Source organism: Xenopus laevis, chromosome 9_10L (assembly GCF_017654675.1).
Source record: "Xenopus laevis strain J_2021 chromosome 9_10L, Xenopus_laevis_v10.1, whole genome shotgun sequence".
In the NCBI taxonomy this organism is placed as follows: domain Eukaryota; kingdom Metazoa; phylum Chordata; class Amphibia; order Anura; family Pipidae; genus Xenopus; species Xenopus laevis.
Window position 1 is genome coordinate 36,719,089 of NC_054387.1, and position 62,375 is coordinate 36,781,463.

The 62,375-nt window shown below is 39.2% G+C and overlaps 2 protein-coding genes and 1 long non-coding RNA gene across 3 annotated transcripts; 2 read left to right on the top strand and 1 right to left on the bottom strand.

The window, feature by feature from the left end:
- The first annotated feature begins 7,483 nt into the window (after nucleotides 1-7,483).
- tgm5.L (transglutaminase 5 L homeolog) lies at nucleotides 7,484-31,151 on the top strand. The gene is made up of 14 exons (XM_041576227.1): nucleotides 7,484-7,642; nucleotides 9,445-9,670; nucleotides 12,852-13,025; nucleotides 15,189-15,431; nucleotides 19,384-19,502; nucleotides 20,210-20,338; nucleotides 24,206-24,383; nucleotides 24,646-24,784; nucleotides 25,625-25,728; nucleotides 25,829-26,068; nucleotides 26,598-27,008; nucleotides 28,320-28,480; nucleotides 29,545-29,678; nucleotides 30,118-31,151. Exons 2-14 carry the CDS (start codon nucleotides 9,661-9,663, stop codon nucleotides 30,263-30,265), a joined length of 2,190 nt encoding a protein of 729 aa, XP_041432161.1. The 5' UTR covers nucleotides 7,484-7,642; nucleotides 9,445-9,660; the 3' UTR covers nucleotides 30,266-31,151.
- A 1,014-nt stretch (nucleotides 31,152-32,165) lies between these two features.
- Nucleotides 32,166-47,811, top strand: epb42.L (Erythrocyte Membrane Protein Band 4.2 L homeolog). The gene is made up of 17 exons (XM_018235189.2): nucleotides 32,166-32,281; nucleotides 34,691-34,879; nucleotides 36,164-36,403; nucleotides 36,896-37,014; nucleotides 37,451-37,579; nucleotides 37,737-37,899; nucleotides 39,223-39,361; nucleotides 40,056-40,159; nucleotides 40,511-40,753; nucleotides 40,985-41,275; nucleotides 42,607-42,773; nucleotides 43,744-43,877; nucleotides 44,047-44,207; nucleotides 44,318-44,584; nucleotides 44,749-44,903; nucleotides 45,351-45,484; nucleotides 47,510-47,811. The coding sequence occupies exons 1-17, from the start codon at nucleotides 32,260-32,262 to the stop codon at nucleotides 47,679-47,681; spliced, it is 2,829 nt and encodes a 942-aa protein (XP_018090678.1). The 5' UTR covers nucleotides 32,166-32,259; the 3' UTR covers nucleotides 47,682-47,811.
- Nucleotides 47,812-55,767: 7,956 nt separating this feature from the next.
- Nucleotides 55,768-56,804, bottom strand: LOC108701800. Its single transcript, XR_005964166.1, has 3 exons — nucleotides 56,438-56,804; nucleotides 56,165-56,342; nucleotides 55,768-56,062 (listed from the first exon to the last, which is right to left on the bottom strand). It is a non-coding gene; the product is annotated as an uncharacterized LOC108701800 (long non-coding RNA).
- Between the last annotated feature and the right edge of the window lie 5,571 nt (nucleotides 56,805-62,375).

Below are 62,375 nucleotides of genomic sequence, written 5' to 3' on the forward strand. Positions count from 1 at the left end.
TTTGTCAAAAAGAAGGATGGGCCTTGCACCCCTGTATTATAGGGAGCTTAATCGTGTTACTGCTAAAAAAAGATACCCTCTTCCTCTCATCCCACAATTACTGAATCTTTGAGCATATTTACTAAACTTGATCTCAGGGGGGCTTACAATTTAATTCATATTAATCAATCATGAAGAACGGAAAGCTGCCTTGAAAACAAAGTATGGGCCTTTTGATATTGATTTGCAATAAATATACAGATTATCAATTACCAGACTGTTGAGAAAAATGCTGATTTGAGATCAGTACTGAAAAGCGATTACCCTGTCCTCTACAAAGTTATGACAGAGTGTATGGGCATTTTGAATATCTAGTCATGCGCTTTGGTCTTTGCAATGCTACTTTACAGTTCAACATTAACAATATTTTTCATAATATTATATGTTGTCATATATTAATTTGATCTAATTCCATAGATCAGCAAAGAGTTTTGGTTCGCCTCACTTAAAAAATTGACCTCACATTATCTTCACATTAAATTTCTAGGGTTTGACATGGATATGGATGAATTTCCTTCTTCCAGTGGTAAGGAGGTCCAACAATTTATTGGTTTTTCAATTCTTTACAGGATTTTTATTTGTGGATTCCTTTTAAATAGACTAGTACTGCCTAAACAGCCTTTGAAAAGCCTAAGACACTTTTCACCTCTGCCCCAATTTTGGTTCATCTTGACCCCCCACTTACTATCCATTAGAGGCTTCTAATTTTGCAGTCCTTTCTTAAAGGCAAAGGGATAAGGGTGTCCTTCACTCATGTGCCTTTCTTTCCCACAAACTCTATGACACTGGAAAAAAATATGATATTGGGAACAAGGAACTTTTTGACATTAAAATAGGTTTTCAAGAATAGAGACATTTTTTGGAAGGGGTTTATAATCCCATTAATGTTTTAGCAGATCACAAGAACCTAGAATATCTTAAAAATGCTAAAAGGTTGAATGTCCATCAGGCCAGATGGGCTTGATTATTTTCTTGGTTTTATTTTCAAATTACATATCAGCCTAGGCCAAAGAATGGTGAGACCAATTTCCTTTCAAGACCATCGGGTTGGAGCCATATAGAATTAAAGCTGGCATTCCTATTATAGATAAAAGCATTCTACCTAGCAAGACTCTGAGTCCAAAAAATCTTGACCTTTGTAACATTTATTATTCAAGAAACAAATCTATGTTCTTAAGTCTAATCTAAGTCTTAAGTCTTAGAAAACCTTCTATGTTTAGCATAGCTTTGCAGTTTGGTGATTTGCAGTAGACAGTAGTGATGGGCGAATTTGCGCCGTTTCGCTTCGTCGAAAAATTCGCGAATTTCGCGAAATGGTCGAAAAATTTTCGTTCTCGTTTTTGACGCCGGCGCCAGTTTTTTTGACGCCAGCGCCCGTTTTTGACGATGGCGCCCGTTTTTTTTTTTCGGAAAAAAACAATTTTGACGCCGGCGAATTTTTGCCGCAAATTTTCGCGGCCGTTTCACAAATTTATTCAATGGCGACGAATCGCGCAAATTCACCGCGAATTCACGCCTGCCGAATAAATTCGCCCATCACTAGTAGACAGATGTATTTACACATTTTAGTTTTGTCAAAATGTGTCCTTTTGGAAAATATGTGGTTTTCTAGGGTCTTTGTACTGTTAAGGTGTTGTATGGCACATAATGTGCATACTGGGTGCTTATATTGCAGCAGCCACTAGAAAATTCATATGCACTATTTTCATTTGGGTGCCTTTGTAGACAATCGTAGTTTGGTAAATATATGCACATAGGGTACCAAACTGTTCAGTAGACCCTGGTTTTCAGATTTAGGGTGTTTTGTGCTGGTATGTTATGAAATGTGAGGCATATAATGGGGTGAAATGCAAGCTTTGTGACAATTTTCAAAAATGGCATAAAACCCGTTACGTTTAGCATAGCTTTGGTAGTTTGCAGTATAAATATATATTTACCCATTTTTGTTTTATCAGAATGTGTAGTTTCAGGAAAACGATATGGTTTTGGGGGTCAACGTATCTTTATGTGTTCTACATTACAAAAAATGCAGTAGATGTGTTGATTTTTCAGTAGCTGATGTGATTTCTGGGCCAAATTGTATGTGCTAACTTGATTTTTGGGTCTCTAAATGCCAGATGCTTAAGTAAACCAATACCCAATGGGCATAACACTGTTCAGTGAAGCCCTGGCATTCATTTTTAGGGTGTTTGTTTCTTGGTACCTAATGCTTTGTGGGAGATAAGGTGCTAGGAAGTGGAAACTTTGAGGTGATTTTTAGGTATTTTATCACAACTGACAATTTTGGGAAAGCATTGCAACTCGGTATTTTGGAGTAGAAGGGCATGGTTATCTATTTTAATTTCACCTGAATGTGTACTTTTCCAACGTATTTTTTGTGTTTTTACCCAGCACAAAATGCAGTCATTTTGTTGATAATTCAGTAACTGAAGTAACTTGCGGGACAATTTGTAAGCGCTAACTTCATTTTGGGGTCTCTACGCTAGATACTTTAGTAATCCTATGCATAATGGGTATCAAACTGTTCAGTGGACATCTGGCATTCATTTATAGGATGTTTTCTGTTGGTACCTAATGTGAGAGATAAGATGCTAGAAAGTGGAAGCGTTGAGGTGATTTTCAGGTGTCTCATCAAAACTCACCAATTTGGGAAAGCATTGCCACTCAGTAGTTTTGAAAGACATGGTTACCCATTTAGGATTTGGCTGAATGTGTTCTTGGGGGGGGGGGGCAATGCATTATTTTGTGTTTTAACCCACCAAAAATGCAGTACATGTGTTGATTATTCAGAAGCTGCTATGTGGGAGATACAAACTTGCAAAGTAAAAGTTTTGAGGTGATTTTCCAGAATTTTCATAAATTTGTATAGAAACAGCTAAGTTCAGAAAAGCTTTGATGTGTGGTACTTTGGAGTAGAAAGACATGACTACTCATTTTGTATTTGACAGAATGTGTACTTTTCAAAAATATATGGTTTCCTGAAGTAAACCTGCTCCAAAATTTTTTGGGCTTGGCTTTGGAATCCAAAGTATGCCATATTCTGCTGTAGTGCTTTGAAAATTCGGTAATTTACTTTGGGGAGTTTTTGATTTATAGAATTCCAAAATCTCCATAAAACTATACTTATCTGGTACATTTGAGACACTTGAAGCTTTCAAAATTACTTGAATTTGTGTGCATAAAATAAAATATGTTTGTGGTATAAATCCCAATATCATGAAATCCCAATTTATTTATTTTTTAATTTAGAGCTCTTGTTCCAGTAGTGGACATAGACAAAAACTCAGATTTCCAAAGGTCAGGTTCTCCCCCCCCCCCGGAAATGCCCCTTAAATGAGAGAGCTCGAAATGTTAACAAAAAATGTATGGCACTAAGTGCATCTGAAATTCTGTGTGCAAGGGATGTTCAACAGTTATGAGGTCTTTTTTTAAATGAAATTTTGCCTTTTTTAAATATGTTCTACCTTCTCTCATCTTTCAAATCATTCCCTGTACCAATGGAGTTTTTTTTAAATTCCAACGATAAGTGTCACAAAGCTCTCTTAGAGGGGGTTTCCCACTGTGTCCATTCCTTAACCATGGAAAATTAAATTTCCCTTTTGAAACCTGTTTTGGAAAACAACTTTTAAATCGTTTCTGAAATAACCATGAAACAAGGAAGGAAATAGGAAACACTGGAAGTTTTAGTATTCTGTGCCAAATCTTGTTAAGTAAGCCAGACATCCAATATTGCCTGTTATAAGTTTAATTTCCACGTATGTCTGGAACATAATTATGGCCTATTATCCATTAATTTTGCATTCATTTACACTCCCTTGATGTGCAAATGTCTTTACTGAATTAACTCACTACCTGGATATAAATTCTTTAAATTACATAATGACATCTGTCATGGTTCAGTACATGTTACTGTTGATCTCAGATATCGTGAATTGAATTTTGCTTTATTTTGGTAAAACATTCAAAACTGGCAACATCATATTGTTCCTGGTCCACCAGCCTTTAGTGGTCATATATTAAAAGTTTTATCAGGTCTACAAACCCACAACAACAAAAGGTTTGTTCAGAAACTAGTTTCCAGTGACTGCTACCTGCTGATTGGCTTTTAATTTATTCTAAAAATGTTTCCAATGGACTTATATGGAGGGTTGGTCTGGTCTGTTTATGTGTGGGTGGATAGAGTAGTAGCTCCATCTAACTACTGGTGTGCCCAGAGGGTGGGGGGGTAAATGATGGTGCAGAAGGCAAATACTTTCCCCTTGGTGGTTTCCATTGGCCATGCCAATTCTCTTCCTTCATGGAGGAGTGTAAATAGTGTTCAAGGCTGGTATAGGAAAGAACTCAATGAAAGAACAGCTCTATGGTTAGATCAAACTTCATTGGAAGCCGAGGTAGAGAGATCCAGAGGACTAGCTACTGATAGGCTGTATAATAATTCAGGGTTATATACAATGTACCCTCGAATTCCTTCTCTGCTATGTGTGCAAAAAAATATTTAGTGCTCACATTTTAAACTTGTGTGCACATGTCACACTACGTGCAAAAATGTGATTTCACACTAAACTCTTTGTGCACACCACAATTTGTTGTGTGCACTGGCTTCAAAAAGTGTGTTTGTGCTCTTGAGCACACAGCTTAGTGGAAACATTGTTATATGGTAGAATAGCCTGATACTCCAAGGAGAATAATGGTGTAGAGCCCTCCAGTTTATATACAGACCAATGTAAATATTTACATAATTATTTATTAATTTTCAAGTTCTCTGGGGAAAAATACTTGCCTGTTTAATGCTGTATAATTTTAAAAAAAGAACATCATCTTAAATCTTTCAGATACAACCCCCACACCCCATTGGTGGCACAGTTGATAACATGGAAAATGTGTGTTCTTTAATAGGAATACATTTTCCCTTAGTGTAGCAGAGGAATCACACCAAGTTCATCAGGCAGGGTGATGTATGCTATATATTTACAAAGTTGTAATTGGTCCCTGCACCATGCACGTATTATGACCATCCACCTATTATGCTGTACAGTGTAGTGAGCCAATCTATAAATAACCGCTCAGTAAGTAGCTCACAGGAGTAACACAGGAGGACTAAAAAGGGACAGTCTTTTGAGTACAGCAATGTGCAAATTTTGGATAGAGAAGGATAATTTGAAATTGCCATGAAGGAGCCCCTAAACAGAGAAGGGACCTGTGTCAATGCTTGTCACCAATATACGACGAAGTGTTAGCATCTTTTCCCCCCAGTGGTTTCATTACCATTTACACTTTCAGCCATGTAGCACCTGCCTCAAAGTTTCAGCACCTACCTAAATTGGTGTTAGTGACAGTTGGTGAAAAGTCTGTGATACATTTCCAAGAATACTCAGCAAGTTTGGTTTGCTCTAGACTTATCACTCCTAGAGACTGCTGTGATGTTTTCCAGAACTCATTAATGCAGAACTTAGGGACTAAATTCAGGAAAGACTACATGACACCCGTTTCCCCTCCCATAATAGCCCCATACTGCTAAGGAAATCTTGCTGTTTCTACCTACAGCTCTCTAGTTCTCACTATCGGTGGCCAGCTAAAGCCATTCATGGCTCCTGGAACACACACACATGAGTTGAGTTGAGCTTAGTGACCATTATTTAATTCACACTGTAGTTGGAACCTCAGAGTAAGTTATAATTTAGTCTGTAATTAAGTAGCTTAGTAAGGCAATACAACATAGTTCACAAAATTAACCAATGAAACAGTCTGGAGCTAAACTGCGCAAAAGTCCTGAGTAATCTATCAGTTCTAATGGAGCTTGCCAGTTGGGTTTGTGGCTAAAATAGTTCTAAAGATATGAAAGTTTCTATGCCATTTATAATAATTTGTCATAATCTTCTCCAGTATAAAATGTTGTGCATATTCATTGCTCCACCCTCTGAGACAGAGCCAGAACTCTTACAAATTTCCCCTGGGAAAGAGTGATTCACCTGGAGCATGCTTGTTAGATTACTGAGTACACATATATATTTATATAGCATAGCAACCCTAAAGAAGCACTGTTGTTCAGACCTGGTACTAGAGTAAAAGTACTTAAAACTGCTCTTGTACATTGGTGGAAACACCATCGACAACAATAAGTTTCATAGTTATGCTACAGCTCCTAGACCTACAGGGCAGGATTATCACTCTGAAATATTAGAACTTGATGAGAAGCTTTAATGTGATACTATAAATTAATGAAAGCGATGAGCTCCATCCCTCCAGGCATCTGTACTGCCATAATGCCCATGAGTCAGAACTTGGCATGGCATCTGCAATCCAAATCTCTAAATCTTTTGTGTGTATTGAGTAGACAATTTAGAATAGCTGGGATGGTTTGAAAAAGAATATGAAACCAAAGAAAAAGGTTCATTGATTCAAGGATCTACTAATGATGCAATTATTGCATAATTATCTACCAGTGCAATGTGAGCACAATTCTGAAACATGTTGGAACTTACAGAACCTTGCCTGAAGCTGTTTGGTGGAGAAGTACTGTATAATGAAACATAGAAAATGTTCCTGGTGTAAAGTCCCCGGGATGGGGTAGGGCAAGTGTAGAAAACAAAGGTGCCAACAATGTAGCAGTTACAGAGAACAGTTTGTGCGCAAGGTTGAAGGGCAGTGATGAAGTTCAATACAGTAAATGGAGAAGATATTTCATGGCAGATGTGCAAAGGGCTTGGGTTTTCTCCTTGTGTCCTACTGTATCAGTCCACCTGCCCTAGTGGTAGGGTCAGAACTAAGGATTGTCATGTTAGGCATGCCCGTAGGGTGTAGTAGCTGAGGGAGGGTACCGTTCTGATCAACATATAACGAAAGAAGAGAGTGAGACAGTTGGGATGGGGTAGTGGGGAAATTTATGTTAGAAGCAATGGAGGAAGGGGTGGGGCTGTTGAGGGTATGGATGAACTGTTGGGACACCTGCAGAGCTGTCAAATTTTTAGGCTCATTTCTAGGTGGATTTGAAAATTTTTGCAATCTGGAAGGGTCATAGGTGGAAGTGACATCACGCACATTTGCAGACCTTTCCTGAAGCCAAAGATTACATTCTCCTCCTACGCACATCACTTCACTGATATCACTGCACACATCAGATTTTCACCACAAATCTTCCAAAATCAGGAAAAGTGCAATAAATTGGGAGAATTCTTAAGAGTGACAGGTGACTGGGAGATGGAGTCCAAAACCTGGTAACTCCTGAAAAATTAGGGGAGTTGACAACTCTGCACCTGCCAAGTATTAATGCCTTGGGCATTAATACTATTTGGCTTGGCTCTGCCCCAGTGGAGCTTACAGCCCCTATCACATTCATACACACACTATGGTCAATTTTATTAGAAGCCAGCACTACTGCACTCTTTGCTCTAGCAGTGCTCCCCTCACCCTCCCAGAACTGCTCTGGTAACCAAGGGAGACATCATTGGAGCTGCGTCAGGTGGCAGCAGCATGAAAACATCCCTGAACCTGCATGTAGAGTACCCGGAGAAATCCCATGCAGACACAGGGAGAACATTTACTGTATAGGAAGTGTGTTTTACCATTTACTGTATGTGAAATTACTTTTTAAAAAGAACCCCAGGTAGGTGTATTTTTCAAGTGGTTGCTCATTGTTATTTCTGGATGCATCATTGTCGTTCTTGTTTTTCTCATGACCGAGGAGTAACATGTACCTTTGTTTTTCTTGCGGGCTCTCTTCCGCACTTCAAAAACATGCCAGTAGTTTAACTGGACATTCTGGTAGGCTAACTGGTTGCTTAATTTGAGTTGATTAATTTGGCCATGGTGTGTGCCTACATGTTTATGTGCGTGCTTGCGTGTAAATTAGCTCCAGTGGAACAGGGATGAATAACTTCCCTGCAAAACAAAGCTATATGTTGGTTATATAAAGCATTTAACAACACAAAATTGTCAAAATCATGCCTACATCTGCCGTAAAAGTTGCAGATTAATTTGGCCATAGAGTGTACATATTGTATGTGCTTACATGTAAAATTGGCTCCAGGGAGGTAGTGTTGGATGTAAATCATTGACGTCTCTGCAAAGCACCACAATATAAGAATTTAACAACACAAAACCTTTACTTGGTGCAATAGCCACCTACTGTATGACTTTTCATTGAATAACATCTATATCTACTGTAGATGTGTTTTGGGTGTGTATTACCGTCACAGCTACATACTGTCCTAATGTTTTAGAGACCGTGACTGATTGCTGCAGTAGTGCAGTTGCACATCTAGAATTTGCATGCCTGAAATGAGAAAGCATAAGTCCTCCATCAGACAACTGAGGGCATTCCAAATATTTATAGCTCCAAGCTATACTTGGGGGGTTATTTACTAAAATCCAAATTATCTAATTTCTCATATCTCATTATTTAAATAAAAAACCACAACCAAACTCCCATACGCGATTTTACCTTATTTATTATTTAAAAAGCTCCATTTAATTAGTTCAAGTAAAACTCGATAAAATCGAGTGGAAACCTGAATCATAGGATTTTTTTTGTTCATGCTTTTTTCCCGAAAAGCTCGAAATGGTCAGATTTGCAGGCTCTTTCCAGCGCAGACCACAGAAACTGAGATGGTCTCAGATGGCGGATTTTCAGATTTTGACTTTGCAGCATCTGGAAAAATTTGAGTTTTTACAAACTTTCTTTCGCCCCAGAAAGCCCAACCAGATTCAGAGTTTAGTAAATAACCCCCTTGATGTAGCAGCTCTCAAGCTTGTCATGTGACACTGATACCTACATAGAATTTTAAAAATTTAAAAAAGGTTTTTAATGGAATATCAGTGGCTAAGATGATCTAAATTAGTGATGTGTGGGTCAGGAAAAACTCAACCAGCACCAACCCTGACCCACAAAATTGTAGGACCCACACCCAGCCAGTACCCACAACCCTAACTGACAATTGTCATCTAAATTTCAACCCGGACCTGCCCAACAAGCAGTAAAGCCACAGGTTTTCGGGTCCACTTTCTCATCACTAATCTATTATATGCTGATTTTTTTATTTAGCTGGAGGCACCTGCTATAATATTTTGCTCCCCTTGGAAATAACTTATTTAGGCTGACCAAAAAATGGCAGTGCTTTACTGATACAAATAATTAGATTAAAATTCCATTTCAGTTTGTGGGAAATAAAAAAATCAAGGCAATTTTAATAAAATACAGTCTTTTTTTGCCAATGGAGAGATATTTCCCCACCAAATGACCACATCATGACTATCACCATGTCTTCCCATTAACCTTAAGTTTAGTCTGAAAGCATTCCCATGATAAAAAAAAATCTCCAAAGTCAGCAAACCAGTTATAAACTCAGAAATCAGGTTATGACGACTCCTTTTGCTCCACCTTGTTTTGTTTTATACATATTTTTCCAGCCGGAAAGGAAGCTGACAGCGACTTAGACATCTGCTTGTGTAAAGCCATAAAGTAGAAGAACAAACAAGACGCAGAGGGGATAAAGGCAGGAGCAAGATAGGAGGCATAAGGTACAAGGCAAAGAAGCAGAGGAAGCACGGGAGGAAGAGGAGCCAAGAATATAGGCAGAAGGAACTGCTGAGACAGGTAGAGGGAGCAGAGGAAAGCAGCACACAATGACTGCAGGTTTGTATTACACTGTATGCAGAAATAATAATAATCCAGTCTTCTGTGCCAATTACATGTTACAATAGAGCACATTATATGACAAGTGGACAGCTTTAGAACATATTATAACATTGACTGGTAAGTCATTTAATTGTTTAGTACTTATCTACTGTGCTACCTTCAGCTGCTTATAAAGGATCTAAGGTTAAGTGAAAAACAGGGAAGAATCATTCTGAGTCAATGACTAATCAGTCCATGCTCCTTCATAAGAGAAACACAATCATCAAATAATAAAGCTTTTTTTTATTTATATGGCATTTAATTGAGTCATTCTAGAAAAAAATATATGTAGAAATATATTATTACATTATATCATTATATATAAATATATATTATAAAAAATATTTACTTAAATCTTGAACAGTTGTGAATTCTTTATTTTTATACAAGTGCTTTTCCTTTTTAAGCCTTTTTAAACCAGTTCCATCTGGAATGGAAATGCAATAAATAAATAAAGTGTGCTTTTAAGCACTTACACCACTGTGTAAAACAAATGTTAACACTGGAACCATGTGTTTAAATATTACGGATCATCACTATGTAAATGTGGCAGATATCTGCAGTAATTGCTTTTTTTCAGGACCCCTTTGTCTCAAGTCATCATGCTATTGTGTTTTTATCCAGTCTTTTCTGTTTATTTCAGTTATTTTGTTCAGTCTTTCCATTTATTTCAGTTATTTAGTTCAGTCTTTCCATTTATTTTATAAATGTAAACTAGAATAATGAAAAGCAAGTCAATTATATGTTGGTTCATTGTATAACTAGGACAGGACTGACATTGTTCTACATGTGCACAGTGGGCCCAGGAACTGACCTAAAGGTTGTAGCCAAAACAAAATATTACTTATGAGGTGAACTACTTATTTATACAGGAAATGTTGGTACAGGATTAGGTAAAAGTCAGTTCCAACTGCAATACTCCCAGTCAATACTTTGGCCATGTTAAATAATTAACTTTTCTCAGAATTTCAAAAAAACACTGGCAAAGAAACACCACGACTCTAATTGTAAACAAGTAGTTCATGTAACCAGTATCATTGTCATTGCTTTCATCTTCTATAAACCTCAATATGTAAATTTATCCAGAAGAGACTTAAAAAATATCTGAAATACTCCTATTTAAGAATTCTGTAGGCCAACATAAGTCATACTTTTAGCTCAGCTTTATTATCTACCCCTGAGTCTAATTTATTGCAAATGAACAGATGGAAGAACTTTTGTAATAATGACTTGGCAGTGGGCAAAAGACCAAGAACAAGAACAGTATGCACAGGCTAAAGCTATCAATCTCTGTAAGATGACTTACTGCTTCTACTGTTGAGAAAGAGACTACCATACTAGTCTTTTAAAGCTAAAAAGGGAAGAGAACGAGTAGCATCTGCACATTCATGAACATTCATGAACCTGTAGCAGCAGATCAGAGTACAGTAAGAGTCGAACAGAGTATAGTAGAGTGAATTAGAACACAGTAGAGCAGCAAGGAGTAAGTGGAATATAGTAAACTATACTTGTACTACAGTTACAAGCACAATTACATGTAGATAATCAGCCCTATAGCATCAGCTTCTATGACAGGTCAGTCTTATTTTATTTTTGATAAATTGAAACGACCCTTAAGCTAAGCTTCTCATCAGCTGCCCAAAGGACACTGAGCATGTGCAGTGTGGATGACACTCCTAACAATGGTGAGTTCCTGTGACAGCTGTGAAGGCCAGAATCAGAATCATTACTGGGAACAGGCAGAAATATCCACGTCCTCTGGCCCAACCCTCGGCTTTGGTTCAAGTCCTTAAAGGAAAACTATACCCCCCAAACAATGAAGGTCTCTATAAAAAGATATTGCATAAAACAGCTCATATGTAAAATCCTGCTTCATGTAAATAAACCATTTTCATAATAATATACCTTTCTAGTAGTATGTGCCATTGGGTAATCATAAATAGAAAATTGCCATTTTAAAAAATAAGGGCCGCCCCCTGGGATCGTACGATTCACTGTACTCACAAACATACCAACAAACCATACATGTTAGGTCACATGAGCCAATTAACAGACAGAGTTCTGTGTTTTGCTTCCTCACTTCTTCCTGTTACAGTTAGAGTTGAAGTATTTCTGGTCAGGTGATCTCTGAGGCAGCACAGAGACCATCACGAAATGGTGGCTCAAGGCAAGAGATGTAAAAGGGCAATATTTACTTTAATATATATTCCAGTTTGGTAAGATTCTTTAATATGCCACTTAATATGATATGAACTATCTGTTGCTTAAGTGTTAATTTTGGGGGTATAGTTTTCCTTTAAGCCCGCTCAGCGTTTAAGTCCTGTGGCCCTGGACTTAACGCTTCAGCTCTGGAGTCCTTCACTAAGAAGAACGTATTCAGCACACACCAATCGTTGTGTCAGCAGGATTTTTTTAAAGAATCTATGTTTCTCGAATATAGGTAAAAATCATAGTCTTTATTGATGCATCTGATTTACACGTAAAACAGCGTCTGAGGTCTGACGCATTTCGTGTCTACACACTAGGGATGTAGCGAACTGCCGATTTGGTGTTCGCGAACGCCGTTCGCGAACACCGGCAAAAAATGCGAACGTTCGCGAACAGTTCGCGAACTTCGAACACCCGCTAAAATCGTTCGATTCGAACGATCGAAGGATTTTAATCGTTCGATCGAACGATTTCATTCGAATCGAACGATCGAAGCATTCGATCGAATGCTTTTCATTCGATCGAATGCTTACAATCGTTCGAATGAATGGAAATCGTTCGATTTTTAGCGGTCGAAGGAATTCGAATGGTCGAATGGTCGAACGATTTGTATTCGAATCGAACGCGAACTCAAAATGCGAACGTCGCGTGATGTTCGCGAACATTCGGCGGACGCGAACGGTCGAAGTTCGCGCGAACAAGTTCGCCGGCGAACAGTTCGCTACATCCCTACTACACACTTCCTCAGAGAACTCCCAGAATCATTACTGGCATGTTAAGTATATAAAATATGGCATTTCTAGCCATATTAACTGGCTTCCCAAATACAGAAAACAACAATGTTCTAGTAATGCATGCATTACACTCATTGCCAAATCTTCATCCAATAACCATGACTGTCTCTCTTTTCGTTTCTTTTGCAAAATACCAGAGATCTCGTTCTCAGATTTTCAAATCAAAAGAAATAATACCGCCCATCATACGAATGAAACTGGAGACAGGCGTCTCTTTGTTAGAAGAGGACAACCATTCTTTATTACCGTTCACTTCAAAACAAGGGGCTTTCAACTAGGCCAGGACAATGTCATCTTCCTCGTGGAAACAGGCAAGTTACAGCAATTATATTTACATTGAGTCACTCAAAATGCTTGCTAAGTCTTGAAATGTATCATGTGAAAGAAAAATTAACCATAATGTAGTAATTTTTTCCCCTTTTCCTTATTTCCCTTCTAAAATACAGTAAAATATATAGAGAATATCTCCAGTGGCACAGGCAGTATAAAATAGCTCCCACTCTGTACTCTGCTTCCATATTGCTATAATGTAAATAGAATACCCTAGAGCAGTGTTACCCAACCAGTGGCTCGTGAGCAACATTTTGCTCCCCAACCCTTTGGATGTTGCTGCAAGTGGCTTCAAAGCAGGTGCTTATTTTTGAATTCCTGGTTTGGAAGAAAGTTTTTATTGCATACAAAACCAGATGTACTGCCAAACATCCTGTTGTCTGCCAGTCCAGAAAGGGGCTACCAAATAGCCAATCAATTGCTCCTTCGCTCTTTTTACATTTAAAAGTGGCTCATGGGTAAATACGCTTTGGAACCCCTGCCCTAGAGCCAAGAATTACACAGAAACTGTGCTGAAAGAAGAACTAAAGCTTAGCTAAAGAAGTAGGCTACAAATGTTGTACATTATGTTTTGGGTACCAGCCCAAGGCAACCACAGCCCTTTAGCAGGGAAGATCAGTGGGGGTCATTTATAAACTTCGCGCAGGGCAGATTGGTTCGCAAAGTGAATATATTTGCCCTGCGCATGGTTATATTTATAAAGCTGAATAAGAGGGTGCATACAGAATTGCGAATTTTTTATTCACAATGCGAATATCTAAAGGGGCTTTATAAATATGTCACGATTCGCAAATTGCGAATCTTTATGCGCACACTCTGCGACTCAATTACGCCACAACTTTGGTGGCGGATAAAATATACGCAAAAGAGTTTTGCAAACTGCGAATTTAACGCTATTTTCGCGCACAACAACCTCGCACATTGGGATCTTGAAAATAAATGTCTTTAAAGGAGAATTAAAGTTTAACTAGGCTTAAGAAGGCTAGAAATGTACATTCTGTTTTGTGCTTCTGTACCAGCCCAAGGCAACCACAGCTAGGGTTGCCACCTGGCTGGTATTTTACCGGCCTGGCTGGTAAAAATGATGGTTGATCCCAATTTTCTTAATAGGGAAAAAAGATAAATATATAGGAAGGCCTTTTTTTCAGAAAAGATGGCAACCCTAAACACAGGCCTTTAGCAGTAAAAATCTGTGTCTCCAAAGATGCCCCAGTAGCTCCCCATCTTCTTTTCTGCTGATTCACTGCACATGCTCTGTGCTGCTGTCACTTACTGAGCTTAGGGACCCACTCACAATATACAGTACACATAGAATATAAATGTCACAATATAAGGCTGATTTGTAATTAATACAGATAATTACTACATGGCAGCAGAGAAACCAGTGCAATTAGCATCAGAATGTAATAATTAGCCCTAAAGCATCAGCTTATATTACAGACCAACCTCATTTTCTGCTTGATTATTTGGACGACCCCTAAGCTTAGCTTCTCAACAGCTGCTCAGAGCCCACTGAGCATGTGAGTGTCACAGAGACTTTCCAAGATGGTGACCCCCTGCGACAAGTTTGAAGTCTTGGATCATTGCTGGTATTGAGAAGCTAAATCTTTAAGTTGGTGCAATAAGTTCAGTATATAAAATGTGGCATTTTTAGCCATATTCCTTTTTAGGGTTTAGTTCTCCTTTAATTTAATCATTAGCAATAACTGTCACTTGTTCACATGACTCATTCAAATTCCGGCACACCAGTGAGTGGGTGAGTAGGGGGGAGAGGGTCCGGAGGGATGTTATTGGTGTACAATAAGGCTCCTTTTTGCCCTGGACTGGCAACTATAATACAGGTGTGATATTTCATGTGTACATTCAGTTAGAGTTTTTATGTATTGTTTAATTGGTTCTCGAATCTGACCTCAATAAAGGGAAAGGTGAATTATCTCTATAGCACTTTTATGCCATGGGACTTTACAGGGTTTTTCAGGGCAGCCATGATAGTTCCACTAAGTATGCCTGGGCACCATGAAAGGCTGATGACTCATAGGCTGATACCTATATGCCAACTGCTCCTATAGGTAAAGGGATGGAAAGGGGAATTTTCTAACTTCTATACTGCACTTAACATTCTGTCAATGCTTTTCCAATAAAAGGACCTTGGCCCGACGAATCCGCTGGAACAAAAGCCGTATTCCCTTTATCAAAGGCTTTAAACAAAACAATGTGGAGTTCTGCACTGCAGAACAATGGATCCAACTCTATGGTCCTCTCCATCCTTTCACCCCGTACCGCTATTATTGGACAGTATCAACTAAAGATGCAAATTAGCAGTGGAACAAAAACCACCAACTACAATCTGGGGACATTTATGTTACTGTTTAACCCTTGGTGTGCAGGTAAGTGTTTTTAACTATTTTTAGTTTCAAAAACATTCCACTCTATTGACTGCAGTAAGTCTGCAGGCAAAACATAGACAGAATGTTTTTCATTACTTTTAGGTAAGGTCGAAGGTTTGTGGCAAACCAACATTGTTGTGGAACAGGAAGAGGCTGTAATTGTTGTTTTAGATAAATGGAATCTGCACGTTACTCTATTATACTTGTAATTAAACACACAAAGCGATGCAATTATCTGTTTGCTCACGGCATGTAAATCATGCAGCATTTGAGAAAAGATCTTGTGTTCAAAACACTCTTCACATTCTTTATATATCATGCACTATTCACTCTCATCACATCTACCGTTTGTTTATTCAAGCTAGTTTAAACACCAGCCAGGGCTGAGAGATTTTTGCACAATAAATTCCCCAAAAGCGTAACTGGTTAAACAGCAAAATGTACTTTTTAAGCACATGTTTCAGCAGGCAGAGAGTTCCAGACTGGAAATATACAGTAAAGATTTGTTATTCAGTTCATGGTGCCACTGACCAATGATATATATATATATATATATATATATATATATATATATATATACGTCAAAGTCGTAGTTGGCCAGCTTAAATATATTGCAATATATGGACAAACAATCCCTGTTTTGTTTAAAGGGTAAGGCATTTTTTAGTAGCAGTATGCACAAAATGTCTCTGTCTTAAATATATTGATAATGGGTTGAGTGCAGAGGAATCTTGTATTTGACTATATGTATTTTGTGGTCACACCCTCATTGCACCCCCGCCTAATGGTTTTAAAAATTAGTGGTGAGCACAACTTTCCCTTGTTTGTTATATATATATATATATATATATATGCACAATCTGCAAGCAACTTTTTTAGTTAATGCTGACAGATCCCTGATATTCATTATTTGGCAACATGTCAGTGCCCCTTTAGTAACATTGTCTGTGATTTTCTAAAAAGTTTAATACAACATGCCTCCCAAATGTCCCTTTTTCGGAGGGACAGTCCCTCTTTTTACAGCTCAACCCGCAGTCCCTCATTTGTACTGGAAAGTCCCTCTTTTCTCTGCACTGAACAGCCAGAAAAAGAAACAAAGTTTCTCACTTAATTGGCTTTTAGCAGAGAGCCCAGAACAGCCACAGGTGCAAATAAGATACTTTGTGACAATTTTGAGACACAAAAACACAGTTTAGATGAGGAGAAATATTTTCAAACTTTCATAACCTGCCAAATTTTCTAAAACAAACATGGTAATTAGGGGGTGTGGCCACAGAAAGGGGTGTGGTCAAAAAAATTGCTGTGCTACATGCTGAAAAAAATTTTTTGTCCCTCTTTTTATTTCCAAAATGTTAGGAAGTATGATACAATTCAAACCTCACGACCCCCTGGAACCTTTCTGTGTCAAACTGTAACACTGATCCTTTTCCAACACCATTATACTGGAGTCAGGGTTTTTTAACTCTAGGGGTTTTCCTAGGCCCACAGTATGCTCTGAGCATTACATTTACAAACTGGAAGGCAAAGTGCAAAAAATGCACACGATGCACCTTTTTAATACTTTGCACCCTGCCTTCCCTTCTAGATGAATTGTTGTAGGTCTCTGACCTCCATGTTGGACTGGCCCACAGGGATACCAGGAAAACTCCCGGTGGGCCCAGGTGTCAGTGGCCCTCATGCTGCTAAACTTTTGGCCTATTTCTAGTGATGGGCGAATTTGCGCCGTTTTGCTTCGCCGAAAAATTAGCGAATTTCGCGCAAAATTTGCGAAACGGCGAAAAATTCGCGAAACGGCGCCGGCGTCTCGTTTTTGACGCCGGCGCCCGTTTTCGACGCCGGCGCCCGTTTTTGACGAATTTTTTTGGCGAATTTTCACGGGCGTTTCGCGAATTTATTCGTTGGACGCGAATCGCGCAAATTCGCCGCGAATTCGCGCCTGCCGAATAAATTCGCCCATCACTACCTATTTCATGTCCATTCCCTATTTCTATGAGAACAAAGAGGCTAAATAGATGGAATAGTAGATTATAGTATGTAAAAAAAAGAGACTAGGAGAATAGAGGTTGAGTGAGGAGAGGAAGAATAAAAGTATAATATAGAGTGGGCCCTGGTCTAAAATTACTTGGTGGGCCCCTGGTTGAAGGTTTTTGGGTGGGCCCCTGGTGTCCCAGTCCGACACTGTTCAGATGTACAAAATTGATGCACAAATTAGGAAGCTGCAGCTAATGCTAACAGCAACAGGCCTAGGCCAACCTGTTACTATAGGGCAGAAGTGCTCTCATTCTCCCCTTAGTCATGAATGGTCATTATGCACCTTTTTAACATAAGCTCAGCTGCAGTTCTGTTTTTAGCTCATTAGCCTCCTGAGACAATGCCGCCTCCAGCATTTACCTTTCCTGCAACGGAGAGGGTCCTGGGGTCTGCATCGCTAGTGCAGCAATTGCACTATCTTGCTCTAGAAGAGCCAAATTCCCAGTTTAAAAACTGGACATTCAGCTCTTAAAGTTACCAGGCAGCCTTTTTGTGTTTCAACTCGCCTCATTGGCGCAGCGCCCCTGCTCAGCGGAATGATTTTATGTCAGAAAGGGAGGCATTTGTTCCTTTTAAGAACAGTTCAAAATATATCTTCTGCCAAGCCTCTCAATATTATTTAGAACATTATTATGTTAAGTAGTAACTAGTCTGAAAATGGCCTGTCTTTAGGGACAGTGACACATGCACAATGTTAAACGGGTTGTTTACCTTTGAGATAAATTTAAGGGGGTTATTCACTAAACTCCGAATGCAAAAATTTGTGATTTTTTTTTTTTTAAAATCGGACTCACAAATTTTTGGGAATGTATTAAACCCAGAGGATGGAAAAGTCAGAATCTGAAAATCCAGCATCTCAGACCTGTCGAGGTTGCATATAACTCAATAGGAGAAGTCTTAAGTCTACTAGAAATTCATGAAAACAATAAATAAACCCAATAGGCTGGTTTTGCTTCCAATAAGGATTAATTATATCTTTGTTGGAATCATGTACAAGTTAATGTTTTCTTATTACAGAGAAAAAGGAAATCATTTTTAAAAATTTGGATTATTGGATAAAATGGAGTCTATGGGAGATTCGGAGCTTTCTGGATATCGGGTTTCCGGATAAGGGATCCTATACCTGTACTAAATAAGCGTAAAAAATGTTGAGATAAAATCGGACTTACCCCCTAAGTATGATGTTGAGAGTAACATTCTAAGACAATTTCCAATTGGTTTTAATTTTTTATTATTTATCGCGCTTGAATCATTTAGCTTTTTATTCAGCAGCTCTTGGGTTTACAATTTCAGCTGGTTTTGGTAGCTGGGGTCCAAATGACCCTAGCAACCATGCACTGATTTGAATAAGAGACTGAAATATGAATAGGAGAGAGTCTTAATAGAATAGATAACAATACATTTGTAGTGTTGCAGAGAATTTGTTTTTAGATGGGGTCAGTTTTGAAAGCTGGATAGAAAGCAGAAAGAAAAAGGCAAATAATTTAAAAAAAAACCTATAGAAAATAAATAATTAAGATCAATTGAAAAGTTGCTTAGGTCTGGCAATTGTAACATACTAAAAGTTAATTTGAGGGTGAACCACCCATTTAAAAGAATCTTAAAACAGGAAGGTGTCATGGATTTACTGTATCATTATCTCTTTTATTACAGATACATAATAGTAGGAAGCTGACCATAGATTTCCAAATGAACAGCTTCCTGTATAATTTAGCCCATGGGTTGTTGCTTTTCTCAGCAAAAAATACGCCTGTGAATTCAACAGCTACACAAAAATGTCCTGTTTTCTCTTTCTTTCGCCCGCCCTGTTTGCTGATGAAAATAAAATGCCTCGGTAATAAAATGATTTCTCACTACAATTACTTGATTCATCTGTCCACAAAAAGTTTTACACAGAAACTCTCTTGTCTCGGCTTGACAGATGATGATGTGTTCATGGGAAACGAAACCGACAGGCAGGAGTATGTCATGAACGACTACGGATTTGTTTATCAAGGAAACCATAACTGGATCTCCCCTTGCCCTTGGAACTTTGGACAGGTTGGTCTATTAACAGGGAAAAAAGAAACCCCCATTGTAAAATATATATTGAATTAAGTACCCCCTCTTGTAAATTATAGGGATATTATAAGTTACCGAGGAGTTTCATTTATACAGGTCATGGAACTCCGAGGTAACTTCTCATATCCTTATAATTTACAAGAGGGGGTACTTTATTTATTATAATACACATGTTTCAGTGAGTCATGTGACAGAAATGACATCAGAACTCACCGTTTATAACTGATGACATCAGAACTCACCGTTTATAAGGATATAATTTACAAGATATTCATGGCTTTTGTGTATTATAATGATATAATACACAACATCCCTGATAAACGATATCCTCATAAATGGTGCTTTAGATATTTGTGACGCATCACTCACTGAAACTTGCGTATTATAATAAATAAGGATCATATTTTCATAGGTTAGTACTTGCCATGTTTTTTTCTTGTAAAAAGTGCCCCAACCCAGTGATTTGGCCCTACAGTCTAATTCTCCCCCAAATGATGCAAGGAAAGAGCAATCAATTCTTAAAGGAGAACTAAAACATATAAAAAAGAATGAGTAGCAATACAGAAGAAGGCCAAAGAAGGCGAATTTAAGAATAAAAGCAGAATACAATCGACACTATATCACTGTGTTACAAAACGCTCCCCAAAATTTCACACTAATGAATGATTTGTTTTTTTTGTTTGTAGTTTGAGGACGACATTGTGGATATCAGTCTAAAGATTCTAGACAAGAATTTAAACTACATTCAAGATGCATTTAAAGATTTAGCCTGTAGGAATAACCCTGTATACATCAGCAGAGTCATCTGTGCTATGGTGAGTATTCCTTTAAAGGGGAATAAATGTTATTGAAGCCAAAAATGTCCAGAGAGTGGTTTTGGCCATTCAACTGGGATAAAGATTATACTGATATGCTATTGGGGGTCATTTACTGCCAATAAATCTAGATGCAGTTGCACAAGTTTGTCAGTTCGAGCAACGCATAAGTCAATGGGTGTCAAAATAATTTTGACACGAGAGGCAATTTTTAAATACGTGACTATTTGGTCCAAATGCATTAAAGCCAATGGGCGTCCGACCAATTTTGACGCACATCAATTTTTTTTTTGACGCAGTGGATGTTTTGTTAGCGAATTTGCTTCCAATGAAATACAGAAATTCATTGCGAATTAGTGTCTGTTGAATTCATTCGCCCATCACTAGTACTTGCATCAAAAGACACTCTGCTCTTGCACTTCTGCATATTTGTGCTTGGTCCCTTCTATCCCCCCTTGTGAATCGAGCACAATGTACCTATTGACACAGGGGAACCCCAGAGCTGGATTTACATAGTGGCCCCTAGGCCCACTGCTGTTCATCGCCCCTGTCCCCTCCCTTTATTCTTGTACATTTTCATCATCTGGACTGGAGCAATGGGATTGGTGCACGGGAAATTCAAAAAAATTCGTATCTCCAGGGCATCCCCAGTGTTTTTGAACCAATGTATGCCACCCCCCCTACAATCTTGCTTACCTAGGCCCGGCCTAGGTGGCCTTTCCACAAATCCAGGTCTGGGGAACCCTGGAGCAACCACCACCTCCAAAGATGGCATTAGCTCCATGGTTTCCAGAGTAACCTTCATCAATAGACTGCACACTTGTATCTCAACAATCATTTGCAGACAGCATCCTGAGCAAATACCAGAAGGGATGCCATTCAGACTGTTCAGGGAAATTGCATCTAATACAGGTTCAAGTACATACACAACTGTGCAACAGCTACTTTGCTGTGATTGTGAGGGTGCAGTCAATAAGGGGCTTATTTATTAAAGCTTGATTTTTTTTCTGTTTTGAAAGGGGAAAACCTGAATTTTTTAGAGGAATAAAAATTGAATTTTTAGAGATTTATCATACCCCAAAGCTGCTTAAAATCTTAATCCGAAAATCTAAAATCTGTCGAGGTCATGTAGAAGTCAATGGCAGATGTTCCTGAAGTTTTTTCTTGACATTGTGATCTGCGCTGGGTTTTGCGCGATAATCGAAAAAAAAAGTCTGGGCTTTTGGGCGGCATCTCGAAAAAAACGTTTCAATCGAAAAAGTCATACAATTCGAATTTTTATTTAATTTTTATGCAATTCGATCCGAAAAAGTCATACAATTCGAATTCTGTTGAGTCTTTTCCTGCCCCGACTTTTTCAAGCTGATTATTTGATAAATGAGATAAATTTAGTGGATAGGAGTTAGGCCTACTTTGTTTTAATAAAAAAATAAGATACATTTAAAATTTTAGTAAATATAGTGTGCAATGTGTACTTTTGGTCTCAATCATAATGTTTTTCACTAACAATGCAGCATTTTGTATCGAATTCCATCATTGCGGTCGCAAGGGAGACTTGCACCTGGCGCAATTACGTCCAAAGCAATATTGTCCCAATTTCACGATTGCATTGATGTGAATCAGACGGTTATCCCTGGATTTACCAATTGGAAAGTGGTGTTAGCTCCATGGTTCTCCTGTGTCAATAGGGAAAGCAGCATTCAATTTGGAACAGGAGGAAGGCAGCAGTGCTGAGCACAACAATGCAAGGAGCACATGCAAGAAAATTTGTGAGCTTGCAATCGTAAATGACTCCTATGTTATTGCCTCCAAAATTTACACTATAAATATTTATTCGGCACTCACAAATGAGCATTTCAGGCCCTTGTGCCACCCTGAAGTGGCCAAAGTGATGCTACACCCCTCCATGCTTAACTTTACAGCTCCCCTAGTAACCTGTGGGACTCTGCTGCCTCATGGCTGGAGAGCCCCTATCTATAGTTCCTCTTTGCTTGGCTCCAGTTTAATTGAAACAAGAGGTACATTATTTCATTCGATATTCGATTGATTCTGTAGAACAACAAGATAATGTTACTGTTAATGTTCAGTGACGTGTGAGCAACCACACAAAATAAGCAGAGATGTGATAATGTATACATCAATCAAACCTCGTTAGTACAGCAATTATCTGCTTAAAATCGGTGTACTTGCATATATGGTGTCATTAGATTAAAGCTAACAAGGCCAACGTTTGCCTGGTCCAATAATTCCAGGCACCCCATAAGCAATTAGCTTTAACTGGTCTGTTTCAGTTACTGTAATGAAAGTTAGTTGTTGGTTGACTGCTATGGATTACCTGACAACTGCGAACCTTGCCTCTGTTATTTGCTTTTTATTTTTCTCAAACTAAGGATTGATTTCATTGTGGTTACTAAACAACCTGGCTTTAGGGTTTATACACAAGATTCTTTCGCATTTATAGACCAATAAGAGATTAAGGAAAAGATTTTTCCTTTCCATTTCCACATGCCTGATCTAGCCCGCACATGACTAACTGAGAGTGGAATGCTTTCACTAACAGTATCATCTTCTGCTCATTATGGGCACAGTCAATGGAATAATAATAGCCATATTTAATAGCCCACGTGCACATGTAATCAGGTTAATTTCACTTAAAAGTGCAACCAACTTCCTAACACAGAATCGTTTTAGCAGCTGTATGTGTGTGTCTGTGTATAAAGGAAATACCAAGGGATTATATAATAATAATAATAATAATAATAATAATAACTGCAATGCTCTAGTAAATCGTGACATTCAATAAGCATTTACTGTTGCTTGACTTGGCAGTCCATCATCTCTGTTAGCCCAGCGGTGCCTTTTCTTGTTGGGTATCCTGGAGTCACTGGAGTGAACACATTGGCATGGTGGGGATTCCTCTTCCAGGGAGTATTTCACATTACTTCTGGTTGGACACCATTGCTAAAATCAGCAGGCAGAATTTCATAACAAATAGTGATATTTTACAAGGTGTGTAATTTGATTTACTCCAGAAATGTACATAATATGTACTGCATTATATACTCAGGGGCGTAACTACCAGGGGAGCGGGGGTGAAACTGGGCCAGGGCACCCCCCCCCCCGGTAGATCGCGCACGCTGCAGCCGGCTGGAGTCGGCTGCAGCGTCAGAGAAAAATCGCACAGACGAGGGTGTAGACGGGCCCGGCTGCACGGCCCGCACCAGGGTCCGCCCCCACCAAGTTCTGTACATATATACAGAACATCTGTACTGTATATACTTCTAAACATATATAGAATGTGTCTTTCATTTAGTTTTCAATTTTCAGAGAAAATTGCCTCCAAAACCTTGCTTTCACCAGCCAATCACATCTGCTGCCACTGTAGGGTGTCAGCAAATCCAAGCAACCAGCAGCTTGGCAGACCTGAAATATATTAAAAGGGGACAAATGTTTAGGTATTGAATAAATGTTTTGGTTTTATATCTATCTGATTTATTATTATTATTATCATCATCATCAAGAAGAATATTATAGACAAACAGCCCCATTGGCTGTGTCATCAGCAACCCACAAATGCACAAGGCTGCACCTCTGTGCTGTGACAGTGATTGAACCAAATGCCTTACGAAAGGAGGAAGACTATGGGGTTTTAGAGAAATATTATGATTTTTCCAATGGCTACATGCCCTTGCTCCCTTTAGTGATGACAGTGTGGATGTTTTAGGGGAAGGCTAGAAGTTTGAGGTGATTATTAAATACACAAAACATATTGTGGAAAATGAGTTCCATATATGTATTTGTTTATTTTTGAATAATGCGCATCTTTTCATACTTTTCTGCTGCTGTTCATTCTTTGTTTTATTATAGATCAACAGTAATGATGACAATGGGGTGTTACAAGGTAACTGGTCTGGGGACTATAAAACCGGAGTCTGCCCATCTGCTTGGAATGGGAGTGTACGCATTTTAAGACAATGGTATAAAAGTGACTGTCAGCCAGTGAAATACGGACAGTGCTGGGTGTTTGCTGCAGTCATGTGCACAGGTAATCTGATTGGGAAATGTATTTAAATGAGGGTAAAAAAAAAAATACACGTGCAGGAGATAAACTCAGTGTTTCCGAATAGGCAAATACCATTTTTACCATTTAAGCAACCTTCCATTTTAGTATGTCAGTTATTTTCAGATTTTTCTCTAGTTTCATGGGGCCACAAAATAGAGCAACATGCCTCAAGAATGTCCTTTCTCATCAGTGGAAAGTTGTGTTATATTCCATTAAGTTCTAACTGTTCGTCTCTCATTCCCAGTGATGAGAAGTTTGGGAATTCCAACCCGGGTTGTGACCAACTTTGACTCGGCTCACGACACAAACCAGAATCTGCTGATTGACGAATACTATGATACGACTGGAAAGAAATTGAGTAAAGAAAATAAAGACAGCATTTGGTGAGACCTCAATTTACCATTTACATAAAGTTAAACGATTTTCTGTCATGGGGAACTGAAGATCTAAGAGCTGTTGTCACTTTAGTTCTTTGACCCCCATATCTTAATCTTTGTCTTTTCTATTCATATGGGTCAGTCAGATGACTTCAAAACTGGTGCCTGTATGCCCACCATTGAAGGTGTTCAATATGAGTGAAAGTACTAGGACTTATGCTAAACATACATTTTGCCTGTTTTTAATAAAAAAAAAAAGTATGGGTTTTGTTATTTCTTGAGGTAAACAGGGAAACTGAAGCTACTCCATGTTTGGTCCCAGGTGTCTACTTTACCTGTGCCACATCCAGTTGGACTGTGGAATATGTAGTAGCAAGAACAGAAACTATGGAAAAGCAAAAACAGGCATAGGACCCCTTATCTAGAAAGTTTTTAAGGGAAGGTCATCTTCTATGGACTCCATTTTAACCAGATAATTAAAAATTATTTTTTTTCTCTGTAATAAAGCAGTTAATTGTACTTGATGCAAGTGAAGCTGCATGAATCCAAATTACGGAAAGAAACCTTCACCAGAAATACCTCAGGTTTTAGCAGTCTTTTTAGCAACAAAATATTCAACAAAACTTCAGAGCACATGTTAACGCTAAACCTTTGATTAGCTATAATGTGCAATGTAAAATTCGACAGCAACTGATTTTACATTGCGAGCAATGCTAAACATTCGTAAAGACGCCATTTTAAATATCGGTTGCGACATTTAATTAAATTCCCCCTTAAGTTTTAGAAGAATTAATTTAGACATCTCATTAATCATACAGCAACCTTTTGCTGTTTGTCTTCCTTTAGGAACTTCCATGTGTGGTGTGAATGTTGGATGGCACGGAGAGACTTACCTCCAGGATATGGAGGGTGGCAAGTGCTTGATCCAACTCCACAGGAGACAAGCAATGGTAAGCACTGCAGAATTAAGAACAAGTTCACAGCAAAAGTTTATTGATAAACGCATAACCCATGACGAGATAATATTAAAATAATTTTTCATTCCCTTAGGGATCTATGTCTGTGGTCCTGCTTCAGTGAAAGCTATTCGAGAGGGAGAGATACACCTCAACTATGATGCTCCATTTGTGTTTGCCATGGTGAATGCAGACTCTGTGTCCTGGGTGGTCACCAAAAAAGGAAACGAAAAGTACCACTGCGACCCACATTTAATTGGAAACCAAATCAGCACAAAACGCGCTGGCAGCGATGAGCGTGAAGATGTGACCCATCAATATAAATATGAAGAAGGTATTAACAGTTGCACAAATGGGATTACCCAGCATAGAAGGGAGTTGCCACTCCCTGTGTCACATACTGTACAAGAATTAAGGCATTCCCCACCTGTTAATGCATACTTTGGAAAAAAATTTGGGATCTGTTTAAGTCATGCCCCATTTAAATCCCTCTATGTCGCAAATATGTCCAAAACCCTGCTTTCTTCCCAGTTTACCCATTACTGTTAGTTCAAGGCTGTCCCAGAGAAATCAGGACAGGACAACCAAGATGCTAGTGGAACTGGGTGGTAAATGCCATAGGACACGAGCTCTCTGAGAATGTGTCTTTGGGAGTCTGGAGGAGAAGCAAAATGACAGAACCTTTATGGAGATTGATGCTTGAGGGTCCATGAAGAGACCTTGCATGATGTACCCCTATTCCTAAACCGATATTCTTAAGAGATCAAAGGACAATTATATATGCCAGCTTTATAGGACAGTGACCGTTTATTACTCTTTAAGACTCTTGTTAACAGAAATTCTCTATGTGCTTTAAAATTTAGAAACAGCCGAAGAAAGAAAAGTGTTTGAGAAGGCCCTGAGCCGACTACACAAAGGAGGTGCCATGATTCCAAATAGTGACACCAATGAGAGTGGGCATATGAATGGAGCTAACAGACCATTATCCAATGGTATCACTCCTTCCCCCGGTGGATCTTCTGGATACACCCCTCGAAATGAAGATTCAAACCTTAATCGCCCCCTGAGAGAGGCTTTATTGTTGCTGAAGTTTAAATTAACTGAATCTCCCCAGCTTGGAGATACCATCAATTTGGTGTTACTGGCTGGAAATCTGATCTCCACTGCCAAAACTTTAAAGCTGTGTTTGAGCGCCCAGGCTATGAAACATGACGGCAAACCAGCTCAACAGTTCTGGAAAGATTCCATGTATATAGAAATGGGGCCACTTGAAGGTAAACTATTGTGTTTTATCTGTTTCTTCTAAATTACTATGATGATATTAACATATATATTGACATGAACTAGTAGCATTGGGATGGGCTTAGAACTACCAAAGTCTCTATGTAAGGTCACCATTTCTTTTATTCCTTTTGAGCTGATTTGGGAGGATAAAGAGAGTATATTAAGAGATAATGGGAATAATGGGAATAAAGCATTCCATGTAACTCCCACAGTGACTTACTATCATCAATTTTAACAGAAAAATAGACTCCATTTTCAATGAATTGTACTTATCTTGACATTTGTTGTGTATTGTCCTTTTAAAAGCATGTCTACAGTCATTCTTTTCATATTACTACCCACATGAAATTCTAAGGAAGGGCTAAACACAGTTCTTTTTTAGACATCCAAATTGTTTCCACAAAACCTTTATATGTGGTATGAACATGTAACCTTTAATTAAATTTGTGAATAAATTGTAATTTTGGTTTAGAAATAGTCATGGCTAAATCTGGTGGCATTTAAATATGGCAGACCCAAAATTCCCAGCCAATTCTCCATTTTACCAGAAGCACTGTAATAGTAGAATATTTAACATGCAGTCATTCTGTAAATGACCCCAAAGAAAGTCCTTTGAGTATTAAGACATACTCTTAATACTCAAAGGACTTTCTTGGGGTCATTTACAGAAGAAATGCACACAATGGAGAGCAACTACTTTTGTAATTCATCCGAGTCCCAACATGCTCCTGTGCTTTGATACAGGTGCAAATTGTGTCCTTCCTAATTCTGATAAATTGTGCTCAAGTGCATGTATTGATGGTGAGGAATCCTGGAACTACTATGATCCTGGACCTGGCAGCATCTCCAGGGCTTTAATGAACACCAGACTAGCGCCCAGCAAATTGGATGCAGAACATGTTCTAGAAGTGACGTGTCCTTTACTTTAGTTTGAAAATACTACTGTATATGCAACTTGTATTCAATTTGAGTCAAAGCGTAAGCACAATTGCATCCTTTCTGACACCTTAAATTTACTAAAAAGTCATTTAAATATACAAACAATAGAATTGTTTTGCCACTTATGTGGATTGATTATTTCTTAGTTGGACTAAAGTACAAGTTACTGTTTCATTTATACAGAGAGAAGGGAAATAATTTAAAAAATGTATTTAATTAAAATGGAATCTTTGGGAGATGACCTTACCATAATTAGGGATTTTCTGAATAAGAAATTTCTGGATAATGGATCCCATACACATGGTACTGATTATAGAGCTAATATCAGGAATGTAACCTATTTGTCATTTTCTCCCTTACAGAGAAATGGATTTTAGTCAAAATCCCTTATGCAAAGTATGGACCCTTCCTAGAAGACAACCATTTGATCCGATTTATTGCGGTTGGAGAACAGAACATTACCTGGGAGAAAGTTCTAGTGGAAAAAGATGTTAATTTGGCTTTACCTGCAGTAGATATTAATGTAAGTTTTTATGGCTCTTGAAGGGATTGCTTCACAAAATAATGAGATAATTCCATGATATAAAAGGAAAACAGACTACTGCTTACTGGTTGTAGAATTGGGGCTCTTGCTAAATAGGGCTCAATTGGCTATCCCCTGTACCCCAGAAAGTCAAGAAAAGGGGGTGTGATTCATGGCCAGTGAAAGTGAAGCATATAGGCGCAATCTGTTTATTGCAGTTTATTCTTCCAAGTTCTAAAATTCATGATTAATAAAGAAAAAACTAAAAAAAGGTTCTCAAGTGCAAGCCAAGCCCCCACAGCTCTTCTAAACTTGCAAGGTGCCGTGGTAGGTTAACGGGTTAAAATGAAGATTGGGGGAAGCATGAGAAGCAGTAACTGTATGAAGGTTGCAATGACTGTTCACCCTTGGGATATTGCCAGATAAAAACACACTGTATTTGTGCTGTGTTGGCCGTTCAGCTTTCATATGGGGTAACTGATGCTGCAAAGTAAATCTGATCCTGGTATAGAGCAGAGGTTTTCAGACTTTTTGACTTCAAGGTCTCCCCCCTACTTTTTACTGGACTCCCTTTGACTCAGAAAAACATTACAGGTACAATATATGAATACTTTCTATAAAAGGATTCTTGTTCCAACTTCATACTGTATATTAGCAAATCAGCAGGAATCTCTAACCCTAGTATCAGCCCTGTGTTCTACAAATTTGTGTGTTTTGCCCTGTGTTTGCACCATAACAGGTGCATTAAAGATGCCCCTGGATTGTTTCAGTTTCCAAGTTGGCATCTCTGAATGATCCTTTTCCTATCAGCAGCATTAACAATAACCTTGCAGGAAACATGACCTAGAACCCAAGTGGCAATTTAATAACTAGTAGGGATGTGACCAAATCAGTGAAAATAGAATACCCCAGGTACAGCAGTTTTCTAATACTGTACCTGTACAAACAGGTCCTTTGAAATTGGATTGAATACTGAAGGCATTCCCCTGTACTAAGCACAATTCAGTAGAACAGCATGAAGTTACAATTACAATGAGCGTCTCCTTATTCTCCTTATTTTTCAGTTCCTCGGACCTGCTGTTGTGGACAAACCATGTAAAGCGGAGCTCTCCTTTTCTAGCCCCATTAATGAGGAGATAAGTGACTGCCAGGTCCTGATTCAGGGCAGTGGTTTGCTGAAAAATCAAGTGAAATTAAAGTAAGTGCACATTAGTAATTTGGCTATAGAGAACTCTTGAGTATCCATATAGTTAGCCTTAACTTAAGGTTCTCAATGTTCCTGGGTCCAGTTTGAGGTTACTAGGGTTACCACACACATTACAGGGCCTTGCATCATCATATGGAGTCATCTATCTGGTATCAGATAGATGGTCAATAGCCTGGTTAGAAAAATCATGCTTGTTACCAATGTTATTAATAGGGAAGGAACATAAGACATTCCCATAGGTCACATTACCTCACTAGTAAGGCTACCCAAATCCCCAAACTGGGCCCTAACCCTTTTTATTTCTGGAAAATACTTTTTACATGATTATTTAGGAGTAAATCATTTTACACCTCTTCACAAATAGGTCTCATGTTTATATTTTATGGTGAACACAACAACTTCTTTACTGAGTTTTGTTCTCTATTGTTAGCATGGGCACCCTGAAGCCAGGACAGAAGGCAGTTGTGTCGTTTGAGGTTGTTCCATACAAAGTGGGTTACAAACAGCTACAGGTGAACATCAGCAGCGACCGGTTCAAGGGACTCAAAGGTTTCAAGAGTGTCGTGGTGAAACCTTAAGCCTAAACTTTATGAACTTTTTGAAGAAGCCATGATGGAAGTCTAAATGGATATAGTGAAGTGTAAGCAATTCAACTCATCAAAGGAAACAATGTCTCGGAGAAAAGGGTTAATGGATACTACATACATGTGAAAATCTTAATGGGGTGGGCAACTACTCTGTAACAAGTTGGGAAACCAACTGGAATGTAACCAGCTTACATGCTAAGGTGTTAACTAAGCTATTGTGGACTCAACTTTGTTTGGTCAGAGGTGGGAAATTCTCAAGGTTATTTTGGGCCATTTTATTTGGGCTTTGTCTCCTTATCCCCTCTTCATCTCCAGACATTTTATGTTTTTTTATTGTATAGATATGGGGTCAATTATCCAGAATCATCATGATCCAAATGAGATTTTGGTGCCTTTTTAAAATAGCTCTGGCACATCAGGAAGGCCTGCAACCATCCTCTGCTCCCATCTTATTTTCGCTCTGGATCAGATGGGGGAGAGAGTTTGCAACCCACTCCTAGATTTTCCTGGCTTAGGTTGTGGTAGGTTCCTTGGTTACGATCCAAGTATAGGAACTCCAGCAGTATTACTGCAAACAACTTTCTTGGTAAACACTACCTGGAATAAAAAGTTGTTTGCAGTAATACTGCTGGAGTTCCTCTTCCTTCTCCTATACTTGGATCATTTGCAGCAGTTGCAGCACAGAGCAACTATTAAGGAATTGGACGCATACCATTTGGAAAAGCTGTGCTGACCACCATCCCCTCTTCTATTTGAAGGTTCCTTGGTTACCCAGTTTTGGGAGCACTCCTGGATAAAGATCCCATACCTGTATTTTTAATTTTATGTGGCCAGATTAAATGTAAAATGTTTATTGAATTGATTTTTAAATAAACAAAGAACTTGCAATTGTGTTTTGTTATGTTTGTTATTTTAAAAAAAACATAATGTCTGGTTACATACATAAGCAGGGAAAGAGCATCACTTTTAAATGATAATAATTACTGAATAGTTGGGGTTTCCAGTTTCAGTGAGTGGTTTATACAGAATATTTTTCAGCAGATGCTAGGCATACATCTCTTGCTTTTAGTATAGTATATCAGCTTTGAACAGCCTTATACACTTTAGAAAATAAAAACAAAGTCTGGTGTCCTGGTAAGCAAGTTTTACTTGGTCCTCTGCCCCTGTATCCCTTGCAAATATTGGGTCGGCTGGTTGCATGGCTATGAGTCTGCTTTTATCTAAGTAGCAGATAATTGGCTTCTGCTGGAAGGTGAAGTTTAGGGCAGAAATGTACAAGAAAAAGCCCCCAGCAGGTTGAGCTAATTTACCTGCACCTTCATGGAGTCAAAATAAGCTAAGAGAAAACTTTCCTGAACCTCATTTTTTACAGCCCCAGACACAAGTGCAAAAGCACAATGGGGCACAAAATCTCGCCCTTTAATTGTGAACAACTTCAACATCAGCTGGATTAAGAGAATGGCACAAGATGCCTTGAATGCCTGCCTGCACATCTCAATGACTTGCAAGTAAGAGGATGGGTTAGGGGGCACCCTGCAAAGTTCTCTTCTGGTAAAACCATTATGACTGATAAAGACTTCAGGCAGAGAATGCTTGTATGGAGGCTTGTAGGTTTTATTTTCAAGAACATAAACAAGCCTTATCTAAATGGCATATTTTCCCTTGAAATAGATGTAATTGCAATGCAGAGAATAGAGTTCATAATAACAAACTTGGTCTGTTCTTCTAATATTCAGTCATCTTTCTAATTCATTGAGAATTAGAAACACAGTCATTTAAGTCAAAACACCACACCCGCCAATTTCTCACTCCAAGGGACACAGGCCCTTAGGGAGGACGCCTTTTTTAAAGATAACAGGGTGTGAGTAACTGATAAGGATTCTCTGAAGGCATCACTGTTTTTTTTTTAGAGCACTTGCACAGAAGCTGCTAACGGTCAGAGAAACAAGACGAAGAGAAGAAACCCAACTGATCGAGCTACCAGAATGGGGATTATAAATATGCATGGTAAGTAGGTAGATAGATTATGGGTGATTAAATAAGACGCCTGCCATAAAGCAAATCCGCTATTTTTAAAGTTCAAATATATTAGAAATTAATTTACATCACTGTTTGTAGCCTATAAGGGTTGTATTTAGCTGGAGGGAGGCCCATGAAAATATAGAATATATTTGGGGATAACCAGCTAGTCTGTATCTGTCAAGACTGTATCTGCTCTCCCACCTTCCAAAAGCCTCTAATTCCAACTGCTACTATAGTCACAAATTCTTTCTGTATATCTTCTTTCCCACCTTGTTATGCCTGCTATTTCACAATAATGTTGCCTTCCTATGGGCTACTATAGACACTGCTATTATACTACCGTTTCACCTTACTATCCCTTCACAGAGACTATTATCCCCACTGCTAATATAGGCCATCTCTCCATACTATACCTGCTATCCCACAATCCCTTCCCAGAGACTATTATCCCCACTGCTACTATAGGTACCATCTCTTCCTACTATACCTGCTATCCCACAGCCACAGTCCCTTCCCAGAGACTATTATCCCACTGTTACTATAGGCACCATCTCTCTCTACTATACCTGCTATCCCACAGTCACACTCCCTTCCCAGAGACTATTATCCCACTGTTACTATAGGCACCATCTCTCCCTACTATACCTGCTATCCCACAGTAACAGTCCCTTCCCAGAGACTATTACCCTACTGCTACTATAGGCACCATCTCTCCCTACTATATCTGCTATCCCACAGCCACAGTCCCTTCCCAGAGACTTATTATCCCACTGTTACTATAGGCACCATCTCTCCCTACTATACCTGCTATCTCACAGTCACAGTCCCTTCCCAGAGACTATTATCCCACTGCTACTATAGGCACCATCTCTCCCTACTATACCTGCTATCCCACAGTCACACTCCCTTCCCAGAGACTATTATCCCACTGCTACTATAGGCACCATCTCTCCCTACTATACCTGATATCCCACAGTCACACTCCCTTCCCAGAGACTATTATCCCACTGCTACTATAGGCACCATCTGGAAATGTAGACTAAGGAGGAAAAGCCATGTACTCGCACTTATTTTATTAACCATAGAACAGGAAATGGTCATTACATCCATGGACCAGTTAGGAAATGCTATCTCACCCAGGGGCATAGGTTACATGTACTGGGACTTGCCATTAGGAGATTTACAAAGGCAGTAGGGGATTTCCTAAACCAATAGAGGATTTAATCCTACTAGTTAACATAATAACATAGTAATATAGGTTACAAAAAGAAACACATTTGTCAAGTTCAACAAATGTGAAACCTGTTTTAATGAAATGAAACCTGTCCAAATGATATTTGATTCTAAAAAAAAACAAAAACAAAAAAAAAACACCTCACAGGGGAAAAAATCTTTCCAGATTACAAGAGATCAGTTGAACCAGTGCCTGGATCAACTTTATGAGAACTGCTATGGGATAATTTCAGTAGCTTTGTATTTTTCAACTCCTTTTTGAATCTAGTGCATCCACAGTGCCGGATTTCTTTTCCGGCCGCCTGGTCGGACCGACCAGGCGGCCGCGCGGTCCTAGCACCCGCCTTCCCAGCACGCCGGCGAAAAAACGCCGGCGCAGCTGGTGTAGTTGAACGGGTACAGGAACGTCCCCATAATGTGGCTGGGCGGCATGCCGCCCCTATTTTTTGCCGCCCTAGGCCCGGGCCTATGCGGCCTTGCCGCAAATCCGGGCCTGTGCATCCACTGCACAGAGAGAATTCCAACTCTCACTGTAACAAACCCTTTCTTACATATTTAGATGGAACTTCCTTTCTTCTATTGTAGATGGATGCCTATTGTCTGCTGGAAGGGTCTACTTCTAAATAAAGCATCAGAGAGATCATTGAATTGTCCTCTTATATATATATATATATTTATCAGATCTCTTGTTAAACTCCTCTTCTCCAGTGTAAAAAAATATCTCTTGGCCATCCTTTCCTTATAACTCATATCCCATTATCATCTTAACTGAATAAAAAGCTTCATGCAGGGGCATTTTCCCCTCTGAGGCAAATTGAAAACGCTTCAATTCTAGACCAACAAGTAGGTAGGTTCCACATAGACAAAATGTTGAACTTTACAGAAATGTCTTTTTTTTCTACTTTACCTACTATGTTTTTACTCTGAAATGTCATGGATGGTGCTGAAACGATTAGTCTCAATGATGTCTGCAGCCTTTGCAGGAAAATTAATTGTTTTGTACTGGAACCTTCCAACAATCATGGGACATTTTGGAATATGATGACTGCAACTGCAATATAGAATATTAGTGATCATTAGATCAGAAAGGCTCATTTCAGTGATATTCTATAATATCATATACTTTATTAAAAAACTCTTGAATAATTTTTTGCCTTAAAGATCTGCAGTTTGTAACATGTGACCTTCAAGTGTCAAAAAACAACAAGAACCACCAGACTATTGATTTGTGCAAAGAAAATCGGCTTTTCCTTAGAAGAGGGCAGGAATTCACCATAACGCTAAGATTCCACAATCCAACATTGTTTTCCCATAAGCAGCTGGAAGGGATCACCCTCACGACAAAGACAGGTGAGACAAAACAGATGCCTAATAGCCAGACATTGCAATGATATTTTACAGTTTAGGAGATGGAATTAAACACTCACAATCACTTGGACACCCAGTGGAATCCATTCTCTAGAGCTTGTCTGCTATGGGTGCTGGTGCAAGTGTTGTGTTAAGGGGCCCATTCATAAAAGGGATCCTGTCATTGGAAAACATGTTTTTTTCAAAACGCATCAGTTAATAGTGCTATCCCAGCAGAATTCTGCACTGAAATCCATTTTTCAAAAGAGCAAACAGATTTTTTTATATTCAATTTTGAAATCTGACATGGGGCTAGACATTTTGTCAATTTCCCAGCTGCCCCTGGTCATGTGACTTGTGCCTGCACTTTAGGAGAGAAATGCTTTCTGGCAGGCTGCTGTTTTTCCTTCTCAATGTAACTGAATGTGTCTCAGTGGGACATGGGTTTTTACTATTGAGTGTTGTTCTTAGATGTTCCAGGCAGCTGTTATCTTGTGTTAGGGAGCTGTTATCTGGTTACCTTCCCATTGTTCTTTTGTTTGGCTGCTGGGGGGAAAAAGGGAGGGATGATATCACTCCAACTTGCAGTACAGCAGTAAAGAGTGATTGAAGTTTATCAGAGCACAAGTCACATGACTTGGGGCAGCTGGGAAATTGACAATATGTCTAGCCCCATGTCAGATTTCAAAATTGAATATAAAAAAATCTGTTTGGTCTTTTGAGAAATGGATTTCAGTGCAGAATTCTGCTGGAGCAGCACTATTAACTGATTCATTTTGAAAAAAAAATTTTTTCCCCATAACAGTATCCCTTTAAGGACTTGTAATTTTACTCACTGGAAGCACAACATGCACTCTCTTTAAAATCACGGACTGCTAAAGACTGCAAGGCTATAGAGTGCCTAGTGTTGTTCCTAAATAAAGTGAAAGGAAGTAGCATGCCATGGGATGCCCATGTGTTTCCTCTCCTGCATGCAGCACTATAAGTGGTTTCTTGTGCTACAAACAGAGATAGGCGCAATATTTTGCAGCTGGAAGCACCAGAGGATTCGTAGCATTATAGACAAAAACAAAGGAATGTGTACCTGTTCTTATGCACTTTGCTTTTCGTTCAACAGGAGTTCCCTCCTTTGCACCTTGCAACCAACCCTTCTTCCTCCAGTGTAGAAGCTAACAATGAGTCTCTTCTCAACAATGTTTCTAATATGTGACCAGAATTCGGTATATTTTTTAATAGGCAAGTAATGTAACATATGCAACAAATGACCGGTTGTTATTGCATCTGCAGGACCTAACCCATCCAACAAAAATGGAACCAAGAACAGTTTTCCAATATCCAGCCTTAGTGATGAGAAATCTTGGAGTGCAAAAGTTATTGATTTCCAGCAGGGATTATGGACACTATCAGTCACCACTCCTTCAAGTGCCATCATTGGGAATTACACTCTTTCACTTAAATCTAGAAAGCCAACTTCATTTTCTCAAGACATTGGCAGCTTCATGCTTCTTTTCAACCCTTGGTGTAAGGGTAAGTGCATCTTGTGTCAGGGACCTGGCAGCAAATAGTCCAAGCAACTAAAACTCAAAGAGAATCAATAGGAATATTATGAGGACATTCAATATGTAAATGATACGCAAGCATACAAACAATAATGCTCTCAAGCATTTATATTTGCTGTCTACATTTATATAACTAAATCTTTGACCCCATATTTGCTGCTTTATATCCCTGTAGACATTATAATAGGACAGGAGTTAAAATGCTCATAATTGTGAAATACAACAATTCATGGTACACAAGATCTGCCTCATTCTATCTAGGTCTCCAATCTTCTGACACCAGCATTGATCTGTTATGTCCTTTTATGGATTGAGATAGGATGCTGGAAAATGTTCAGGATTGTGGAAAAGCCTAGGCCATATGTGTAGTACACGTGTAGTATCTACATCTTCTTTCTGTGTTGACTAGTCTCTAATGACCCCTTTCTCTTCTCCTTTTTTTTCTGAATTGCTACTACAGATGATCCTGTATTTCTACAGAATGAAGGGCAAAGGCAGGAATATGTCCTCAATGAGGATGGCATTATCTATTTAGGCACAGAGAACTGCATTCAGCAACATCCCTGGCATTTTGGGCAGGTGAGTTTTACTTTGAGTATATCCATTTTCCTTATGATGATTACAGACCTCAATACCCAGACTGAGCCCCCATGAAAGACAATTTTGTTGCTCGTTGCTGACTGCGGTCAGGTCTATGTTTGTCTCTTGTCAACAGAACATCTAGACAACTAAATTTGTCATTTACAACTTAGCTAGTGGGCTTTTGCCTTCCTCTCCCAACTGCCATTAGCAGTAGCATCATCATCCACAAATTACAGAGGTTACTAGGTTTAAAGGTCAAATCATCAGTTAGGCACAGTCAATGGACAGTCGTTTTCTTTGTATTACATAATATATATCAGTACTTTGAGCAGAGTTTAATGGTGAAAATACTTAAAAACAGGTCTTAAGCATGAACATTTCATTTTGATATGCTTTATTAATACATCTTCATCCTAAAACTATTATTATACAGTTTGAATATGAAATTGCTGATCTCTGCATCAAGCTTCTGGACATGAACCCAAAATACCAAAAATTTCCAATGAAGGAATATCTTAACAGAAATGACCCCATCTATGTGTGCAAGGTTCTTGGTGATGCGGTAAGAAGGAAAGAACATGCATGTTTGTATGTCTTATTTATATTAGAGACATTTTGTTTCAATACATTTTATGAGAAATACTGAAGATAAAATCATATGTTAGCATTTCACAATATATTATAGACATTTTATAGCTGTGCCTGTTTCCAATCTGCAGATTAGTAGAAGAGATGAGGAGGACAGAGTCGCCTTCATGGTAGAGAACAGAAGACCTTCTTATGGCTGGATAAGCAGTGTTCCCATCCTTCAGAAGTGGTTCCAGACTGGATGCAAAACTGTCTATGGTCACCACTGGGTATTTGCTGCAGTGCTGTGCACAGGTAATCTTCATTATCATTATTGAATGTACATACACAAGTATTCTGTGCAATGGGAATATAAAGGGTATATATACAGCAACAAAAGCATAATACAACTTTGACATTTTACAGGTAAACCCAAACTGTAGGGAATGCTTAATATTTTCTTTTCCAATAGGTTTTATAATTTGTTTTACTTATAGCTCCTAAGATATAAATGGTTTATTCGTGTTCTTGGTATCAGCCAACTCTTAGCAGGGGAAAATCTGTTAGTGACTCACAGCATGTGAGTGTTTGGTTGCAGCTGGAAAAAATGTTAGGCTGCAGAAACATATAACTGATAAACATAGAAGCCACTATAAAAATAAATACTATATGTAAAACATATTAATTTTACATCTGCTACTGTTTAGTGGATATTTTAAAATTATAATATCTCCACTTCAGCTCTATGATAAGCCATATTGCTGTAAAATATATAAGCTACAATGACAGCCAATCTCTCTATTGAATCTTAATGTACTATATTAAAAGGCCAATAAATACTAGTGAATGCTCTATATTAATTAATAATTCATTTTGTATTATTTTTTATTTTTCCTAAATGTATTTATTAACATTAATATATTTTAAAGGGTTTATCACTAACACCAGTTCCTACTTGAGTTTATAAGCATTGGGGTCAATGTGTGTATTGTAGTGATGGGTGAATTTGGGGCATTTTGCTTCGCTGAATTTCCCGCGAAATTCGCGAAACGGTGAAAAATTCGTGAAACGGCACCGGTGTCTAGTTTTTGATGCCGGCATCCGTTTTTTTTGGACGCCGGCATCTGTTTTTGTCAAAATTGCGCTGGCGTCCAAAAAAACGGACGCTGGCATCCATTTTTTTTTGACGGCACCGAATTTTCACGGCAGTTTCGCAAATTTATTCGCCGGTGACAAATCACAGGAAGTCGCTGCAAATTCGCGCCGGGCGAATAAATTGGCCCATCACTTGAGTATTGCTGTCACAATTTTGGCGCAGTGTGTGAAAATATTTGCAATGTTTAAATGCAAATTTCACAAATCCATTCAGAAAAATGAGGCTCATCACTTGAATTAGACAATAACAAGTAGACAGACAAGAAAATGTAATAAAACTAGCTCAAGTCTAGTAATCCACAGCAACTACTTAGATCCTTGCTTTCAAATAGCTGACCAGTAAATGCTATCTTTTGTTTGTTTTGTGTTACTAGATATGCAACAAGTGTGTTATCCTTTATTACATTGCACTGCTCAGAATATTTTTATTTTACTGTTTAGTAGTAGCTGATACTTAAAATGTAAATTTGATCTTTTTGAAAGTGCTCCGCTGCCTCGGGATTCCCACGCGACTTGTTACGAATTATAACTCAGCATTCGACACAAAACGGACCTTGCAGAAGGAAATTTACTACGATGAGAAAGGAGCACGCATTCACAGAGCAAGGAGCGACAGCATCTGGTAAAGTGTAAAAATGAAATATTGTTGTTATTCTATTCTGCATAGGAATTCAAGTGACTTCACCTGGTTTTAATAGTGGTGGGGTTTTGAGTTAAGAGAAAACTTTGGAACAGGTCTCAAGTTTAGAGTACTATTGTGCAACTCAATATGGCCCAATAGCTGTTGCTGAACTAAAACTTCAAAAACCAACAATATCCTTTAGCTTTCAGGTTGGTGGCCACCATTTTTTGTTTTACTGTCGCTATCCTGCTCTACTTGATGCAGTGTTAGGGCTTTTTTACATGGCCAGCAGATTTCACTCTCCTGTGCGCTCAAATAATTGTCTCCACTAATGAAACTTCCTTCACTACGAAGGCACGCTATAGCTGAAACAAAATTATGTTTCATGAGAAACATAATCCAGATTGCAATCCACTTCAGCTTCATGATGTAACTAGCACTCGAGTTGAGGATCATATTTTTAAGACCCATAGGGTCAAAGCTTTGGTGAAGTGACAGCAGCATCACTTGAACCAACATTCTAGCACATCAATCCATCTTACAGTTTGTCTTTATGCCAATTATCTCCATGCTGTTATGAAGGATTATTGATTGGTATTGACCCTAGAAACAAATATGCAAACTCCTTCTAGTATGAAACGCAGCCCATCACCATGGTTAGACTGGTTAAGGAAGATATATTGTTATCTTACAGGAACTTTCATGTGTGGAATGAATGCTGGATGGAGAGGAGAGATCTGTCCACAGAATACAATGGATGGCAAGTCCTTGATGCCACAGCTCAACTGAAATCCAGTGGTAACATTTTCTGTAAAGTCTATATTAGTCAGTGACTATTAAGATTCTGTATATTAGTCAGTATAAAATTGTTTTGGCTCAGTCTCAAATTCTTTCCAACTTCACACATATTCCCTCAGTGAACATCTGTGGTGGTCAACACAATTCCATATAAATTGGCCTTCAGTTAGTAGAGTAATTTCAAGCTCAGTGAGCTTTTTGTAGTACAGCAAATAGTCTAACTTTGTATATAACTCCTAGATGACTAGAGGGTTCTACAAATCTGTATACAACATGTTCATTGTTTCTTTTTCATGATGATGTTATTCTGGGTAATAATTTGAGTTCTTATTGCACATTATGCTATTGCAGAGAAATTATGTGTCAGTGGTCCAGCACCTGTGAGAGCTATTAAAGAAGGCCACGTGGATCTCAATTATGACGTAGACCTAATCTTCTCTAAGTTGGTAACAGATAACATGGTGTGGGTGCGGAACCCAAAATGTTTCAGTAAGGTGCTGTGTTGGGCAAGACATGTGGGAGACAGCATCAGCACCAAAAGTGTTGGGAGTGACATGCACGAGGACCTTGTCCATCATTATAAATACCCAAAAGGTACGTGAATAATTGAACTGGGTATTTCTTGTTAAAATACAATGGCTGACATCCTTGTCTCCAGCCTTTGGTTCTCCAGAGGTTTTGCTTAACATCTCACAAAATTACCCAAGTGTTTTGCAAAATGAGCAGAGGATCAAGGGATAGGGGCCCTTACTTTAACAGCGGAAGCAGTAGACTGTCAAAAACTAGGTTTTAGCATTCATGCTTGATTGCTCTTCTCATTGCCAGGCTCAGCAGAAGAAACAGAAGTGCTGAAAAGTGTCACACAAACAATGTTAAAAAACCACCAGACCAAAGTCAGCAAGGAGACTTCCCTCAGCCCAGCCACAGTGTCCATATCATCAGAGAGCCTCCATATGTATGGAGAAGACATTCGCTTTAAAGTTACAGTGGCCAATGTGAGTTTGGAGGAGAGGAACTTTAAACTGCTAGTGGGAGCCCAGCCTGTACATGATCAGGGCTTCACTCAAGCACAGTTCTGGAAAGAAGAGTTCTCTTTTCAATTCAAATCATATGAAGGTAAATCAGAAAGACCACCAAAATGTCAAAGTTCCACACACATACTGTATGTAAGGGTGGTTCACCTTCCATTGATGTTGTTATCCCAAAACCATGGGGATCCTGTAACATTCTAAGGTATAAAGTAAAAAACCAACATAATTCATGAAACAGATCAACAAACCTTAACGCTATTTACTGCATTCAGACTCAAATGTAATTGCCCTCACTTAATCAATTGACCACAGATAGTCAAATCTAGTCTTTGGGGGCTGTCATGGAAAATCCAAATCTAAGGCCACCATTAACAGCCAAATGGCACAGATTTAGCAGTGCAATATTAAATGGTGCATCTGACAACATACACATGATTGTGACTCCACTATTACAGTCTTTCCCCATATGTAGGTGCAATCACCCATAGCAACCAATATAATGTTTGCTTTTTAACAGATGACCAGTCAATGCTTCCTGCTGATTGGTTGCTATAGGTTATATAACCAGTAGCAAAGTTGTACCTTTTATTACATATATATCATGTCAATTATACTGATTGATCATTTTTCTGGTGGTGGGGTACATATGGCACAATAATGTACACTTACGCTACAGAAAGGTTGCTTAGATTCCATGCTCGTCAAATATCCTAAACTTGCTTAGACTGCCCCAATAAGTAGAAAAAGGAATGGTATTGGTACCTTGACAACACACCAGTAAGTGGCCACAATTTGGGTAGAACATGGGATAACAGGGCATGGCCACAGTGGATCAAGGGAATGGCCTATAATGTACTAAATTTTCATTTGAATCGTGGCAAATATGGATTATTCCTGTCTACAAGAATTTATTATATTGTTATATATTGATATAATCCATGTTCCCTGTGGCGTTTACAGTGCAAGTCTCGCATTCGCAGCCTTTGTGGTCAGTTTTTATCAGGAGCCAGTTAACCTGCCAGAACATATATGTATTAGGAACATATAAGGATATCGAAGAAATCCCACACGAGTATGGAGAACATACAAAGCCCTTTGCAGAAAGTGTCTGGCCTGGAAACAAACCTATGTGAACCCCCAGCTCTACATGACAGCAGTGGAAACCATTGTGCCACCTTGTTATTGTCCACATATTTGTTTTTTCTATGAACCAAGGGGAAGATATTCATTCACTACACACACACAATAGTTAGAATGTAATTTGTGAATAAATAAGTGAATAAATATAATATTAAATATAATATTCTGAGCAACAGAAATGTACTTTCACAAAATGTACTATAACATTATAGTTCATTGAAAGCAGCACAGTTTAGGGTACTCCAATTCTTGTTCATTGCAACTTTTCCCGTTCAGGGTGCAATCTCTCCATCCAGTTGTGCCACTCTTCATACGAGGCCTGCCTGCTGGACAATAACCTGCTGCGGATTACAGCTTTGGTTAAGGATCCCACTTATGAGAATGGTAATGTGGCTTTGGCAGAGCAAGATATGATGATCTGCAAACCTTGCCTGTCTGTTCAGGTGAGATAAACACTAAACCTGATTTCTGGTAAAAATAAAAAAAAAACTTTCACTGTATGGCCAAAAATATCCAGACTCCTCCTTGTCCAACATGTCGTTCCCAAACCAAGGGTATTAATATTAAGTTTGTCCTCCTGTTGTTGCTACAATTGCATCCTCTTATCTGGAAGATTTCCACTCAGGGCAGTGGCACATGCTGCTACTGGGGTTGACAAACTGCCTCGGGACGACTAATCTCCCCTAAATGCCTTCCCGCTAGCTAGAATGTAAATCGCCGGTGGGATGGCACTCGGATCGCTTCGGCTTTCCAAAGTCGCTCAAAGTTTCCTCGTGTGGCAACTTCAGGCAACTGGAAAACGATCGCCATCCTGCCGGCGATTTACATTCTAGCCAGTGGGAAGGCATTTAGGGGAGATTAGTCGCCAGAACAAGAGGTGATTTGTCGCTGGATGACTAATCACCCCCAGTAACAGAGTGTGCCACTGCCCTAAAACATATTTGAGAGGATTTGCTTTCATACAAGGAAAAAAGCAATAGTGAGGTTGGGCAATCAGGCCTGGCTCACAGTTAGATTGAGTTCTGTTATTTATGCAGGCCAATAGGATTCTTTTATTCCCATCTAAGCAAACTGACTTTCTCTGGACTTTGCTTTGTTCCCCACACCCTCTATGAATAGTCCTTATGCACCAACTTTTCAACCAAGGTCTGTGGGATTCTAAATATACCCGTAAAGTAGACGGCTACAGTAAAGAGCTACATGGTGAGAGTATTATGGGTCAGGAAAGTTGGGGGTTAGCAGGTGCTGGTTGAATAATAAACTGGGGGACTATCTAGAATAGTTTTAACAATATCATTAGAAAAGTACTCCCAGATGATGGTTGTTGCAAACAAGGCTTTTTAGAATAAATTCTCAAGGGTGCTTAGTTTAGTTTGCCAAGTTCGGCAAATGATTTTAATTCTCACTCTCCAGACCCCGAGAGTCACCTTGCAGTACCAACCCACGACGGCCATGATCCATTTCAAAAATCCTTTGGAAAAGACCCTGTTGCAGTGTGTGTTGAAAGCATCAGGAAAAGGGCTCCTGCACAATGAGAGACATTATCGGTAACTGGGAAAATCCTTTGCTTTGAAAGCTTTTTTACAGTGTTGATCTCCGGCCAATAGAAGGAAATCAGTATATATGTCCCTGCCTATGTGTGAACATTTGTGATGTATTTGTGGCCCACACAACCTGCAGAAAATGACACAATAAATATCTCCTTTTTACTTGCAGGTGTGGGAATGTGGCTCCAGGAGGAACTTTGCTTTATCCAATTATATTCACACCAACACAGGTTGGGCCCAGGAGACTCTATATTCAGCTGGAGAGCAGCATATTCCGAAATATAATTGGCTTTCAGCAGTTTGAGGTCCTTCCATCCAACGTCCAAGAATGTCAGTAAGATTTTATAAATATGGTTACTAAATAACTAATTAGAAAATAGGGCCATAACCAGTATGTTGTCTATTTTTAAGTTGTAAGATTGCTATTTTATTTTTGGTAGGGACCAATGAGCAGTGGCAGGAATTCCAGAAGGCTCCAGAGAGCGCACATGCCATTAGTGTAAATCCTCCGCTCTCACTTAACATCCAGTTTGAAGAGTCATTCTTCTATGGGCAAGATATTACCATTAAAGCGTCATTATCCAATCAGAGCAAGGCTGAGAAGGACTTATGCTTTGTTCTGTATGCTCAGTATGTGCACAGGAATGGGAATTTCTGTCCCAACTTTTGGAAGCAAGAGTATACGGTTTCATTAGAAGCACATGAAGGTAATAACATCATTTAAAAGAACAAGGTTATTTTAAATAGAATTAGAATAAGTAATACTGTATGCATTTTAGAAAATGCTTTTAATTTTGGAATGTGAATTCTGACCATATTATGCCATAAACGTGTCTACATCCCACTTTCCCTCACTATTGTTTGGTCACAGAGAAAACAGTCTTTACCTGTATCAGACCCTCGGAGTATGGAGACTTCAAGTGGGAGAGCAACCTTATCAGACTCACTGGCTTAGGAAAAGATGTTACCAGCACAATCTCCGCCAGCAGGCATGTGACTTTGTACAAACCCACCCTTTGCATTCAGGTAAAGACTGCAAGTTATATGATATAAGGGCTTGTTAATCTCTGTCTTTGGAAACAATGTTTACAGTATCAGTGGATGTATGCACACATATGAGTCCAACCCCCTTTTACCACAAATACACTCAAACCCATTTATTATCATATATATGTATATATATATAGCCAGACAAACTCTCTTATGACCAGTGCAGTGTACTGTGTTTTACCCATAATTCCAGGGTTATTGCAGTCATCAGGGGAGCTGCATGTGATACAGTAGAAAGTGAAGCATCACAATTGATCCAGTTGCACTTCAATGTAAATTGAAAAATGTTCTAGTTCTGGTTGGCGTTACTTCTGGCACTCGCTAGCAAAATAATGTGTGTTGCCTATAACTTGAAAACTAGTTAACTAGTAAAGTCATCAAGGTCCTTACCAACCTTTATCTACATATAATTGTTATCTATAGATGCAGACAGAGGCATTGCAATACCAACTCATCACATCCATAATCAGCATCACAAACCCAATAGAGGAGACTTTAGAGGACTGTGTCCTAACAGTGTCTGGGGAAAACCTTATATACAGAGAAAGACTGTACAGGTACGTATTCTCCTTCTCCCAATGACAGCTTTAAAACTGACTCAAATTGTCTCTTTTTAAAGGTAGATGCTTGTGTATTCAACAGGGAATTTGGGCTTTGAATAGAAAGTATATTAATGAAGAGATGGTGGGTTGCATAATTTACCGTAGGATGTCTGCTTTGTGGCGCTATTAAATATAATTTGTGATGGACGAATTTTTCCCATTTCGCTTTGCAACAAATTTAGCAAAATTCGCAAAACGGGTGAAAAATCGGCGAAACACCGATTTTGATGCCGTTGACAATTCGCCAGCGCCCATTAAAGTCAATGGGCGTCCGTTGATTGTCGCCAGCATCTAAATTGTCGTCGGCGTCCAAAAAACTTTGATGCCAGCGAATTTTCGCTGCAAATTTATTTGCCGACAGCAAAACACACAAATTTGCAGTGAATTTGTGCCTGGCGAATAAATTTGTCCCTTATTAAATTTAATTACAGAGGAAGGGCACCAGTTGCAGATGGCTGAAGAAGCCCATTTTACCCAAATTTCTTTACATTTTAGAAAATGCTATACAGGTACGGGATCTGTTATCCAGAATGCTTGGGACCTGGGTTTTTCCAGTTAACAGATCTTTCCATAATTTGGATCTTTAAAGTCTATTTAAAAATCATGTAAACATTAAGGGACAGATTTTTCGAATAAATTCTAATTCAAATCTGAGATTTATCATATCCCTATCCTGGAAGTAACTCAAATTCAATAGGTAGTCACCTAAAACCTGGCAAGTTCATGTAGAAGTCAGTGGCAGAGGTCCGCTGACCAATTTAAAGAAGTTAATAGCCTTCCTGACATTCAGTTTTTTTTGGAGAAAAACTCTAATTGCGTTCAAATTCGAGTTTTTGGTTCTGTAACATTCATTAGAATTTTAGAAGTTCAAGTTTTTTTTTAAAATAAGATACCATTCGAGTGGTTATTTGAGGTAAAAAAAAAAAACCCTCTAACATACAAACTTAGCCCCTAAATAAACCAATAGGCTAGTTTTGCTTCCAATTAGGACTAATTAATTATATCTTAGTTGGGAAGAATTTCAAGTTACTGTTTTATTGCTACAGAGAAAAAGGAAATCGTTTTTAAAAATTTGGATGATTTAAATAAAATGGAGTCCATGGGGTATATTTTTTAAAGAGTAAAGTTAGAGATCACCACAGTCCTCTAGAGTGAAATTCCGCCTCTCTCCCTTCATTTCTGTGGGATTTTGAAAGGCGTATTTATCGAAGGATGAACTTTCACTCATTGATAAATACTCTTTCAAAAATCCCATAAAAATGAATGAAGAGTGGCAGAATTTCACTATAGAAGACTGTGGGGCAACCTTAGAATTCACTCTTTAATATACAACCCATGGGAGAAGGCCTTTTCGTAATTTCGAGCTTTCTGTATAACAGATCCCATACCTGTACTATCAATAGGGTAAAGTGGTGCATTGGCATGGTGCAGATATCTTGGATCCAACTGCTTCATGGCCTGACTCAAATAAAAACTGCACTAAAGTCTATTGTATGCAAAAGCTTAATTAAAAACTACCTGTAGTGGATCAGGGTTCTGTGTGGGACAGAACCTACAAATCTGTCCCTGAGCAGCAACTCCACAAGAACAACCAATCAGAGCTTTGCTTACGTCAATATATCTGCACTAGACTGAGCCAAGCTAATTACTGCCCGTTGCTACAAGTTACTACACTCGGGCAGACTTGTAAATGGATGCTCATAAGAAATGACCTTAGAGAGAATATTTATTTATACTTTATTTATACTTAGTCGCCGCCGGCGAATAAGATTGTGAAACTGCCGGAAAAATTTGCAGTTGCTTGGACGTGGAAAAGTCAAAATGATATAAACGCCCATTGAATTTAACGTTGGTGTCAAAATTGACGCAAGCATCAGAATTGACACAGGCGTCAAAATTCTTGTTTCGGGACAAATTCGCCCATCACTATTTATACTATAACGCTATGAACATCTTTTTTTTTTTTTATTTCGACTACAGCTGCAAGAATATTGAACCGGGCAGCACAGAGGCTTACAAAATCAGATTTGCACCGACTCAAGTTGGGTCTCTGAAATTTCACGTCAGATTTGACTGCAAACAGTTCCGGGATGTGAGGAGGAGCCAAGCAGTGGAGGTCCTGCCCTGCACAAATCTGTTTTTAAGCGGGTAGTGTTGGACTACAGAGCATTAGATCAGTTCATTCTAACCAAGTTCAACTGCTGCCCCTATATTTTATAATTATTTTTTATAAAGCTTGTCTGTGCAGTTTCTTTTAAACTAGGGATGCACCGAATCCACTATTTTGGATTCGGCTGAACCCCAGAATCCTTCTCGAAAGATTCGGGCGAATACTGGACCGATTCCAAATCCTAATTTGCATTTGCAAATTAGGGGTGGGAAGGGGAAAACATTTTTTACTTCCTTGCTTTGTGACAAAAAGTCACGCGATTTCCCTCCCTGATCCTAATTTGCATATGCAAATTAGGATTCACATTCGGTTCAGCCGGGCAGAAAGATTCGGCCGCATCCTGCTGAAAAAGGCCTTATCCTTGGCTTGTGTGCATCCCTATTATAAACCATAACCTTTCTGTTTTGCTTATTTTATATGCGATACTTATTTCACTTTTACTGCACTGCTGTACACGATGTACCGCAGGCTGGCAGCATTGGTTATAACTAAACCCATGATTATTAAGAAATAAAGCAGCTTTTGCAGGTGTTTAATGTCCTGCAACATGTAATTTTGGACTGTCCTTTAAAAATAATCACAGAACATATGCTTCCAAGTAACTGGGCAAGTTCATTAGAATGTTTGTTGTTCTTCATGTCCACCTAATAAATACCCGATATATATGAGCACTGCCCAGAGCATTTGCATTGCTCAATGAGGCACCAGCTCTACACAGTCTATCTCAGAGAGCTTGTGATTGTATAGCAACTATATTCAAAAATCAATTTAAAAGGGGAAGCTCATCATAGCATTAGATTTTAGTTCTGTGTAGACACTGATATTCAGAGACAATCTGAAAATTCCCCCACTTAATTTATAATATTTATTTTCTGTTCTGCCTCTTTTAAACCTAAAATGTTGTGTAGTTGCAAAGGACAATAAATTCCGACAACCAGAAGGCAGATTCATCTCAAGGCTACATTTTTACCATTATTTTTTATATCAACACGTTTTCTATTCTGGCCCTCTCTTGCTCATCTTTCTGTTGTTCACCCTACTGCCTGGTTGCTAAGGTCAGTGGCTCACAAGCAACCAGAGAAACGATTGCAAACTGGAGAAGAAACCCCTATATAATTAAAAAATAAAACTCCAAATAGTAATAAAGGCGGATTCCAAAATCCTTAGAATAACATTGCCTATATAACGCTTAAAGTTGAAGGTGATCTTCCCCTTTTGTGAGGACACAGGTCATCAGCAAATTTCTCCCGTTCCGCTTCACGAAACGCAAATTTTGACGCCAGCTTCAAAATATTTATGACACCAGCGACAATTCTGACACCGGTGACAAATCCGATGCTGGCGACAATTCTGACACTCAATAAAGTCAATGGGCGCCTAGAATTGTCTCCGGCGTCGGAATTGTCGCCGGTGTCAGAATTGTTTTCGGCGTCATAGATATATTTTGACGCCAGCGAAATTTCACTGCAATTTCGCTAATTTAATCGCCGGTGGCGAAATGCGGAAATTCAACGCAAATATACGCTTGGCGAATAAATTCGCCCATCACTAGTCATCGGGTCTCAGCAGTGTTATTATAGGTAACTAGGCAGTGCCATTTCCAGTAATTTGACTTTACCTTGAAGCCCCTTTATTCAGATTATAGCTTACCACTAAACAGAGATGTATTATCCATTACGTTGTCACAAATGTCCATAAGTGAAGTATAAAAAAACTGTCCATCCTCTTTATTAGCAGATACCACTTTTATTATTATTTATTTATTATCCACTTTTATTGCCATACTGAGTGTGCGCTTACAATCAGCTAATAATACAATAATTATGATTTATGGTGCAGTGTCAATCAGTATAAGGATCAAGCAGTTCCTTTCTTACTCCAGACAACATATTGTATATTCATCCACTGAACAAAAGGGAAACAACACAATGCCATTATCAAGAGCCATAACAGATTTTCAATAAAAGTAATTTTACCAGGTACAGGCTGGATGGGTCCCATTATAGAGATACAGCAGCCATTCTTGCCTCTTATTATCTATGTCATATGTTCCATGCTCATATCCCACATACCTCCCAATACCAATACATGTATTCAAATTTCAGCATTAATGCTCGCAATGGCATAAGTACGATTTCAAAGGGTTTGTTCACCTTTAGATTAACTATTAGTATAATGTAGAAAGTGATATTTTTGAGACAATTTGCAATTGGTTTTCATTTTTTATTATTTGTGGTTTTTGAGTTATTTAGCTTTTTATTCAGAAGCTCTCCAGTTTGCAATTTCAGCAATCAGGTTGCTGGAGTGCAAATTACCCTAGTAACCATACACTGAATTGAATAAGATACTAAAATGTGTAATAAAAATATATTTGTAGCCTCACTGAGCATTTGTTTTTTTAGATGGGGTCAGTGACCCCCATTTGAAAGCTGGAACAAGTCAGAAGAAAAAGGCAAATAATTGGAAACACTATTAAAAAAAGAAAAAATGAAGCCCAATTGAAAAGTTGCTTAGAATTATCCATTAGTGATGGGCGAAAAAATTCGGCAGGCGCAAATTTTTCAGCGAAACGGGACAAATTTGCCCATCACTATTATCCATTCTATAACATACTAAACGTTAACTTAAAGGTGAACCACCCTTTTAAGTTAACATGCAATGTCACCATGAAAATATGCTTGATGTATTTCTGTGGAATCAAGTAGAAAATTCACCCGTTTATTTAAATATGTCCCAGTGCTGGCAAATACCAGGCAAAGGAGCACTAACAAATCAGATTTCTTTATCCAGAAAACATGTTTCCATTAGTCACACTTCTGATTTTTTGCAGGTTTCTGTTTTATTGCCGTACATTTGCTCATATGCTTTCTACATGCAGGAATCTCTGATGTGATATATACACAAATACCCTCCCATCTATTCTCACATCTTCTATGCACGCGATATCATTTATGGCTTGGGCCAAACAGCTGACAATTTTAATCCATTTAATTAAATTGTTCAAGTGTTTTATAAATTAAATGAACTTGTAATGGAATGTTTTCTGTAAATTTTATGGTGAGCTCTCCAACTCACTGTCACTGTGAGAAATACTAGGGAGCACAGAATCCAATCCTTGGATTCAGTATTTGCTTGATTTCCACAATTCTGGATTTTGTGTATCCCTAAAATACACCTTTAAAATGATGCTTGACCTTGACTGGAAGATGAATAAGAGAGGCCTGAATAAAAAAAAGCGAGGTTACTGTATAAAATAAGACCAATTGAAAAGTTGCTAAGAATAGGTTATACTGTAACATACTAAAGGTTAACCAACCCTTTAAGTTGACTGGAATTTAGAGGGAAGAAAACAGTTTATATGTATGAAGTATATTAAAATGTAATATCTACCCAGCCCTCCCAAAGAAAAGAAAAATTTCTAGACACAACACACAGTAAAAAGCTGGAAAAATATGAAGCTATAATTTGGAGTCATGTGATGAAGCCCAAGCCTCCTCGGCATAAACCCTCCAAGCAGGTTCTTTGGCAAATACAGAATGTTCCATTTCTCTTGCGTGGCAAACTGGACTGTATATATTGCAACTAGAAAGCAAGTATCCATTCCATTGGGCATCATAAATAATAACTTAATTGTAGAGTCATTCCTACTCGTAGTCTTTGAGCCCTAATGAGGAATAGGCAGGACCCGCGTACATATGTTCTTTTTCTGGGCTGTAAATGTTCTCGTTTACATCAGGACCACAAAGCAACAAATCCAAAATCCCGTAGGCAGTGCTGGTTGATCATATGGATAAGTATTGTATAGTTAAACAATCCAGAGGGCTCCCTGCGTCAAGTTCTTTGTCTCCTCCATATTGTGGTCGACAGCACTGTCACGGAACTGAATCCAGGCCAACTCTGTTTCAGGACAAAGATGGCTGGGCCTAAAGGATGAATATGAGTCATCCTCATTTTAAGATTTTTTCTATACCTTATTAACCCCTTACTGCCTTAAACGTATGTCTACGACCAGTGATGAGCGAAAATTCTCTCCAGATTTTCTCCAACAAAAAAAATGGCCATAGACTCCAGCGAGTGAAAAAAAATTGTCACACCTCAAAAAGATTTGTTGCCCATTAACTTCAATGCATTTGGTGAATTTTTCACAATTTCGCGAATTTTCGTCAAAGTGAAATGGGTGCAATTTGCCCATCACTATCTATGACCCCAATCTATACCCTCACTCTGATTGGCTCAGAAAAATGATAATCACCAGTGAAGCTAAGGGAGTGCTTGGCAATTTCTCATGTATCAGGGGCTGCAGCAGCTCTGGTCACATATAACAGCCACATGAAACCAGTGAGCTTACATAGTAAAATGTAACATCACACTATCATCCCACACTTGCACCTCCAAGTTAAATACTGTAAGCAATCTTTAATTGTATTCCTTATTCTCTACTATATGCTATATCAGTGATTCCCAACCAGTAGCTCATGAGCAACATGTTGCTCTCCAACCCTTTGGATGTTGCTCTCAGTGGCCTCAAAGCAGGTGCTTATTTTTGAATTCCAGGCTTGGAGGCAAGTTTTGTTGTATAAAAACCAGGTGCACTGCCAAACAGAGCCTCAATGTAGGTTGACAATCCACAGAGGGGCTACCAAATGGCCAATCACAGCACTTATATGGCAGCCCAAGAATATTTTTCATGCTAGTGTTGCTCCCCAACTCCTTTTACTTCTGAATGTTGCTCACGGGTTGAAAAGGTTGGGGATCCATCCCTGTGCTATATAGTAACATTTTTAAATAAAGGGGTTTAGCTTTCTTTGTGTTTGCAGCACTCAACAATTACAACGGTTGCCTGAAAATGTTGGCAATTACCATAAACCATAATAAGAGGGATTGGATATATGGAATACACAAACCTTGTGATAGTGAGAACATTTTTCAATACAGAAGATAACTTTGCAGCCTGTAAAATACAAAGTACAAAAACATAACATAAAAGTGGTGAAATGCCAGACTCAGAATATAGAAGAAAAGCCAGAATCTGACTTACATTAAGGTGCACGGTTGCATGGTTCATTGGAGGGTACATGCTCATTGCCAGCTCATCAACACTAAAGAAAGAACAAAAACAGAATAGACTTTCTGTAATAACAAAAATGGTTCATTTTTCAAGGCAAAGTTGCCACTATCAGACCCATACAGGATAAGGAGCAGTAACTACCAACAGTGGATTCTAAGAAAACAGACCAACATGTGCTCTCTAATCAACTGTCAGTGACTAAAAATGTAATTCAATTTATATTCATCTATATCATAACTGTTGTTATTCACTGTATCAGTAGCTAGCCTTAGGATTATGGGTGCACTAAATCTAGCATTCAGCTGAACCTGAGCCTTTTTCCGCTGTGTTCATAGCTGATTTACATCTGCCATTTCCACCCACGAAGACGGTTTGGAGGCGATTCTGTATTTGGCTGGATCCAGTGCAAAAGATTCAGTAGGCTGAATCCAGAACCAAATTGCATCTCTACTTCGGATACAGGCAAAAGGACTGAGACATTGCTGAGAAGGGCAACCCGATGTCTGAGAAAGGAGAATGTGGTTTAATAGGATCATAAGGATACTGGATATTTTGGGTTTATTGAAACATTTGACGATCCATATCACAGGAAAATGTGCTTAAAGGAAAACTATACCCCCCAAAATGAATACTTAAACAACAGATAGTTTATATCAAATTGAATGACATATTAAAGAATCTTACCAAAATGGAATATATATTTACATAAATATTGCCCTTTTACATCTCTTGCCTTGAACCACCATTTCGTGACTCTATCTGTGCTGCCTCAGAGATCACCTGACCAGAAATACTACAACACTAACTGTAACAGGAAGAAGTGAGGAAGCAAAAGAGACAACTCTGTCTGTTAATTGGCTCATGTGACCTTACATGTGGTTTGTATGTGTGCACAGTGAATCGTACGATCTCAGGGGGCGGCCCTTATTTTTTAAAATGGCAATTTTCTATTTATGATTACCCAATGGCACATACTACTAGAAAAGTGTATTATTATGATAATGGTTCATTTACATGAAGCAGGGTTTTACATATGAGCTGTTTTACTCAGTATCTTTTAATAGAGACCTACATTGTTTGGGAGGTATAGTTTTCCTTTAAAGTGGGCCTGTCACCCAGACACAAAAAGCTTTATAATAAAAGTCTTTTTCAAAATAAACATGAAAACCAATTTCTATTTTTATTAAAGCATTCATAGCTGTTGTAAGCTCATTTAAAAATCTCAGCTGTCAATCAAATATTGTCTGCCCCTCCTCTATGCCTAGGCAGACAATTACTTTCACTTTCCATTCAGCACTTCCTAGATGTCACTTTTCTCCCCACATTCCCCTGCAGGCCTGGATTTGTGGAAAGGCCACCAAGGCCCGGGCCTAGGGGGGCAGGATTTTAGTGGGCAGCATGCTGCCCAAACACATCCAAATTGGTTAAAAAATACTGGGGATGCGCAGGAGATACAATAATTGTTTCAATTTCCCATGCGCCAATCCCCATTGCTAAGGTCCCAATAAAAATTTGCACGAATAAAGGGGCCACAAACGGCATTGGGCCTAGGGGCGCCCGGTATGTAAATCCGGCCCTGTTCCCCCTGTTTTTTTCACCATTTAATTGTGTAGCCAGGACATGGGGATGGTCATTGGGTCCCCCATTCTGGTGCACAAACAAGATTCTGAGATGATGCAAGGCTTGTCTTAATAACAGTGTCCACAAAATGGCTCCTGCCTGCTTGATATAATTATGAATTCCCAGAATAAAGGAAATAGGATTCAGATAATTTATATAGTATAATTAAAGTACAGTTTGCTTGACTAATGTTATAAAAAGGATTTAAGATATTATGAACAGAATGGTGTTAGAAGCCAGTTGGTACCTAGGGGCTGACCTCCTGAGTTACATCCACCAGGTCATCTAGCTGAGCCACATGTTCTGCTGTTTCTGCTTCCCATGAGCCTTTATGGCACCAAGCACTTTTTTCAGGCAGGCTTTGGATGCTTTCATCAGGCCCAGGCAGGGAGCCATAAGCCTGTGATCTGCCTCTAACCAGTATGTGTCCTGATTTCCACGTACACCAATCTCATCATCCTCTGGGATATCACTGAATGGATCTTCTCCATCAGTTTGAGCCTGCAGGGGATTGTGGGATAAGAAAGAGGATAGAGACAAATATGCAAGATTACAAAAGATCACAAGGATTGAGATGGTTGATTGTATTAATTTATACCAATGCCCAGGGCTGCTGTATGGGCCATAATACTGGAGAGGCAGTGTATTACCTGTTCCACTTCCTCTATGGCATCCTTCACAACAGCTAGTTGTTTGCCAGTTTAAAAGTGGCAGCTAAAAGAGAATTCACACAACCCAAGTGTTGTTTCCACATCTACCCTCCAGTCACCTCTAAGCTGGTTCACTTGTGTACAATGTGCTCAGTGGCACCTCCTGAGTCAATACAGTTTGAAACACCATTTGGCTTTTAAAGGAGAACTAAAGTTTAACTAAAGAAGTAGGTTAGAAATGTTGTACACTATGTTTTGGCATTCTGTACCAGCTCAAGGCAATCACAGCCCTTTAGCTGTAAAGATCTGTCTCCAAAGATGCCCCAGTAGCTCCCCATCTTCTTTTCTGCTGATTCACTGTACATGCTCTGTGCTGCTGTCACTTACTGAGCCTTACGGTCCCACTCACAATATACAGTACACATAGACTATAACTGTCACAGTATAAGGCTGATTAATAGTTAATACAGATAATTACTACATGGCAGCATCAGAATTTAATAATCAGCCCTGTAGCATCAGCTTATGTTACAGACAACATGTTACTCATTTTCTGCTTGATCATTGGGACGACCCCTAAGCTTAGCTTCTCAACAGCTGCTCAGAGCCCACTGAGCATGTGAGTGTCACAGACACTTTCCAAGATGGTGACCCCCTGTGACAAGTTTGAAGTCCTGGATCATTGCTGCTATTGAGAGGCTGAAACGTTAGGCTGGTGCAATAAGTTCATTATATAAAAGATGGTATTTTTAGCCCTATTGATTTTTAGGGTTTAGTTCTCCTTTAACAGCAAAGACAATGACAAAGCAGCTGAAAAATCTAGTACCTTGCAAAGTGGGACCACTACCATATTAATAATTATTACTAATAGCCCCAATACATAGAACACCTTAAAAGTTGAAATAATACAAATGGCAAGGTGATAAGACATCTCAATTTATGATGGCAAACCTTTAGGAAGTTTTTCCCACTGGTCACATGACTCCCACACACTGCCTGTGGATCTCAGCTGTGCCTGTAACAGACTGAGAGGATATAAAGAATGAGAAGAGGAGACAGTGAAGAAAAATAAGACAAAAAGTGAGCAGAGGCAGCGTTATAAATATAATATTGCAATATAGCGATACCTCTGAATACGGGAGCTAAGGATCACTTCTGCAAGTTGGATGGTGCCCTCTATAACATCTGCAACAGCCTCGCGCACTGTTTTACGAAACATGGTAGATTAGACTGAAGGTTTAGGGATCACTGATGGGTTATTTGCTTACAGTTGCAGGAAGACAGTTGATGGGAATTACTGCAAAACTACATACAAATGAAAGAAGAACAATCTATAAACTAATTACTGAAACTGAGAAATAACACAGTACCGACAACTTATCCAGGACACTGCTTCTCACCTTGTGGCAGCTGCTAAGACACCATTGAGAAGTCCATCACTTAGCTTCTGGCTGCCCTGGAAAGGGTGAAATATATCATATGTTATCCTGAGTAAAGGTTTCACAAATACTCTGTTTGTCTGTATGGGATATCTCTTAACTCTTCCAAAGGTAGAGGAGGTTTAGTGACAGCCAAACTCAGTTTGGTATCTTCTTGAGATGTTGCTTTAATCTAATGTCCTATGAAAAACATAAGAAATAACTGTAGGAGACAGGTAACATATTTATAAAGAAATGTCCTTGCTTCAGGGCTTTGTGGGACTCAAAGATCTTAAAGGAGAAGGAAAGTTTAAAACCAAGTAAGCCTTATCAGAAAGGTCCATCTAAATATACCAGTAAACCCCCAAAGTAGTGCTGCTCTGAGTCCCCTGTCAAAAGAAACATTGCATTCCTTTCCTTCTATTGTGTACACATGGGCTTCTGTATCAGACTTCCTGCCTTCAGCTTAAACCTCATTGCCCTGGGCAAGAGCATGCTCAGTTTGCTCCTCTTCCCCACCCCCTCCCTTCTCTACTGTAATCTGAGCCCAGAGCAGGGAGACACTCAGGCAGGAAGTGATGTCACACAAAGATAATACTGCAGCTCCTATCCTAAACAAACAGAGAGTTTCTAGAGCTTTTTACTCAGGTATGGCAAAACATTCTACAGAATAAATATAATGCCTCCGTAGCTTTCCTTCTCCTTTAAGAACAATTTCCAACAAGGCAACAACTCCAGGTGTAAGGAATTAAAGGTAACATATATCTCCTTTCTGGCATGAAGCCCACTCAATTGGACTTACATCAAAAAAAATTTTTGACCAATATAAAACCTATATAGATTTTATGCCTATTTATGCTTTTTCAGTTTGGTTGGTTTCAAATAGTTTACCAGGAATTAAGACTTTTTCCAGTTACTTTCTATTTTCTAAGTGTGACTGTGTAAAAAAAATACCTGTGCGGCGGGGTCGCCAGGCTGCGCAATCGGCGGGGACGCCCACCGCATGGTCTGGTGCCATCTTGACTTTCTAAAGGGTGCGCGCGCCTCTGTGTTTCTTAAAGGGGCAGGTGCGCTGACGTGATGACGCCAACGCGCAAAGGCGCCAAATTCAAACTGTACAAATAGGGGGAAAGGACTTTCAGAGTTTGCCCGTGATAGAACTTGTTTCTAGTGGTTTCCTGAGCCTTGTGCATCCGATCTGTTCTGTATCTAGTATGTTTGATTACCCGTGTTTGACCCAGCCTGTTCCTGACTATTCTGCATTCTGTATCCTGACCCTTGCCTGCCTACGACAACTCTTCCTGCTTAACCCCTTGATTGACAACCTGGTTTGACCCTTGCCTGCCTGACGATTCTTGATATCCGCCTGCCTCGACCCAGCCTGTCTGCCGATTCTCTTGCCTGCTCCATTTGTACCGTGACCTTCGGCCCAAAAGACTCTGCTAACAGCCGTGCCCCTTTGCCAGCCAGAACATCTCGCCTTGCACCCCTCGTTAAGTCCAGATGGCACCCAAGTAAGCTGAGGGCTCCTCCCGAAGCCCAACACCACGCCATCGGCGGGGATGCCTGCCGCATGGTCCTTAAAGCTCTGGCGCCATGTTGTTCTAGGCCGCACATGGCGCGCCTGTGCGCCTCTTAAAGGCGCAGGCATGCTCGCGTGTTTGCGCCAGCGCGTTTTGGCGCGAAATTTGAATGCTATTTAAGGGCCATTCATTGTACAGCCCTTTGCCCGTGATAGAACTTAGTTCTTGTGGTTTCCTGAGCCTTGAGCGTCTGTCTTGTATTCTGAACTGATTATTCATGTTTGACCCAGCCTGCTTTCTGACAATCCGACAATCTGTATCCTGACCCTTGCCTGCCTACTACAACTCTTCTAGCTTAACCCCTTGATTTACTACCCGGTTTTGACCCTTGCCTGCCTGACGATTCTGATATCCGCCTTCCTCGACCCAGCCTGTCTGACCATCCTTCTGCCTAATCCTTTTGTACCATGACCTTCAGCCCAAAAGACTCTGCTAACAGTCGTGCCCCTTTGCCAGCCAGAACATCTCGCCTTGTACCTCTCGTTAAGTCCAGGTGGCACCCAAGTAAGCTGAGGGCTCCTCCGGAAGCCCAAAGGTGGTCACACTACTGGTGAAGCCGAGCCGAGACCAGGGTGCTTGACAGACTGTTTTTCTAATTTTGAAATTTATTTTTTCACCTTCTAAAGCAGCTCTGGGAGTAGGGGTCGCTGACTTTGTAAACTGTTCTAAATTGATAATTTAGTTGATACATTTCTTATCTTTGTACCCGCTGAGCAGAAGTGCTGGAAGGTGAACAACCCCTTTAAGGCATAAAATCTATATATAAGTTTCATATTGGTCTAAAAATGCAATTTTTTGACTTAAGTCCAACTAAGTGAGCTTCATGCCAAAAAGGATGTATATGTTACCTTTAATTCCTTGCACCCGGAGTTGCTGCCTTGTTGGAAATTGCTCTCAATAGCTTTGAGTCCCACAAAGGTGAACAAGTCCTTTAAAGCAACAAAGAACTGCTGTAGTTTCCCCAAAAAGAAAATAGAACAGTACGTAGTAAATTCCATAATCTTCTAATAATATATAAGTGAGTCTTTTATTCTAATGCCAGTCGGGCTCATTACCAAATTTTCATTATATGCAATGATACTCCATAGATGAAAAATAAGACATGCAAAGGGTATTTTTTGTGTAAATTTGGAATTTGTCAGTTCTGTGTCTAGAGCAAACAAAATGTTCAACAGATGTTCTTGAAATGATATAGAACCACACCTAGCAGCCTATTGCTGATAGTGGAAGGCTCAGACAAACAGAGACAACAAGTCAGTGACAGAGGCAGCAGCTAATTAATTCAGCCACTGTGTTTCTAGAGTAGGGTGCTCTCTTTATTCTAAGGAAAAGTCTTTATTCCCCAAATAAGAAAAAAACAAAGCAGGAGCCATGTTCCTGTGTCACATTCTTGTGAATCCCTGCATCCCCCAAAATGCAACCGGGCAAAAAGACCCATTTATTCCTGCATGGAATAGAAAACCTTATATATAATAACCACATAGCATGCAGCTAGCTCAAGCAACCAGGTACTACATATAAATAATATGCCACAGGCTTCTCTAATTAAAAGTATTAAAGTCAAAATAGAGTCTTTTCACGTATATATAAAGGTAACTTTGAGCTTCAGCAGGAATTTTAGGGGGCATATAATGTTTCATTACCCTTTTATTTCCAGAAGAAATTTTCCTGGAGAATTCCCAGCAGACAAATTCTGTGCTACAGTATATATGTTGTAACGTAAATGAAACGTATGTTACAAGTGCTGCATCAGTTGCTTACCCGGTGTGTCCCAGAAATGCTGCCCATTGAAACTATGGGCTCTCCATCTACAGAAACAAGGCAAGGTCACATATTATCACCTTAGCTCCAATTAATTCTTCTTTTCTATAAAATACAGGATTTCTCAATCTGATATCAGCCTCGCTTGCAGTTTTGGAGAGGCCCTAGGTAGGCTCCAAAACGACTTTTTTCTTTGTGTTTCCAAGAAAATACATTGCATTCCAGTTCTTATGAATACACATCCATTCTGCAAGTGAAGCCTGCAAGAGCACCAGTGAATCTCCTGATGGGCTACATCAATCTGTCATTTCTGGCAAATGCCACATGGTCTGCTGGAAGATGCCATAGACAATCACTATTTAGTGGGCATGTGGGGGGCTGTTTGGGCCCCTGTGTATATGAAATGCCAGGGCGTATTATGAATCTCAGTCCAGACCTGGCTCCAGCTTATGATAATATCTATGAGACATTTCCTTATATCCATCATATAAAATGTATATTCTTAACAAACAGACGTATTCATGTAAGAGCATCTGAAGCTATGGTTGTCACATAAGGCAGTGATGTATAGAGAACTCTCACTTTACTGAAGGCTGCTGAGTTCTATACAGACATTTTCCCCCAGGTATTCCTTTCTTTGCAAATCTCTCATATTCATCCCTTTTATTTAAAACCTATATATTAAAGAAGCTCAAACAGGGCCGGATTTGCCCTGAGGGCGCCCGGAGCCTGTCGTCCTCCATCGCCCCCTCCCTTTCAGAAGATTGCACGCATGCGCATCGTCAGCTTTATTCCGGAGCACTAGTCGTTCGGCGCTAGTGCTGCCACCACATGTTAATGGGGTGGTGGTTCACCTTTAAGTTAACTTTTAGCAGTGCCGGACTGGGAAGAAAAAACAGCTCTGGCAAAAGTATCAAGCAGCCCATGTCACGCGCATGATAAGTATTTCCGACCCCAAGGTTAACTAGAACTATTATTAATAAATAGAGCTCAAGTTCCTGGACCAAGTGGGGCCCATTAGCATAGAATTCCAAGAATTATTATATGCCCTATGTGCTGAAGCTGGGCCTTGCAACAAGTATTTGGATCAGTGACCCTATACTCAGAAGCATCACTAGAGGGGGGCGTGGTTCGTGGTTCGTGACGCACAGCCGGGCCCCGCCCCCTCCGAACGGCCGCATTTGTCAGCGGCGCACGGTCTGCTGGGGGGCCCTGAGGGGTTGCGGGCCCTGGCCCACTCGCACCCCCTGCTCCCCCGGTAGTTCCGCCACTGCCTATACTCATAGTATAATCCCGTCAGTAACTCATTACAAAAGCAGCATTTTTTTCAACCACATCAACTAGCCTGTCTCTAAAGTTTGGCCCCAGTTCCATGCCTGTGTGATTGTGAAGCCAGATCAGCAAAATTCAACTGCAGTCTTCAACACAGCCCTTAGCAGGGACTCACCCCATACAGCATGGACCCCAAAAATAATGCTTACAGTCTGCTATTTTCCAATTGGGTACAAAGGCTAAGGTGCAGGCAAAGCTTGTTGGATCTTAGATAGGCAAAGGGTGGGATTAGCCCTACTGCTTGGGTAGATAGCAGAGTTCCTGGTCCCTCTGCATTACCATTAAACAAATACAGGCATCGGCTTAGATGTGGGTGTTTGTTACCTACAACTCATTTCCATTTTTAACCAGTGGCTCATTTACATAATAAAGACAGACCTCAATTTCATTTTTTAAGTGAGTGGCCTATTTACATTTTAAAGACAGCAGCCCATCGGCATTTGCCCGAACCCACAGATGGCCAGTCCGGACCTGACTTTTAGTATGTTATAGCATGGATAATTCTAAGCAAGTTTTCAGTTGGTCCTCATTATTTTTTTGTTTTTTTTTATAGTTTTTTAATTATTGACCCTTTGTTTCATACTGAAACTAAAAGTTCTCTCAAAAGTAAACAACACCTTTATTGTCAATGTTATTATTTAATAGGGATGAAAGACAGGGTTGCCACCTTTTCTGGAAAAAAAAATACCGGCCTTCCTATATATTTATCTTTTTTCCCTATTAATAACATCAATCATAATTTTTGCGGTGGCAGCCATGTTTCCCACAAATCCGGGTCTGAAACTACCAGAGTGCATTAGAAGAATTACCATAATCTAGTGGCAATTAAGAGATCTGAATATTTCTTAGGGAAATGATCAGTGTGAACACAAAACAAAGGAAAAAGATAAGCTGTCAGTTTTATTTACTTATAGACCATCTACAGAAAAAGCAATACATCCATAAAATTATACTTATTTATGTATAATGGCTTAAAAGCATTTTTATTTTACATTTTCACTACTTTTTTACCTGAGTTTGATGCATTATGTTGCGTTCAGAATCCATTTCTAAAAATCTTAAATCTCACTTTCTGGTGACTGTTTACAGTACATACTGATGTTTAAAGGGGAACTCTACAAACACATAACTTAAGATTTTTGAAAAGTAAACATAATTTCAAGCAATTTTAAAAATATGCAGACTTTTCATGATTTTTAATTGTTTCTGACAGTTCCCTAAGCCTAGCCCCCTGCTCTTCTACT

Coding starts and splice junctions, on each gene's coding strand:
- epb42.L (XM_018235189.2), top strand. CDS start 32,260: ATGGGGATTATAAATATGCATG. Junction 39,362..40,055: donor GCAAGGAGCGACAGCATCTG/GTAAAGTGTAAA, acceptor GTTATCTTACAG/GAACTTTCATGTGTGGAATG. Junction 40,754..40,984: donor TCATTATAAATACCCAAAAG/GTACGTGAATAA, acceptor TCTCATTGCCAG/GCTCAGCAGAAGAAACAGAA.
- tgm5.L (XM_041576227.1), top strand. Junction 15,432..19,383: donor GTTTAACCCTTGGTGTGCAG/GTAAGTGTTTTT, acceptor TCGGCTTGACAG/ATGATGATGTGTTCATGGGA. Junction 29,679..30,117: donor AAAAATCAAGTGAAATTAAA/GTAAGTGCACAT, acceptor CTCTATTGTTAG/CATGGGCACCCTGAAGCCAG.